The following is a 72,089-nucleotide window of genomic DNA, read 5'->3' on the forward strand; positions in this document are numbered from 1 at the left end:
CAGCTCTGGTGAGTAGTAGAGCTGTAGTATTAGTAGAAGTATAAAGCTCAGCACAAGTTCTGCTGTAACACATTCAGCTATTAGTGTTTTTTTTTTCCTGAGTCTACACTTATCACTATATTTACACAAAGAGACAAGTATTTGAACAAGCATATGGCCCAATGAGAGCCATGATTAGGAGACCTGCTCTCAGAGCCAATGGTGGGAATGGGAGATTTTGCAAAATTTTTAAAAGCAGTTTGTCAGGAGCTGAGAGCCGGGAGGGAGGGAGGTGAGCAGCTATATACTGTATAGAAATCAATGGGCTGGAGAGAGGTGGCTGGTATGTTAGCAGTTAACCCCTCTCCTGGAAAGTAACATCTGTGCACCCTCTATCAGGGTCTGGAGGCAGAGCTCCATGGAAACCAGCTGTACACTATGAATGATAAAAGCTGTCATTGCAATAGAAAAAGCAAGTCAATTGCAAACTTTTGAATTTTCATGTTTACTCAATTCAAGCAATATAAATCCTCATATTATATAACACCGTGTACTTGCAATTGCTCATTTTGCCTTTCTATCCAGTAAATTCTTCTTTTTTTCTGCTCTATGTAGAAACAGGAAAGTCTCTTGTACCTGTGTAAATCATTCCCCTCTTCAACTCCTGACCCAGCAGCACCCTCCTCCCCCCTGCCAGAGACTTTTGCAGTGACTGATTACTCATACAGGGAAAATAGACCTCCTGTTTCTACATGCAGTGGATACGGAAAGTATTCAGACACAAATTTTTCACTCTTTGTTTTATTGCAGCCATTTGGTAAATTCAAAATAGTTAATTTTTTTTCTCATTAATGTACACTCTGCACCCCATCTTGACTGAAAAAAAACAGAAATGTAAACATTTTTTAAAATTTATTAAGAAAGAAAAACTGAAATATCACATGGTCATAAGTATTCAAACCCTTTGCTGAGACACTCATATTTAAATCACATGCTGTCCATTTCCTTGTGATCCTCCTTGAGATGGTTCTACTCCTTCATTGGAGTCCAGCTGTGTTTAATTAAACTGATAGGACTTGATTTGGAAAGGCACACACCTCATAGCTCACAGTGCATGTCAGACCAAATGAGAATCATGAGGTCAAAGGAACTGGCCGAGGAGCTCAGAAACAGAATTGTGGCAAGGCACATATCTGGCCAAGGTTACTAAAGAATTTCTGAAGTACTCAAGATTCCTAAGAGCACAGTGGCCTCCATAATCCTTAAATGGAAGAAGTTTGGGACCCCCAGAATTCTTCCTAGGCCTGGCCGTCCAGCCAAACTGAACAGTCGTGGGAGAAGAGCCTTGGTGAGAGAGGTAAAGGAGAGCCCTAAGTAAGATCACTGTGGCTGAGTTCCACAGATGCAGTAGGGAGATGAGCGAAAGTTCCTGTCACGAATCACAGGGGGGATATTTTTGATTAACCCACTGCTGCCACCAATATGTCATGAACTGGACTGGGGGTGTTTGGTTGCCCCCAGTTCTTCATTAGGGATTTATTTATATCCCACTTACCAGCTCTGGTTTGGAACTTGCAGCTCTCTGGTGCCCCCTTACCCTCAGGTCAGTCAGGGACCTACACCTAGGGTAATTAGTCGCCAGAAAGGCCGCCTTGCTATGCACTGGCTATTGGGCACACTGCAGTGATTTTGATATGACCACTGCTCAGGCGGGAAATATAATTATAAATGCCGTCCGTCGCTGCCAGTTTCCCCAAAAGCTCAGGACACTTCGCTGCCACCAGCTCCTATTACTATGACTAATAGCGGGTCAGGTGCCAACCCAATCAGTAGCTAAATTTATTTCAGAGGATGTTGGAGGTACGTTTTAGAGCAAGGAAAATGAAACTAGTAAATATTATAACTTTTACTCCAAAAAGAAATAGGCAGTGTTTACAAAAGTCTAAAAAGATATTACAAAAATGATACAAATACAATATGTACATAACGATTACAAAATAAAATAGATTAAAGATGAAAACACTTAGTTATCTCATATCATGGTTGCCATGTGGTGGATGGAAGGTGACACATCACAATGCATCAGAGCAAATTGCAGAGCTTCTGTTAGTTGATTTCCTGGGCAAAAGACCTCCTCCTAACTCCGTTAATTCATGTCATATCCTCTGCGCCGTGACCTCACTGAGTGGGCTGAGCCCTGGAATGCACACCCCTTTTCAAAGCCACCAAAACTTCATTAATTTCATAACTCGGGCTGCTCGTGGCACATCGACAAGACTATCATTGATCTTGTTTTAAAATTAGCGTTCTATCAAGTCTAAATATGGAATGGAAGTATGACCCGGTTAAGCAGAAAGGCTGTTTCCTGATCACTAACACATTCTTGAGGGAGGATGAGTTTTTTAGAATTACACAGGCAGACTGAGGAGGCCATGCAGCTGTGGGTCTGCAGAAGCGCATGTGTTTAGACTAACAAATGCAGTGGAAAGTTCCGGAAGTGTAATTGGGACAACAAGACATTCTTCCTATTTCCTGACAGTTCCACAAAGTCAGTTATCACTGCAGCACTCCACCAGTCGGGCTTTTATGGCAGAGTGGGCTGACGGAAGCCTCTCCTCAGTGCAAGACATATGAAAGCCCGCAGAGAGTTTGTTAAAACCACATGAAGGACTCCCAGACTATGATAAATAAGATTCTCTGGTCTGATGAGATGAAGATAGAATTATCACCAAACAGTTCTAAGCGGTATGTGTGGAGAAAACCAGGCACTGCTCACCATCTGCCCAAAACAATCCCAACAGTGAAACGTGGTGGCAGCATCATGCTATGGAAGTGTTTTTCAGCTGCAGGGACAGGACGACTGGTTGTTATTGAAGGAAACATGAATGTGGCCAAGTACAGAGATATCCAGGGTGAAAACCTCTTCCAGAGTGCTCTGGACCTCAGACTTGGCAGAAGGTTCACCTTCCAACAAGACAATGACCCTAAGCACACAGCGAAAATAACAAAGGAGTGGCTTCAGAACAACTCTGTGACCATTCTTGACTGACCCAGCCAGAACCCTGACCTAAACCCAATTGAGCATCTCTGGAGAGACCTGAAAATGGCTGTCCACCAGCGTTCACCTTCCAACCTGACAGAACTGGAGAGGATCTGCTAGGAAGAATGGCAGAGGTTCCCCAGATCCAGGTGTGAAAAACTTGTTGCATCATTCCCAAGAAGACTCATGGCTGTACCAGCTCAAAAGGTGCTTCTACTCAATACTGAGCAAAGGGTCTGAATACTTATAACCATGTGATATTTCAATTTTTCTTTTTTAATTACTGTAGTTTGCAAAAATTACTACATTTCAGTTTGTTTCAGTCAATATGGTGTGCAGAGTAGTGATGAGCAAGTGTACTCGTTGCTCGGGTTTTCCCGAGCACGCTCGGGTGATCTCCAAGTATTTCTTAGTGGTCCGAATAACTAAAGCAATTGTTATCATCCACCTCTCGTGTCTCCCCTTTTCCTCATAGTTTGTAAGCTTGCGAGCAGGGCCCTCACTCCTCCTGGTATCTGTATTGAACTATATTTCTGTTATGCTGTAATGTCTATTGTCTGTACAATTCCCGTCTATAATTTGTAAAGCGCTGCGGAATATGTTGGCGCTATATAAATAAAAATTATTATTATTATTATTATAGTGTTCAGAGATTAAGTTTTCATCACCGCCGCAGCTGAATAATTTACAGCTACTAGACAGCTTGATTACATGTGAGGATTCCCTAGCAACCAGGCAACCCCCACTTGTACTCATCCTGGCTAATAGCTGTAAATCATTCAGCTGAGGCGATGAAAACTAAATCTCTGAACACTAAAGGTACCTTCACACTAAACGATATCGCTAGCGATCCGTGACATTGCAGCGTCCTCGCTAGCGATATCGTTCAGTTTGACACGCAGCAGTGATCAGAATCCTGCTGTGATGTCGTTGGTCGGGGCTAGAAGGCCAGAACTTTATTTGGTCGCTGGCTCTCCCGCTGACATCGCTGAATCGGCGTGTGTGACACCGATTCAGCAATGTCTTCGCTGGTAACCAGGGTAAACATCGGGTTACTAAGCGCAGGGCCGCGCTTAGTAACCCGATGTTTACCCTGGTTACCATCCTAAAAGTAAAAAAAAACAAACGCTTCATACTTACCTTCCACTGTCTGTCCCCGGCGCTGTGCTTTCCTGCACTCACTGTGAGCACAGCGGCCGGAAAGCAGAGCGGTGACGTCACCGCTCTGCTTTCCGGCCGCTGTGCTCACAGCCAGTACAGAGAAGCACAGCGCCGGGGACAGACAGCGGAAGGTAAGTATGAAGCGTTTGTTTTTTTTACTTTTAGGATGGTAACCAGGGTAAACATCGGGTTACTAAGCGCGGCCCTGCGCTTAGTAACCCGATGTTTTCCCTGGTTACCGGCATCGTTGGTCGCTGGAGAGCGGTCTGTGTGACAGCTCTCCAGCGACCAAACAGCGACGCTGCAGCGATCCGGATCGTTGTCTGGATCGCTGCAGCGTCGTTTAGTGTGAAGGTACCTTATCAAATACTCGGAGATAACCCGAGCGTGCTCAGGAAAACCCGAGCAACGAGTACACTCGCTCATCACTAGAGCAGAGTGTACAATAATGAGAAAAAAATTAACTTTTTTGAATTTGCCAAATGACTGCAATGAAACAGAGTGAAAAATTTAAAGGGTCTGTATGCTTTCTGTACCCACTATAGAGCTTAGAAGGATTCAGCTAGTCAGTTTTTAATCATGTGATATAGACCTAATGGAAAACAGACAAATTAATTGAGAAGAATGCAAAATGAGCAATTGTAAGTGCACAGTGCTACATAATATGATGACTGCAATATATTAACCCCTTCATGAACTTAGACATATCCATACATCCAGGTTGGTAAGTACTTCCTGACATTGGACGTACAGTGGCAACCAAAAATGTAGCATTTTTTTTAAAGTGTGATTATTTCTTTCTGGTTGTTCTGATGCCATTTTCCTGGTGATGAATTGAAAATGCATGAATTTGTAATTTTGCAAGATCTTAATTTTAACCAAAATGCTTTAGAATATAGGCATGATCATATACGGAAAGAAAACTGACTGCCAAAAGTTTAGCGTATACTATTTATTGATCACAATATAGAGAGTAATTCATTGTTACAATGCCATAATTTAGTATTTAGTAGCATAACCTCTTGCTTTTAATTACTGCACCGCACTGACAGGGCATTGAAGCCACTAGGGCATTCAAGACATCCTGCAAATCTGCAAACAATTCATCTTTATTGCTATGGGTATGGTTCCCAACTCGTCACCCTAACTCATCCCAAAGGTGCTCTATAGGGTGTAAATTAGGTGATTGGCTTGACCATTGCAACAGGCGAACATTTTTCTTGGCTAACCAATTTTTTGCTAAATTGGATTTGTGCTTAGGATCATTGTCTTGCTGGGATTTCCAGCCTCTGCCTACTTTGGTTTTACCATGTGGCAGCATTACATTCTCAAGTATACCCTTGTACATGGTAGTATTCACATTTCCATCAATTCTATGCAGAGGGCCAATGGAAGATGCAGAAAAGCAGTCCAAAACCATGACATTGCTGCCACCACCATGTTTCACTGTAGGTGTCTGGTACCTTACATCATTACCAGTAGCATAGTTACCGGGGGGGCAGAGTGGGAGGTGGCCCCGGGCCCCATGCTCTGAGGTAGCCCACCCGGAGCTAGGCTATGTAACTATTGGCGTGCACCAATACAGTTACATTCTGCAGCAGAGCAGGGAGACACGATCTCCCTGCTCTGCCGCCCGGTACATTATACTATACAGGCTGCCTAATAGGGGTGTATTATATTGTACTTGCTGCCTAATGGGGGTGCATTATACTATACAGACTGCCTAATGGGGGTGCATTATACAGTGCTGGCTGCCTAATGGGGGTGCTTTGTACTGTACTGGCTGCCTATGGGGGTGCATTACACTATGCAGTTTGCCTAATGGGAGTGCATTATACTCTACTAGCTGCCTAATGGGGGTGCATTATACTGTACTGGCTGCCTATGGGGGTGCACTATACTATACTGTACTGGCTGCCTAATGGGGGTGCATTATACTGTACTGACTGTCTATGGGGGTGCATTATACTGTACAGGCCTATGGGGAGTGTATTATACTATACAGGCCTATAGGGAGTGCATTATACTATATAGTCCTATAGGGAGTGCATTATACTATACAGGCCTATGGGGAGTGCATTATACTATACAGGCCTATGGGGAGTCCATTATACTATACAGGCCTATGGGGAGTCCATTATACTATACAGGCCTATGGGGAGTGCATTATACTATACAGGCCTATGGGGAGTGCGTTATACTATACAGGCCTATGGGAAGTGCATTATACTGTACAGGCCTATGGGTAGTCCATTATACTATACAGGCCTATGGGGAGTACATTATACTATGCTGGACTATGGGGAGTGCATTATATTATACAGGCCTATGGGGAGTGCATTATACTGTGCAGGTCTATGGGGACTGCATTATACTACACAGGCCTATGGGGAATATATTAGTCCTCAATATAGTATATCTGGCACATTATATTATATGGAGGCTATCTAGGGGGCCATCATTCAGTGTGGGGATTACAGTGAAGGGGACATCACACAGTGTTGGGGCCATCAAGCAGTTTGGGGGCTCCTAAGGGGTCAGTATACTGTGCGGGGGTACATTACAGTGAGGAGGCATCATGTTATAATAATAATAATAATAATTTTTATTTATATAGCGCCAACATATTCCGCAGCGCTTTACAAATTATAGAGGGGACTTGTACAGACAATAGACATTACAGCATAACAGAAATCACAGTTCAAAACAGATACCAGGAGGAATGAGGGCCCTGCTCACAAGCTTACAAACTATGGGGAAAAGGGGAGACACGAGAGGTGGATGGTAACAATTGTTTTAGTTATTCGGACCAGCTATAGTGTAAGGCTCAGGTGTTCATGTAAAGCTGCATGAACCAGTTACCTGCCTAAGTATGTAGCAGTACAGACACAGAGGGCTAATACTGCATAAAGTGTATGAGAACATGATGCGAGGAACCTTTTTTTTTTTTTTTTATATTATAACTAGGCCACACAGGGATCGTTAGGTTAATGCATTGAGGCGGTAGGCCAGTCTGAACAAATGAGTTTTTAGGGCACGCTTAAAACTGTGGGGATTGGGGATTAATCGTATTAACCTAGGTAGTGCATTCCAAAGAATCGGCGCAGCACGTGTAAAGTCTTGGAGACGGGAGTGGGAGGTTCTGATTATTGAGGATGCTAACCTGAGGTCATTAGCGGAGCGGAGGGCACGGGTAGGGTGGTAGACTGATACCAGGGAGGAGATGTAGGGTGGTGCTGAGCCATGGAGTGCTTTGTGGATGAGGGTAGTAGTTTTGTATAAGTTGTTATGTATAAGAGAGCATCATACTGTGTATAGGGGAGCTGTACAGGGGGAAGACTCGGGACATTATTAAATGTAAAGTGGGCACTTATTGTTATAGGGGAACTCAGGTTACTGTGACTATCAAAGGGGCACACAGGGCAATATTACTTTCTAGGGGGCAAAATATGGGCACTATTTTCTAGGGCACTTGCACCTGGCATCACTATATTCTAGAGGGTTGCTTTAGAATTTAGAGGGCACAGAGAGCCACACAGTAGGTGCAGTAATAGGGGCACATACGGCAGCAGTGGCTCAGTATTGGGGTATCAGGTGCAGTAATAGGGACACATACGGCAGCAGCGGCTCAGTATCGGGGTATCAGGTGCAGTAATAGGGACACATACGGCAGCAGCGGCTCAGTATTGGGGTATCAGGGGCAGTAATAGGGACACATACGGCAGCAGCGGCTCAGTATTGGTGTATCGGGGCAGTAATAGGGACACATACGGCAGCAGCGGCTCAGTATTGGGGTATCAGGGGCAGTAATAGGGACACATACGGCAGCAGTGGCTCAGTATTGGGGTATCATGTGCAGTAATAGGGACACATACGGCAGCAGCGGCTCAGTATCGGGGTATCAGGTGCAGTAATAGGGGCACATATGGCAGCAGCGGCTCAATATTGGGGTATCAGGGGCAGTAATAGGGACACATACGGCAGCAGCGGCTCAGTATTGGGGTATCAGGTGCAGTAATAGGGACACATACGGCAGCAGCGGCTCAGTATTGGGGTATCAGGTGCAGTAATAGGGACACATACGGCAGCAGCGGCTCAGTATTTGGGTATTAGGTGCAGTAATAGGGACACATACGGCAGCAGCTCAGTATTGGGGTATCAGGTGCAGTAATAGGGACACATACGGCAGCAGAGGCTCAGAATTGGGGTATCAGGTGCAGTAATAGGGTCACATACGGCAGCAGCGGCTCAGAATTGGGGTATCAGGTGCAGTAATAGGGTCACATACGGCAGCAGTGGCTCAGTATTGGGGTATCAGGTGCAGTAATAGGGTCACATACGGCAGCAGCGGCTCAGAATTGGGGTATCAGGTGCAGTAATAGGGACACATACGGCAGCAGAGGCTCAGTATTGAGGTATCAGGTGCAGTAATAGGGTCACATATGGCAGCAGCAGCTCAGTATTGGGGTATCAGGTGCAGTAATAGGGACACATACGGCAGCAGCGGCTCAGTATTGGGGTATCAGGTGCAGTAATAGGGACACATACGGCAGCAGCGGCTCAGTATTGGGGTATCAGGTGCAGTAATAGGGACATATACGGCAGCAGCGGCTCAGTATTGGGGTATCAGCAGGATGAGGAGTTTGTGCAGGTTGGGAATAGATAGTGATGGGGCTGAAAATATGAGAAGTGAAATGTGTCTTTGTTGTATTCTCTGCAGACGAGTCCTGGGTAGAAGAAGTTGTCGTTCTGGGCCAGATGGAAAGACAGGAAAAGTGAACAACTCCATCAGAAAGAACTTCAGTGGTAAAACATTATCTGTAACTGTGCTGTGATCTATGTTCTGTAGGACTTGTATTTACCACTGACCATATGGCGGGAATATCCATGTTGCTCTTTGTATAGAGATTTTCAGCAACAGCGCGGTCATCTGCTGAGGTTCTCCTCCACTATTGGGGTGCGTCACCCAGTTGTAATCAAGGTTACCTGTTTAGGGGCCCACTCAGAAGCTTTGCTTCCCCCCCCCCCCCCCGAACCAAAACCCTAGCTACGCCTCTGATCGTTACGTTTTCCATTTGGGCGTGATATAAAGTGCTTGTCATCACTACCAAACAGATTGAACTTGGATTCATCCGACCACAACACCTTAGACCAATCTATCCCTTTCCATTGGCTGTGTGTTTGGCTAACTCAAGTCGGACTTTCCGATTCTTTGCAGAGACGGAAGGATTCTGGACTGGAACCTGTGTATTCAACCCTACTGCACTTAACCATCGCACCACTGTTTGGCTACTCTCTTTGACCCCATATTATTCAGCGGAAAATTAAAAAAGTTACAGCTCTCAGAATAAAGTGATGCAAAAATAATAAATTTTTTTATATTAAATATTTGTTATTGTGTAAAAGCGCCAAAACATAAAAAATGATATAAATGTAAAGTGCAACTCTATCATGTGATGTTTTATTTGTCAATTTTCTTGAAAAATCTAATATTACAGGCTATGCGACGTTGATCCAGGGAACAAGTCCGATTGCCGTATGGAAGGAATTTTCCTCTAATATGGTAATATGGGGCAATTAGATGAACAAAATCTTTTGCCCTCTGTTATGAATCATTTATGTTTAAGCAGACGATAAAAAGGTGTTCTTAAACACCCACTAACCATTCTTATATAATGGGGGTTCAGCTCCCCTGGATTTATAAGCTCCGGCCTCAGTTGTTACCATTTCTGTCTAACTCTCGTCTTCCTACAGATGGGAAATGGATCCGTGGCATCAGAATTTCATTCCTCTGTATCAAAAACCAGCGACGCCATCCTGGGAGCTGTGTACTCGTTGTTGGGTAAAGTATTTTCTGCGTACACTTTAGTTCTTCATTTTTCTTTGAAGGAGTCTGAACTCTTACCAGCATTTTTACCGCAGTTTCATTCACAGATGAGTTATGACATTTTGTCATGTAAAAAGTAACAAAAAGTTGCCCAAGAAAGTGGCACATTACTAGTAAGCGTATGGGAGCCTCGCGGTTGTGCACGACACCTGGATTTGTGTTGAGTGTGCCAGGGAAGGGTACGCCCAACATGAGACAAACCCAATGTTTTTCCCAGAGTAGCAAAATCCAAAGTAAAGCACAGAATATGGCTGAGACTTCATAACATCTCACCCACAGTGCTGGAAAATGCAGTGTCTATACACCCCAATCACCCCAAAACCATGAATCGGCCATTTAGTGAGGTTGAAGGGTACCTACACACTTTTTGGGGTGTTCTTACATGTGATAGTGCATTAAATGACCCATGAAAGTCCGGGTCTGGAAACCCTCATCGATGGCTCAAAACTCTTGTAAGATTTGCGCTGCTCATAAAATCATAAGCTTGAGCATGCACAGAGCAGCGTACAGCCTCAGTAACAAGTCCATGAGCCCCTACACCTCTCCGTACTGAAATCAGACAAATGGGAATGAGACTTTAAGATGATTTTTTTTTTTTTACACAAATGTAAACTTATCAAATAATAAGCACCATAAACTGTGAGCGCGTATATACCCTAATAACGGCACAATACTGACAATTGGCAGGATATAAATGGTCATTTCTGGTCACAGCCGGGAGGTCACAATTATTGCTCCAAAGTATAGGTGATAACTTGCTGATTGGTTAGTGTCTAAGTGATGGGACCAATGCTGATCGGCAGATTGAGGAATTTTAGACTCGTTGCAAAAGAGCAAGACAGGTCAGATGCCAGACCGGCGCTCCATTCATTCCCTATGGGGCTGCCGGAAAAAGCCAAGGACAGCACTGAGCAGCCCCATAGGGAGTGAATGGAGCGGTGGTCTCGTACTTGCACGGTCTCTCCATTCTAACAGGAATAATAGTTCTCCCTTTTGCTCCGCTGATCGGTGCGAGTCCCACCATTCGGACCCCACAGCCCACAACTTGGCGCCCATCCCCCTATTTCTGCACAGATTTCAATAACACTAATGTCATCTGTTTGTTTTCCCACCTTGACACCCAAAACTGCCTTCACAATTCTGCCCCTTGCAAGAGCCAGCAATTTAGTTTACATCTTTGCAGATCCTGGACCAGTGGTCAGGCATTAATGAATGCTAACTGGAGAGCAGATTTGTGACTGCAGCTTTGGAGGTGATTGGAGAATAAAGCTTTTTGGGCTGCTCTGCTACTGACACATCTTTTTGATTTTCTGGTCGCAGTGATGGCGCAGGGGGCATCGCTGACTCTTCTGTATCTCATCCTTTTAGGACTCTTCTCCCTCTCTGGGAACTCCATGTTGTTGCTGGTGGCTTATCGGAAACGCTCAATACTAAAGCCTGCCGAATTCTTCATTGTGAACCTGGCGATCAGCGATTTAGGAATGACAGTGACCCTCTTCCCTCTGGCCATCCCATCGTTGTTCGCTCACAGGTAAGTGGAGGTGGGCAGAGGTTCAGGCCAGGGCTGCAGCAACCACATATTGGGGAGGAAAAAAAACAAGAATGGTAATAAGGGGCTCATCTCTTTAATAATTACCAGGCCTATAAGTGTATGGATTCATCACCTGTTGTATGATCTTTGTTAGTAAATAGAAACATTTCTTGTGGGACAGGTGGAGAGAGGACCCTGCACGCGAGGGAATATCTTCTGTAAATGCACCAAAGGATCCGTCTACCATCCCAGTCAGATCTACCTGCAGTTTAAATGACAATTCTAGATATTATTTATGATGTGAGGAGATGTTGTTGTACAATGATGACTCCTATGGACGGGTTTTAAATTTTAGTCCTGAAGAACCCACCTTTCACTAGAGGCGCACACAGTGCTGTGATGACACCTGCTGCTCACAAGTAGAACTTGTAGGATCCCAGGCAAAGGAGCACACTCCAGCACCCCACCTCCAGGAGGTCTCCCCAAATTTACTCCTCTCTCTCTCTCAGGCAATGGGGCACACTCCAGCACCCCACCTCCAGGAGGTCTACCCACATTTGCTCCTCTCTCTCTCAGGCAATGGAGCACACTCCAGCACCCCACCTCCAGGAGGTCTCCCCACATCTGCTCCTCTCTCTCTCTCAGGCAATGGGGCACACTCCAGCACCCCACCTCCAGGAGGTCTACCCACATTTGCTCCTCTCTCTCTCAGGCAATGGAGCACACTCCAGCACCCCACCTCCAGGAGGTCTCCCCACATCTGCTCCTCTCTCTCTCAGGCAATGGGGCACACTCCAACACCCCACCTCCAGGAGGTCTCCCCACATTTACTCCTCTCTCTCTCAGGCAATGGGGCACACTCCAGCACCCCACCTCCAGGAGGTCTCCCCACATCTGCTCCTCTCTCTGTCTCAGGCAATGGGGCACACTCCAGCACCCCACCTCCAGGAGGTCTACCCACATTTGCTCCTCTCTCTGTCTCAGGCAATGGAGCACACTCCAGCACCCCACCTTCAGGAGGTCTTCCCACATTTGCTCCTCTCTCTCTCTCAGGCGATGGGGCACACTCCAGCACCCCACCTCCAGGAGGTCTCCCCACATTTGCTCCTCTTTGTCTCAGGCAGTGGGACACAGTCCAGCACCCCACTTCCAGGAGGTCTCCCTACATTTGCTCCTCTCTCGCTGTCTCAGGTAGTGGGACACACTCCAGCACCCCACCTCCAGGAGGTCTCCCCACATTTGCTTCTCTCTCGCTGACTCAGGCAGTGGGGCACACTTCAGCACCCCACCTCCAGGAGGTCTCCCCACATTTACTCCTCTCTCTCCCAGGCAATGGGGCACACTCCAGCACCCCACCTCCAGGAGGTCTCCCCACATTTACTCCTCTCTCTCTCTCAGGCAATGGGGCACACTCCAGCACCCCACCTCCAGGAGGTCTCCCCACATCTGCTCCTCTCTCTGTCTCAGGCAATGGGGCACACTCCAGCACCACACCTCCAGGAGGTCTCCCCACATATGCTCCTCTCTCTGTCTCAGGCAATGGAGCACACTCCAGCACCCCACCTTCAGGAGGTCTTCCCACATTTGCTCCTCTCTCTCTCTCTCAGGCAATGGGGCACAGTCCAGCACCCCACCTCCAGGAGGTGTCTCCACATTTGCTCCTCTCTGTCTCAGGCAGTGGGACATAGTCCAGCACCCCACCTCCAGGAGGTCTCCCCACATTTGCTCCTCTCTCGCTGTCTCAGGTAGTGGGACACACTCCAGCACCCCACCTCCAGGAGGTCTCCCCACATTTGCTTCTCTCTCGCTGACTCAGGCAGTGGGACACAGTCCAGCACCCCACCTCCAGGAGGTCTCCCCACATTTGCTCCTCTCTCTGTCTCAGGCAGTGGGGCACACTTCAGCACCCCACCTTCAGGAGGTCTTCCCACATTTGCTCCTCTCTCTCTCTCAGGCAATGGGGCACACTCCAGCACCCCATCTCCAGGAGGTCTTTCCACATTTGCTCCTCTCTCCTCTCTGTCTCAGGCAGTGGGACAAACTCCAGCACCCCACCTCCAGGAGGTCTCCCCCCATTTGCTCCTCTCTCTGTCTCAGGCAATGGGGCACACTCCAGCACCCCACCTCCAGGAGGTCTCCTGTTATGATCTGGTGGTTTAGGAGCAACATGGGACGAGCTCTGAAGGAAGTGGTACCTGTACTGACCGCAGTCCCTAAGCTCAACACAACACTAGAAGTAGCCGTGGGATGCTCCTGACACTCCCTTGGCACCTCGTCACAGCCTGAGAACTAACTACCCCTAAAGATAGAAACAGGAAAACTATCTTGCCTCAGAGAAAATCCCCAAAGGATAGATAGCCCCCCACAAGTAATGACTGTGAGTGGAGAGGGAAAAGACATACACAGAATGAAACCAGGATGAGCACAGGAGGCCAGTCTAGCTAGATAGATAGGACAGGATGGAATACTGTGCAGTCAGTTGTTGTGAATTCTGTTGTCGGGCTCCCTCCTGTGGTCATGAATGGTACTTCAGCTGGTTCTGTCCATGGACTTCCTCTGGTGGGTGTTTCTGAGTTTCACAGGTGACTAGGTTAATTCGTTAGCTGCTGCTCTATTTAACTCCACTTAGATCTTTGCTCCAGGCCACTTGTCAATGTTCCAGTATTGGTCTAGTTCTCTCCTGGATCGTTCTTGTGACCTGTCTTCCCATCTGAAGCTAAGTTCCAGCTTGTATTTCTTGGGTTTGCTATTTTTCTGTCCAGCTTGCTATTTAATTTGTTGTCTTGCTTGCTGGAAGCTCTGGGACGCAGAGGGAGCGCCTCCGCACCGTGAGTCGGTGCGGAGGGTCTTTTTGCGCCCTCTGCGTGGTCTTTTTGTAGGGTTTTGTGCTGACCGCAAAGTAACCTTTCCTATCCTCGGTCTGTTCAGTAAGTCGGGCCTCACTTTGCTAAATCTATTTCATCTCTGTGTTTGTATTTTCATCTTTACTCACCGTCATTATATGTGTGGGGCTGCCTTTTCCTTTGGGGAATTTCTCTGAGGCAAGGTAGGCTTTATTTTTCTATCTTCAGGGCTAGCTAGTTTCTTAGGCTGTGCCGAGTTGCATAGGGAGCGTTAGGCGCAATCCACGGCTATTTCTAGTGTGTTTGATAGGTTTAGGGATTGCGGTCAGCAGAGTTCCCACGTCCCAGAGCTCGTCCTTATTATCAGTAACTATCAGGTCATTCCGTGTGCTCTTAACCACCAGGTCCATTATTGTCCTGACCACCAGGTCATAACAGTCAGTATAAAACACTACAAAATATCCACACAGAGTTTACAAAAATCTCCACACCTGACTAAAGGTGTGGAGGGTAAATCTGCTTCCCAGAGCTTCCAGTTTAACTGAATTAATTCACACTGACAAGCTGGACAAACATAGAAAGCACAGAACGGATAAGTCCACAACCTGTGGACAGAAAAGAGCAAGCAAGGACTTAGCTTTGCTGAACTTGTCAGGATAACAGGGAAATCCAAAGAGATGTGAATCCAACCAGGAACCATTGACAAGTGGCACAAGCTGAAGGAAAGAGCCAGGCTAAATAGCCGAGCAGAATAGACAATCAGTGGAAGCAGCTGCTGACTGCTAAATCCAAGGAGCAGCCATACCACTTAAAACCACCGGAGGGAGCCCAAGAGCAGAACTCACAAAAGTGCCACTTACAACCACCGGAGGGAGCCCAAGAGCGGAATTCACAACAGTAGCCCCCCCTTGAGGAGGGGTCACCGAACCCTCACCAGAGCCCCCAGGCCGATCAGGACGAGCCAAGTGAAAAGCACGAACCAAATCGTTGGCATGGACATCGGAGGCAACAACCCAAGAATTATCCTCCTGGCCATAACCCTTCCACTTGACAAGATATTGAAGCCTCCGCCTCGAAAAACGAGAATCCAAAATTTTCTCAACCTCATATTCCAACTCTCCCTCAACCAACACCGGGGCAGGAGGATCAACCGAGGGAACAACGGGCACCACATATCTCCGCAAAAAAGATCTATGGAAAACATTATGAATGGCAAAAGAGGCTGGAAGGGCCAAACGAAAAGACACCGGATTGATAATTTCAGAAATCTTATAAGGACCAATAAACCGAGGCTTAAACTTAGGGGAAGAAACCTTCATAGGAACATGAGGAGAAGACAACCAAACCAAATCCCCCACACGAAGTCGGGGACAAACACACCGACGGCGGTTAGCAAAACGTTGAGCCCTTTCCTGAGACAACGTCAAATTGTCCACCACATGAGTCCAAATCTGCTGCAGCCTGTCCACCACAGAATCCACACCAGGACAATCAGAAGGCTCAACCTGCCCAGAAGAAAAACGAGGATGAAAACCAAAATTACAAAAGAAAGGTGAAACCAAAGTAGCCGAACTAGCCCGATTATTAATGGCAAACTCGGCCAACGGCAAGGAAGCCACCCAATCATCCTGATCAGCAGACACAAAGCATCTCAAATAGGTCTCCAAGGTCTGATTAGTTCGCTCAGTTTGGCCATTAGTCTGAGGATGAAACGCCGAAGAAAAAGACAAATCAATGCCCATCCTAGCACAAAAGGCCCGCCAAAACCTAGAGACAAACTGAGAACCTCTGTCAGACACAATATTCTCCGGAATGCCATGCAAACGAACCACATGCTGAAAAAACAATGGAACCAAATCTGAGGAGGAAGGCAACTTAGGCAAAGGTACCAGATGGACCATTTTAGAGAACCGGTCACAAACAACCCAGATAACAGACATCTTCTGGGAAACAGGAAGATCCGAAATAAAATCCATGGAAATATGCGTCCAGGGCCTCTCAGGGACCGGCAAAGGCAAAAGCAACCCACTAGCGCGGGAACAGCAAGGCTTGGCCCGGGCGCAAGTCCCACAGGACTGCACAAAAGCACGCACATCGCGCGACAAGGAAGGCCACCAAAAGGACCTAGCAACCAAATCTCTGGTACCAAAAATCCCAGGATGACCAGCCAACACTGAACAATGAACCTCAGAAATCACCTTACTTGTCCATCCATCAGGAACAAACAGCTTCCCCACTGGACAGCGGTCAGGCCTATCAGCCTGAAATTCCCGAAGCACCCGCCGCAAATCAGGGGAGATGGCAGAAAGAATCACCCCTTCCTTAAGAATGCCAACCGGCTCAAGGACTCCAGGAGAATCAGGCGAAAAGCTCCTAGAGAGGACATCAGCCTTAACATTCTTAGATCCCGGAAGATACGAGACCACAAAATCAAAATGGGAGAAAAACAGGGACCATCGAGCCTGTCTAGGATTCAGCCGCCTGGCCGACTCGAGGTAAATCAGATTCTTATGATCAGTCAAGACCACAACGCGGTGCTTAGCTCCCTCAAGCCAATGTCGCCACTCCTCAAACGCCCACTTCATAGCCAACAACTCCCGATTGCCAACATCATAATTGCGTTCCGCAGGCGAAAACTTTCTGGAAAAAAAGCACACGGTTTCATCAAAGAACCATCAGAATCCCTCTGAGACAAAACGGCCCCTGCCCCAATCTCAGAAGCGTCAACCTCAACCTGAAAAGGAAGAGAAACATCCGGCTGACGCAACACAGGGGCAGAAGTAAATCGGCGCTTAAGCTCCCGAAAGGCCTCAACAGCCGCAGAGGACCAATTCGTCACATCAGCGCCTTTCTTCGTCAAATCAGTAAGGGGCTTAACCACACTGGAAAAGTTGGCAATGAAACGGCGATAGAAATTAGCAAAGCCCAAAAATTTTTGAAGGCTCTTCACAGATGTGGGTTGAATCCAGTCATGAATAGCTTGGACCTTAACAGGATCCATTTCCATAGACGAGGGAGAAAAAATAAAACCCAAAAAAGAGACCTTCTGAACTCTGAATAGGCACTTAGACCCCTTCACAAATAAAGCATTATCACGAAGGATCTGGAACACCATCCTGACCTGCTTCACATGAGACTCCCAATCATCGGAAAAAATCTAAATATCATCCAAATATACAACCAAGAATTTATCAAGATAATTGCGGAAAATATCATGCATGAAGGATTGGAACACAGATGGAGCATTAGAGAGCCCGAATGGCATCACAAGGTATTCAAAATGGCCTTCGGGCGTATTAAATGCAGTTTTCCATTCATCACCCTGTTTAATACGAACAAGATTATGTGCCCCTCGGAGGTCAATCTTAGTAAACCAACTAGCCCCCTTAATCTGAGCAAACAAATCAGAAAGCAAAGGCAAGGGGAATTGGAATTTGACCGTGATCTTATTAAGAAGACGATAATCTATACAGGGTCTCAAGGAGCCATCCTTCTTAGCAACAAAAAAGAAACCCGCTCCCAATGGTGACGAAGACGGCCGAATATGCCCCTTCTCCAAAGATTCCTTAACATAGCTCCGCATGGCGGCATGCTCTGGCACAGACAGATTGAAAAGTCGGCCCTTAGGGAATTTACAACCAGGAATCAAGTTAATAGCACAATCACAGTCCCTATGTGGAGGAAGGGAACTGGACTTGGGCTCATCAAATACATCCTGGAAATCCGACAAAAACTCAGGAACCTCAGAAGAGGGGGAAGAGGAAATTGACATCAAAGGAACGTCACTATGTACCCCTTGACAACCCCAACTAGTCACAGACATAGTTTTCCAATCCAGCATCGGATTATGTTCCTGTAACCATGGAAAACCCAGTACAACAACATCATGCAGGTTATGCAACACCAGAAAACGGCAATTTTCCTGATGTGCAGGAGCCATGTACATGGTCATCTGCGTCCAGTACTGAGGTTTATCCTTGGCCAATGGTGTAGCATCAATGCCCCTCAAAGGAATAGGGCTCTGCAAAGGCTGCAAGGAAAAACCACAGCGCCTGGCGAATTCTAAGTCCATTAAGTTCAGGGCAGCGCCTGAATCCACAAATGCCATGACAGAAAAGGACGACAATGAGCAAATCAGGGTCACAGATAAAAGAAATTTAGGCTGTACAGTACTAATGGTAACAGACCTAGCGACCCTCCTAGTACGTTTAGGGCAATCAGAAATAACATGAGCAGAATCACCACAGTAAAAACACAGCCTATTCTGACGTCTGAATTCCTGCCGTTCTGTTCTAGTCAAAATCCTATCACATTGCATAGGTTCAGGACTCAGCTCAGAGGACACTGCCATATGGTGCATAGCTTTGCGCTCGCGCAGACGCCGATCAATCTGAATGGCTAGAGACATAGATTCGCTCAAACCAGTAGGCGTAGGGAAGCCCACCATAACATCTTTAAGGGCTTCAGAAAGACCCTTTCTGAAAATAGCAGCCAGAGCATCCTCATTCCACTTAGTGAGCACAGACCATTTCCTAAATTTCTGGCAGTATAATTCTGCCGCTTTCTGACCTTGACACAGGGCCAACAGAGTTTTTTCTGCATGATCCACATAATTAGGTTCGTCATACAATAATCCGAACGCTTGAAAAAATGCGTCTACATTCAGCAATGCCGGATCCCCTGATTCAAGGGAGAATGCCCAGTCCTGAGGGTCACCACGCAGCAAGGATATGATGATTTTAACTTGCTGAATGGGATCACCAGAAGAACGGGGTTTCAAAGCAAAAAACAATTTGCAGTTATTTTTAAAGTTCAAAAACTTGGATTTGTCCCCAAAAAACAAATCAGGAGTGGTAATTCTAGGCTCCAAAGCCGGAGTCTGGACAACATAATCTTGGATACTCTGTACTCTTGCAGCAAGATCCACACGAGAAAACAAACCCTGAACATCCATGCCAGAGCATAAATCCTGAACCACCCAGAGATCAAGAGGAAAAAAAAGACAAAACAAAGCACAGAAAAAAAAATGGCTCAGAATTTTTTCCTTCCTTTGAGATGCATTTAATTCGTTTTTGGCCACTTGTACTATTATGATCTGGTGGTTTAGAAGCAACATGGGACGAGCTCTGAAGGAGGTGGTACCTGTACTGACCGCAGTCCCTAAGCTCAACACAACACTAGAAGTAGCCGTGGGATGCTCCTGACACTCCCTAGGCACCTCGTCACAGCCTGAGAACTAACTACCCCTAAAGATAGAAACAGGAAAACTATCTTGCCTCAGAGAAAATCCCCAAAGGATAGATAGCCCCCCACAAGTAATGACTGTGAGTGGAGAGGGAAAAGACATACACAGAATGAAACCAGGATGAGCACAGGAGGCCAGTCTAGCTAGATAGATAGGACAGGATGGAATACTGTGCCGTCAGTATAAAACACTACAAAATATCCACACAGAGTTTACAAAAATATCCACACCTGACTAAAGGTGTGGAGGGTAAATCTGCTTCCCAGAGCTTCCAGTTTAACTGAATTAATTCACACTGACAAGCTGGACAAACATAGAAAGCACAGAACGGATAAGTCCACAACCTGTGGACAGAAAAGAGCAAGCAAGGACTTAGCTTTGCTGAACTGGTCAGGATAACAGGGAAATCCAAAGAGATGTGAATCCAACCAGGAACCATTGACAAGTGGCACAAGCTGAAGGAAAGAGCCAGGCTAAATAGCCAAGCAGAATAGACAATCAGTGGAAGCAGCTGCTGACTGCTAAATCCAAGAAGCAGCCATACCACTTAAAACCACCGGAGGGAGCCCAAGAGCAGAACTCACAAAAGTGCCACTTACAACCACCGGAGGGAGCCCAAGAGCGGAATTCACAACAGTCTCCCCACATTTGCTCCTCTCTCTGTCTCAGACAGTGGGGCACACTCCAGCACCCCACCTCCAGGAGGTCTCCCCACATTTGCTCCTCACTGTCTCAGGCAATGGGGCACACTCCAGCACCCCACCTCCAGGAGGTCTCCCCACATTTACTCCTCTCTCTCTCAGGCAATGGGGCACACTCCAGCACCCCACCTCCAGGAGGTCTCCCCACATTTGCTCCTCTCTCTCTCTCTCAGGCAATGGGGCACACTCCAGCACCCCACCTCCAGGAGGTCTTCCCACATTTGCTCCTCTCTCTCTCAGGCAATGGGGCACACTCCAGCACCCCACCTTCAGGAGGTCTTCCCACATTTGCTCCTCTCTCTCTCTCTCAGGCAATGGGGCACACTCCAGCACCCCACCTCCAGGAGGTCTCCCCACATTTGCTCCTCTCTGTCTCAGGCAGTGGGACACAGTCCAGCACCCCACCTCCAGGAGGCCTCCCCACATTTGCTCCTCTCTCCCTGTCTCAGGTAGTGGGACACACTCCAGTACCCCACCTCCAGGAGGTCTCCCCACATTTGCTTCTCTCTCGCTGACTCAGGCAGTGGGACACAGTCCAGCACCCCACCTCCAGGAGGTCTCCCCACATTTGCTCCTCTCTCTGTCTCAGGCAGTGGGGCACACTTCAGCACCCCACCTTCAGGAGGTCTTCCCACATTTGCTCCTCTCTCTCTCTCTCTCTCTCTTTCTCAGGCAATGGGGCACACTCCAGCACCCCACCTCCAGGAGGTCTCCCCACATTTACTCCTCTCTCTCAGGCAATGGGGCACACTCCAGCACCCCACCTCCAGGAGGTCTCCCCACATCTGCTCCTCTCTCTGTCTCAGGCAATGGAGCACACTCCAGCACCCCACCTTCAGGAGGTCTTCCCACATTTGCTCCTCTCTCTCTCTCTCTCTCTCAGGCAATGGGGCACACTCCAGCACCCCACCTCCAGGAGGTCTCCCCACATTTGCTCCTATCTGTCTCAGGCAGTGGGACACAGTCCAGCACCCCACCTCCAGGAGGTCTCCCCACATTTGCTCCTCTCTCGCTGTCTCAGGTAGTGGGACACAGTCCAGCACCCCACCTTCAGGAGGTCTTCCCACATTTGCTCCTCTCTCTCTCTCTCTCAGGCAATGGGGCACACTCCAGCACCCCACCTCCCAGGAGGTCTCCCCACATTTACTCCTCTCTCTCAGGCAATGGGGCACACTCCAGCACCCCACCTTCAGGAGGTCTCCCCACATTTGCTCCTCTCTCTCTCAGGCAATGGAGCACACTCCAGCACCCCACCTCCAGGAGGTCTCCCCACATTTACTCCTCTCTCTCTCAGGCAATGGAGCACACTCCTGCACCCCACCTCCAGGAGGTCTCCCCACTTTTACTCCTCTCTCTCTCTCAGGCAATGGGGCACACTCCAGCACCCCACCTCCAGGAGGTCTCCCCACATCTGCTCCTCTCTCTGTCTCAGGCAATGGGGCACACTCCAGCACCCCACCTCCAGGAGGTCTCCCCACATCTGCTCCTCTCTCTGTCTCAGGCAATGGAGCACACTTCAGCACCCGACCTTCAGGAGGTCTTCCCACATTTGCTCCTCTTTCTCTCTCTCTCTCAGGCAGTGGGACACAGTCCAGCACCCCACCTCCAGGAGGTCTCCCCACATTTGCTCCTCCCTCGCTGTCTCAGGTAGTGGGACACACTCCAGCACCCCACCTCCAGGAGGTCTCCCCACATTTGCTTCTCTCTCGCTGACTCAGTCAATGGGACACAGTCCAGCACCCCACCTCCAGGAGGTCTCCCCACATTTGCTCCTCTCTCTGTTTCAGGCAGTGGGGCACATTTCAGCACCCCACCTTCAGGAGGTCTTCCCACATTTGCTCCTCTCTCTCTTTCTCTCTCTCTCTCTCTCTCCCTCAGGCAATGGGGCACACTCCAGCACCCAACCTCCAGGAGGTCTTCCCACATTTGCTCCTCTCTCTCTCTCTCTCTCTCTCTCTCTCTCAGGCAATGGTGCACACTCCAGCACCCCACCTCCAGGAGGTCTCCCCACATTTGCTCCTCTCTCTGTTTCAGGCAATGGGGCTCACTCCAGCACCCCACCTCCAGGAGGTCTCCCCACATTTGCTCCTCTCTCTCTCTCAGGCAATGGGGCACACTCCAGCACCCCACCTCCCAGGAGGTCTCCCCACATTTACTCCTCTCTCTCAGGCAATGGGGCACACTCCAGCACCCCACCTTCAGGAGGTCTCCCCACATTTGCTCCTCTCTCTCTCAGGCAATGGAGCACACTCCAGCACCCCACCTCCAGGAGGTCTCCCCACATTTACTCCTCTCTCTCTCAGGCAATGGGGCACACTCCAGCACCCCACCTCCAGGAGGTCTCCCCACATCTGCTCCTCTCTCTGTCTCAGGCAATGGGGCACACTCCAGCACCCCACCTCCAGGAGGTCTCCCCACATCTGCTCCTCTCTCTGTCTCAGGCAATGGAGCACACTTCAGCACCCCACCTTCAGGAGGTCTTCCCACATTTGCTCCTCTTTCTCTCTCTCTCTCAGGCAGTGGGACACAGTCCAGCACCCCACCTCCAGGAGGTCTCCCCACATTTGCTCCTCCCTCGCTGTCTCAGGTAGTGGGACACACTCCAGCACCCCACCTCCAGGAGGTCTCCCCACATTTGCTCCTCTCTCTCTTTCTCTCTCTCTCTCTTTCTCTCTCCCTCAGGCAATGGGGCACACTCCAGCACCCAACCTCCAGGAGGTCTTCCCACATTTGCTCCTCTCTCTCTCTCTCTCTCTCTCTCAGGCAATGGTGCACACTCCAGCACCCCATCTCCAGGAGGTCTCCCCACATTTGCTCCTCTCTCTGTTTCAGGCAATGGGGCTCACTCCAGCACCCCACCTCCAGGAGGTCTCCCCATATTTGCTCCTCTCTCGCTGTCTCAGGCAGTGGGACACACTCCAGCACCCCACCTCCAGGAGGTCTCCCCAAATTTGCTCCTCTCTCTGTCTCGTGTAGTGGGGCACACTCCAACCCACCTCCAGGAGGTCTCCCCACATTTGCTCCGCTCTCGCTGTCTCAGGCAGTGGGGCACACTCCAGCACCCCACCTCCAGGAGGTCTCCCCACATTTGCTCCTCTCTCCTCTGTCTCAGGCAGTGAGGCACACTCCAGCACCCCACCTCCAGGAGGTATCCGCACATTTGCTCCTCTCTCACTGTCTCAGGCAGTGGGGCACACTTCAGCTCCCCACCTCCAGGAGGTCTCCCCACATTTGCTCCTCTCTCCTCTCTGTCTCAGGCAGTGGGGCACACTCCAGCACCCCACCTACAGGAGGTCTCCCCACATTTGCTCCTCTCTGTCTCAGGCAGTGGGGCACACTCCAGCACCCCACCTCCAGGAGGTCTCCCCACATTTGCTCCTCTCTCCTCTGTCTCAGGCAGTGAGGCACACTCCAGCACCCCACCTCCAGGAGGTATCCGCACATTTGCTCCTCTCTCACTGTCTCAGGCAGTGGGGCACACTTCAGCTCCCCACCTCCAGGAGGTCTCCCCACATTTGCTCCTCTCTCCTCTCTGTCTCAGGCAGTGGGGCACACTCCAGCACCCCACCTACAGGAGGTCTCCCCACATTTGCTCCTCTCTGTCTCAGGCAGTGGGGCACACTCCAGCACCCCATCTCCAGAGGTCTTCCCACATTTGCTCCTCACTGTCTCAGGCAATGGTGCACACTCCAGTACCCTACCTCCAGGAGGTCTCCCCAAATTTGCTCCTCTCTCGCTGACTCAGGCAGTGGGGCACACTTCCGCACCCCACCTCCAGGAGGTCTCCCCACATTAGCTCCTCTCTCTGTCTCAGGCAATGGTGCACACTTCAGGACCCCACCTCCAGGAGGTCTCCCCACATTTGCTCCTCTCTCGCTGTCTCAGGCAATGGGGCACACTTCAGCACCCCACCTCCAGGAGGTCTCCCCACATTTGCTCCTCTCTCTGTCTCAGGCAATGGTGCACACTTCAGCACCCCACCTCCAGGAGGTCTTCCCACATCTGCTCCTCTCTGTTTCAGGCAATGGGGCACACTTCAGCACCCCACCTCCAGGAGGTCTCCCCACATTTGCTCCTCTCTCTGTCTCAGGCAATGGTGCACACTTCAGCACCCCACCTCCAGGAGGTCTTCCCACATTTGCTCCTCTCTGTTTCAGGCAATGGGGCACACTTCAGCACCCCACCTCCAGGAGGTCTCCTCACATTTGCTCCTCTCTCCTCTGTCTCAGGCAGTGGGGCACACTCCAGCACCCCATCTCCAGAGGTCTTCCCACATTTGCTCCTCTCTCGCTGTCTCAGGCAATGGGGCACACTTCAGCACCCCACCTCCAGGAGGTCTCCCCACATTTGCTCCTCTCTCTGTCTCAGGCAATGGTGCACACTTCAGCACCCCACCTCCAGGATGTCTTCCCACATTTGCTCCTCTCTCTGTTTCAGGCAATGGGGCACACTTCAGCACCCCACCTCCAGGAGGTCTCCTCACATTTGCTCCTCACTGTCTCAGGCAATGGTGCACACTCCAGTACCCTACCTCTAGGAGGTCTCCCCACATGTGCTCCTCTCTCTGTCTCATATTCTGGAGAATAACAGCCGCTTCCTCCTCTCCTTAGGTGGCTCTTTGACCGACTGGTCTGTTAATATTATGCGTTTTGTGGTGTCCTATTTGGTCTCTGTAGCCTGATGAACCTCACAGTCCTAAGCGCCGTCTGCTGCATAAAGGTCTGTTACCCTATGTATGGTGAGTGACAAGTTTCATGAGTGACGTTTAGGTTTGGCATCTTCTCCCATAGTTCCATAACAACCTTAAGGGCTTGTTCACACGTTGCGTTTTTCCACTGCGCAGCTTTTTACAGTACTATAAATGCGAATGACAATTCTGAGATCTTCTGAGCATGCGGCTTATTTTTTCCTTGCAGATTTGAACCTTTGAAGCATTTTATTCAGATCTGCAGCATCTACTGTATATTCTCAGTGTTTTTGCAGTTTTTCACCCATGCAAATTAATGGGAAAATATGCATAAAAAATGCTTGTGTTGTTCGCAGTGTTCTTCCTGCCAACAGTCTTACTATTTTCAGCAGCTTTTTCTGTGCACGTAGCCTAACAATACTTTACTCTTCCATCCAAAACCTGTAAACTATAAGCAGGAACATTTCTTTTCAATCACAGCAAGCAGAAGTCATTAAAACAAAGTGTGAAATACAAGTCATATTAAAAAATTGTTCTTCCCAGTATTGCAGCGATGCGTGTATGGCATGATTTATTACAGGCTCAGCCTATGTTCCTACTCTAATTGCAGGTAACAAGTTTTCTTCCTCTCACTCCCGTATCTTGCTGCTGTGGGTCTGGACCTATGCCTTCGTGTTTGCAACGGCGCCCATGGCGGACTGGGGGAGTTATGGTCCGGAGCCATATGGCACTGCCTGCTGTATAGACTGGAAAGCTGCCAACCAGGAGGACAGAGCCATCTCCTACATTGTGGCACTCTTTGTGTTCTGCTACATCATTCCCTGCACAGTAATCCTGATCTCCTACACCCTCATCCTGCTCACCGTGATAGGGGCAAGAAAAGCCGTGCAGCAGCACCTGTCCCCGCAGAACAAGGGAAGCGCTGTCCACAACCTCATAATCAAGGTGCGAGATTGCATAGCACTCAACATGTAGGAGGAATGTATAACCTACAGAATTGGCAGCAAACAGTGGGCCAGAGAAGTGACAAATGTTAAGAAATGGTGGTCATCATCAGCACATGACACAAAACCTACAAGTATGACCACACATGTATACATTACTTATCCTGTACTGATCCTGAATTACATCCTGTATTATCCTCCAGAGCTGCAATCAGTATTCGGCTGGTGCAGTGACTGTGTATATACATTACATTACTTATCCTGTACTGATCCTGAGTTACATCCTGTATTATACTCCAGAGCTGCACTCAATATTCTGCTGGTGGAGTAACTGTGTACATACATTACATTACTTATCCTGTACTGATCCTGAGTTACATCCTGTATTATACTCCAGAGCTGCACTCAATATTCTGCTGGTGGAGTCACTGTGTACATACATTACATTACTTATCCTGTACTGATCCTGAGTTACATCCTGTAGATCATTTATTATAAAAATGAAAAACATAACAATAATAATAGCAGAAAACATAACAAAAATATTAGCCAGAAAATAATCAGTATACTGAACACTGGTTATTATACAGTATATACAGAATAATAACTACTTTGACCTTCTGGTCCGGTCACCAAACAAAATAATAATAACAAATAAAATAAATAATGGCAAACAAAAACTATATACATGAACTTTTTTTTTATAATAATTTTTTTTTTTAGTTTTAAATAAAATAACTACAAATTAAACAAATATATACAATACTAAGCTATCCTCCATTCCCAACTCCCGGCACTGACCTGAGAGCTGGTCCTGCGTCTCATGCCTCAGTCCAACGTCCATAGGCCAGATCAGGCAGTGCCAGTTTTCCCCCAAACAACCCAGTGTCCCATAGACCCACAAGATAATCCCACCTCCCCCCTTTTTCCACCACCCAACCTAACACCTACACCCAAATCTATATCTCTATATAAAATATATACAGCAGCACACACCACAATAATTACAAATCACGAAGCCCAAGTTCGGCGCCTGCAGCCCTACATCAATGTATAATAATCTAACAAAACAAAAATCTACAGTGTCAGCAGCAGCCCACCACCAGGAAAGGAGATGACCAGACTAGGGCACACTAAAAGAAAAGCCCCTCCAGAAGAGAGCGGCCCTCCGTGCGCCCAGTCTCCCATACTCCAGAGAGCGCACCTTCACTAGGTCAACGAGTATGGTCCTAAACACATCGTCCACTGGGAGGATTTTTCATTACGGCGTTACTAAGCACCATGCGTTCCACGTGTGATACCTAACCACTGCGCTAACTAGAAATAAGGTGCAGCGGTCCCGACCACCAAGGTCTCCGAATGCTCCATAGGCCCATTCCGCATAGGAGAGACCGGCCAGCCGAGACCAGCCAATGAAGGCACCCACCCTGTTGTACACCTCTGTGTTGAAGGGACAATGAAGCAGGAAGTGGTCCATGCTTTCCAGCAAGGTACCACAATGCTCCCGAGGACAATTCCTTTACTCAGAGCTCCTACACTTCAGATTGTCCCTCACACACCATTTCCCATGGAAGCAGCGCCAAGCCATGTCCCAAAACTTCGAGGGAATCCTGATAGAATTCAAAATATGCAAACCCACCCCAAGATCCCGACTTGGGCAGTCCCTGAGCACTAGAGGCCTCTGGAAATGGGTCAACAGAACCCTATTGTCAAGGAGTTTCCTTGGCAGAGTCCTGATCTCCCACATTCCCAGACCCCACCGACGAATTACCTTCAGAACCAAGGTAGCGTAAGCCGGAAGATGTCCATGCGGTGTGCGAAGATCCTTCACTTGCCCTCCTGTCTCCCATTCCTGGAAGAAAGGCTGAAATCATCCCCTACAGGAGAATACCTGCAGCGCCCCAGAGTCCTCGTCGTTGCAGTAATGTCGTTCTTCTACCAGGGGGAGTGATGTTACGTCTGATGGCACCAACGGAGTTCACCTTACCAGGTATAACATAACACACAACACACTTCCCACTCCAGTCCACCAGGGGGAGCAAAAGGTTCTATCTACTAGGCCACTCCTCACATTAGGGTAAAACTGGTGGGTTGGTTAGGAAGTTAGTGAGTCGTAGGGAGAGGGAGTTCCTGGCTGGAGACTGACGAGGAAAGGTCTCCAGGTTGAGCTGGCTGGAGTGATCTCCAGTCAGATCCAGACTACGGTTTGAGGAGGACAGAAAGTACACGGAGCTGCGCCTGCAACCCATGCGGCAGCATCCTAAGAAAGGACACAAAAGGAATTGTGTTGTAGGGAGTGAGCCACGAAGTCACAGCAAAAGGAGAACAAAAACCAGAAGGAGTCCTGTCCTCAGAGAGGCTGCCTCCTTCTGGAGCGCGGGCCGGTGGCCGGAACACCGAGGGAGTAATAGACTCTACGCTTTACTTCAGAGACCGGCAGGGCAGTCAATTCCAAGTTGGCTGTCTGACCTAAACACCTAAGCAGACACGGTGGAGGAGGCGCGTCTCTAGGGTCCCTATAAAATAGCCTCAGGCCATCACCGTCATATGGGTTTGTCCTATCCATCTGGGGGACAGAGAGAGAGAAAGACATAACATCCACAAAAGTTGTGAGGACCTTACCGAGTTGCTCAGCAGGGGGGTACTACAACGCACGAGCACTAGAAGGAAGGCTACTGATTTCCACCTGGATAAGGGGACTCTGGAATTGCCATCAGACCGGCCGGACCCTGCCTACCCTGTCATCCAGCACTCTGGACTGTGGATGCTGAAGCCTTCAGTAAAGGTAAAGAGACTGCACCCATTGTGTCCTCTTTATTCGCCACGCCTTACATCATCCACCATCACCATCTACACTTCTGGGAAGCCTTGGGGAAATACTTCACCTGTGGGAAGGTACACCATCTAGCTGCCATAACATCACCCCAGCGGACCCCTGAGCAGCGTCGGTCACTCTGACCGAATACCACAGGTGGCGTCACGAACACTACCGTTATCTACGAACTCTGCCTTTTATTGGGCGCCCCTCATAGGCTCACGGTCCGGGTCGGGCCACCGTGACATCCTCGCTGAGGGACCTGAAGGACCCGGTACCGAGTACCCCATTGCCCTTACGTGGGGGGGATCCATACCCACGGAGGAGCCCTCTCTTTCCAGAGGCTTGCAATATTGATCTTAATGAAGGTATCCACAAGGAATACCACAGGGTTGACCATACCCAACCCTCCTAGTCTCCTCGTACGGTAAGTAACCTCCCTCTTGACCAGGTTCAGTCTATTCCCCCATAACATTTCGAAGAACAAACTGTAGACCCGAGTCCAGAGAGATTCCGGCAAGATGTACACACTGCCCAGATAAATCAGTAAAGGGAGCAGGTAAGTTTTGATCAGGTTTACCCTTTCCCTTAGGGTCAAAGACCAACCCTTCCATTGGTTCACCTTCTGAGTGGCGATCTCTAGCCTGCTGTCCCAATTTTGTTTGGGGTAATTCCCCTGGCCAAATTCGATGCCAAGGACTTTTGCAGAGACTTTGGGTACTGGAAGGGTGTCTGGGAGATCAAAACCAGGATCTCCTCCTCCCAGCCAGAGACTCTCACACTTATTCCGGTTGATCTTGGACCCAGATGCCTCCGAGTAGCGATCTACCTCTGACATCAGCCACCCTGCCTCCTCGTGAGAGCAAACAAACACAGTGACTTCATCGGCATACGCCACCACCCTCAGAGTGGCTTCCGGTGCTGCCTGGTCCATCCCGATCCCGGCCAATGGTCCATGCTCCACCCTCCTAAGAAGAGGGTCAATCGCAAACAAGTACAGCAGCGGGCTCAAGGGACAACCCTGGCGAACACCGGACCAAACCTCAAAAGAGCTGCCAATCCAACCATTCACAAGCGGAAAACTCTCTGCCCCACTGTACAAGGTCTTAAGCCAATCAACAAACCCCCTCCCCCCCCCCGGCAGGCCATATCTCAGAAGGACGGACCAGAGGTACTCATGATTAGCCCGATCAAACGCTTTTGCCTGGTCCAGTGACAGCATGTACCCCTTCCAGTGACCAGTCCTACCTGCTCCACTGCCTCTCGGAGACAGAGCACAGCACTAAATGCACTGCGGCCTGGAACAGAGCAATACTGGGCCTCCGAAAGGAGTCAGGGTGCAAATTTCACCAGCCGATTAAACAGCACCTTTGCCAGGACCTTCCTGTCTGCATTGAGAAGCGCTATGGGACGCCAATTCTCAATGCAAGATGGGTCCTTACCCTTTGACAAGATGATCAGAGCAGACCTCCTCATTGACCTCGGCAGAGTGCCCGAGGAAAGACACTCATTGAATACCTCAGTCAAGAGGGGAACCAAAACATCCATAAAGGTCTTATAGAATTCAGATGTTAAGCCATCTGGATCAGGCGATTTTTTTTTTTTTTTTTTTTTTTTTTTTTTGGGCAAACCCTTCAATCGCTAACTGAACTTCCTCTAGCCTGATCATTTCTGTCAAAACGTCAAGAGAGGGGTCTACCCCTAGTTCGGGGACGGCTTCAGCCAGGAAAGCCGACATCTCATCCCAATCAAGATCCCTCTTCCCCAAGAGGTGCGAGTAGAAGGATCTGACAACCTCAAGGATCCCTGATCTGGATCGCCTCAGGGACCCCGTAGTGTCGACCAGTTCTGTAACCACTTTACTATTCACTGACATCTTGCAGTTTCTGTCAGGGTCGGGCGAGCGGTACTTCCCGTAATCCCTCTCAAAAACCAAAGATGCGTGTCTATCGTACTGACACCTCATAAGCAAAGATTTCACTCTGGAGATCTCCTCGCGGCTACCTTCAGTTGAGACAAGATGCTTGAGTTTCCTCCTCAGACCCTGATACAGGCGGTACCTGCTCAGACTCCTGAGGCTCGAGAGCTGGCGCAAGAATCTCGCCACCCTTTCCTTGAACATCTCCCACCACTCTGACTTACTACTACAAAGATCCAGCAAGGGTACCTGGCTCTGAAGAAAATCCTCAAAGGACTGTCTTATCTCCGCTTCTTCTAAGAGAGACGAATTGAGCCTCCAGAAGCCTCTTCCCATCCGGAGGGTCTCTGTAACATTCAGAGAAAACAAAATTAAACAGTGGTCGGAGAACTCCACCTCAACAACAGACACTGGTGAAGAGACAGCTTCCTCCTTTAAATAAAACCTATCTATTCTGGACCTACAGTTACCTCTATGATAGGTGAACCCCTCGTGGCCTGGGGTGTGCTGAATATGGACATCCATTAGGCGAGCCTCACTAGCTATACTATTAAGGGGCGACACTATCATAAGTCAGCTTGTCTCTGGAACCTCCTCTATCTAGGGGCCTCGTGACAGCATTGATGTCCCCTCCAAAGACAACCTGCCGACTTGTAAAAAGGTAGGGCTTGATCCTCATAAAGAGACACTTCCGGTTCCACTTAGATTGGGGACCATAGATGTTAATGAGCCGGAGCTCTTGTCCCTTCATGAAGGCATCTAAGATCAGGCACCTCCCCATTTCTAACTCAATAACCCATCGGCATTCCACCGGTGCGGTAAAAAGGACCGCCATTCCACTACACGGCTTGGCCGCAAGAGACCAATAGGAGGGCCCGGGTCTCCACTCCCTCTTAGCTTTAAACATGTCCGCCATGTTGGGCAGCCTGGTCTCTTGCAAAGAGAAAATGTTAGCTTCAACCCGGCTGAGAAAATCAAAGGCCGCAAATCTAGCTGTATTTGACTTTATGCTGGCGACATTAATGGATGCCAGCATCAACGGAGAGGGTACCGCCATCATTGGTGATTGAGTTAGATGGCTATCTTCTTCCCACTCCCCTTATCCTCTGCCTCAGAGGAAGAATCCTTCCCCCTCTTTAATGACATGGAGGTATCCATTTCCACATGTTTTTTCTTTTTATCATTCTCGTCTCTGGACTCTGGGCCAGTCCCTCCCTCCAAGGACCTTACATTCCCAGAAGATGGAGACTCGGTGCCCCCTGTAAGCCATACACCACGTATTTTGTTTTGCAGGATATGAATTGATTAACAGTATGTTTTATAGGGCCTATGTTTAAAGTTTGTCCTGTGATATGATACTGACAATAAGAACAGTGACCGCACCGATGATTCCCCCTAGGTGCGTTTTTTTCCAACCAATTATTATTCTCCACTGATACTCAATTGTGAACCAATATATCTTTTAGTCTTGTGCTCCATTTGCTAGAGATCAACGGACCTCTGCAAACTATATCCCCCAGATTCCTATCTCTTTCTAGGAGATGCCAGTTCTTTCTAATTGCAGATCGTATCTGCTGGTCCATAGGGCCGTACTGAAAGCAAAATGTAAACTGTTTCGTACTCTGACCCTTCTTCCTCTGTACTCACTGTTCTTATTGTCAGTATCATATCACAGGACAAACTTTAAATATAGGCCCTATAAAACATACTGTTAATGATTTCATATCCTGCAAAACAAAATACGTGGTGTATGTAGTATATTGCACGTGCTGGAGATTTTATATAGGCAAAACGATACGATGCCTCTACGTGCGTTTTCGTGAGCACTTTAGATCAATAGTCACCAAGAAAGGGGTACCAAGACTGATCGATCATATCCATGATAAGCATGGGGGGTGATCCTTCAGTCATGAAATTTGCAGGAATTGAAAAGGTTACCCTGCCCAGTCGAGGAGGGGACTTGCACAATATGTTACTTAAGAAGGAGGCAAGGTGGATTATGGCTACACGAGCCATGGGCCCTTTAGGGTTAAACGATCGAGTAGATATGTCGATTTTCCTGTGAATAGTTTCGTATACATTTGAGGAGATGCTTATTCCTCTTAAGATCCTTTCAGTCCATTAAGTTCGCGGGATATGGGCAAATTAAATGCACTCTATATATGTAAGAGGAAGATTGTAGATAACAAAAGGCTTTTCGCCTACTCCCTATGTAAGCCATTGTCGAATAAAAGCAGTTTAGAGAATTTAGTGACCCATTCCCTTTTACGGTCAGTGAATGTGGTATTAGTCCTGGAGTGATCAGATAGGATAGCGCCAGCCTATAGATTATTAGCATTTTCATATATAATGTTAGTGGTTCAGAGCATTACTTGTTAAGGCGATTTGTGCACAAAGTTATTGTTGTTTTTAAGTTGTTTTTATGTATTTTGTATAGGAGTTGGACGTTGGGCTGGGCGGAGTGAGTTTGGTGGGGGGAGGGGTTTTTCCTCCGTGCACCTACTTCCTCCGTCACCCTGAACGCTCACTCACTGACCCGTAGAAGCGCCAGGTGGGCGCGAAACAGCCGTCGTCAGGCTTGCCGCACTCTGAAAATCTGCACCCCCGGCCGTGAAGCCGTGAAGATTTTAACATAAGCAAATAAAGTTACCTCTCTTGGAAGGATCGGTGAGTGCTGCCTCTTCTTTTCTACTTGGATGGACTTTAATGTATGTACACAGTGACTGCACCAGTAGAATAGTGAGTGCAGCTCTGGGGTATAATACAGGATGTAACTCAGAATCAGTACAGGATCAGTAATGTAATGTATGTACACAGTGACTCCACCAGCAGAATAGTGAGTGCAGCTCTGGAGTATAATACAGGATGTAACTCAGGATCAGTAATGTAATATATGTACACAGTGACTGCGCCAGCAGAATAGTCAGTGCAGCTCTGGAGTATAATACAGGATGTAACTCAGGATCAGTACAGGATAAGTAATGTAATGTATGTACACAGTGACTCCACCAGCAGAATAGTGAGTGCAGCTCTGGAGTATAATACAGGATGTAACTCAGGATCAGTACAGGATAAGTAATGTAATGTATGTACACAGTGACTCCACCAGCAGAATAGTGAGTGCAGCTCTGGAGTATAATACAGGATGTAACTCAGGATCAGTAATGTAATATATGTACACAGTGACTGCGCCAGCAGAATAGTCAGTGCAGCTCTGGAGTATAATACAGGATGTAACTCAGGATCAGTACAGGATAAGTAATGTAATGTATGTACACAGTGACTCCACCAGCAGAATAGTGAGTGCAGCTCTGGAGTATAATACAGGATGTAACTCAGGATCAGTACAGGATAAGTAATGTAATGTATGTACACAGTGACTCCACCAGCAGAATAGTGAGTGCAGCTCTGGAGTATAATACAGGATGTAACTCAGGATCAGTACAGGATAAGTAATGTAATGTATGTACACAGTGACTGCACCAGCAGAATAGTGAGTGCAGCTCTGGAGTATAATACAGGATGTAACTCAGAATCAGTGCAGGATCAGTAATGTAATGTACACAGTGACTCCACCAGCAGAATAGTGAGTGCAGCTCTGGAGTATAATACAGGATGTAACTCAGGATCAGTACAGGATAAGTAATGTAATGTACACAGTGACTCCACCAGCAGAATAGTGAGTGCAGCTCTGGAGTATAATACAGGATGTAACTCAGGATCAGTACAGGATAAGTAATGTAATGTATGTACACAGTGACTCCACCAGCAGGATAGTGAGTGCAGCTCTGGAGTATAATACAGGATGTAACTCAGGATCAGTACAGGATAAGTAATGTAATGTATGTACACAGTGACTGCACCAGTAGAATAGTGAGTGCAGCTCTGGGGTATAATACAGGATGTAACTCAGAATCAGTACAGGATCAGTAATGTAATGTACACAGTGACTCCACCAGCAGAATAGTGAGTGCAGCTCTGGAGTATAATACAGGATGTAACTCAGGATCAGTACAGGATAAGTAATGTATGTACACAGTGACTGCACCAGCAGAATAGTGAGTGCAGCTCTGGAGTATAATACAGGATGTAACTCAGAATCAGTACAGGATCAGTAATGTAATGTACACAGTGACTCCACCAGCAGAATAGTGAGTGCAGCTCTGGAGTATAATACAGGATATAACTCAGGATCAGTACAGGATAAGTAATGTAATGTATGTACACAGTGACTCCACCAGCAGGATAGTGAGTGCAGCTCTGGAGTATAATACAGGATGTAACTCAGGATCAGTACAGGATAAGTAATGTAATGTATGTACACAGTGACTGCACTAGCAGAATAGCGAGTGCAGCTCTGGAGTATAATACAGGATGTAACTCAGGATCAGTAACGGATAAGTAATGTAATGTATGTACACAGTGACTGCACCAGCAGAATAGTGAGTGCAGCTCTGGAGTATAATACAGGATGTAACTCAAAATCAGTACAGGATCAGTAATGTAATGTACACAGTGACTCCACCAGCAGAATAGTGAGTGCAGCTCTGGAGTATAATACAGGATGTAACTCAGGATCAGTACAGGATAAGTAATGTAATGTATGTACACAGTGACTCCACCAGCAGGATAGTGAGTGCAGCTCTGGAGTATAATACAGGATGTAACTCAGGATCAGTACAGGATAAGTAATGTAATGTATGTACACAGTGACTGCACCAGCAGAATAGTGAGTGCAGCTCTGGAGTATAATACAGGATGTAACTCAGGATCAGTAACGGATAAGTAATGTAATGTATGTACACAGTGACTGCACCAGCAGAATAGTGAGTGCAGCTCTGGAGTATAATACAGGATGTAACTCAGGATCAGTAACGGATAAGTAATGTAATGTATGTACACAGTGACTGCACCAGCAGAATAGTGAGTGCAGCTCTGGAGTATAATACAGGATGTAACTCAGGATCAGTACAGGATAAGTAATGTAATGTATGTACCCAGTGACTGCACCAGCAGAATAGTGAGTGCAGCTCTGGAGTATAATACAGGATGTAACTCAGGATCAGTACAGGATAAGTAATGTAATGTATGTACACAGTGACTCCACCAGCAGAATAGTGAGTGCAGCTCTGGAGTATAATACAGGATGTAACTCAGGATCAGTACAGGATAAGTAATGTAATGTATGTACCCAGTGACTGCACCAGCAGAATAGTGAGTGCAGCTCTGGAGTATAATACAGGATGTAACTCAGGATCAGTACAGGATAAGTAATGTAATGCATGTACACAGTGACTCCACCAGAAGAATTCTGAGTGCAGCTTTGGAGTATAATACAGAATGTAACTCAGGATCAGTACAGGATAAGTAATGTAATGTATGTACACAGTGACTGCACCAGCAGAATAGTGAGTGCAGCTCTGGAGTATAATACAGGATGTAACTCAGGATCAGTACAGGATAAGTAATGTAATGTATGTACACAGTGACTCCACCAGCAGGATAGTGAGTGCAGCTCTGGAGTATAATACAGGATGTAACTCAGGATCAGTTCAGGATAAGTAATGTAATGTATGTACACAGTGACTGCACCAGTAGAATAGTGAGTGCAGCTCTGGGGTATAATACAGGATGTAACTCAGAATCAGTACAGGATCAGTAATGTAATGTACACAGTGACTCCACCAGCAGAATAGTGAGTGCAGCTCTGGAGTATAATACAGGATGTAACTCAGGATCAGTACAGGATAAGTAATGTATGTACACAGTGACTGCACCAGCAGAATAGTGAGTGCAGCTCTGGAGTATAATACAGGATGTAACTCAGAATCAGTACAGGATCAGTAATGTAATGTACACAGTGACTCCACCAGCAGAATAGTGAGTGCAGCTCTGGAGTATAATACAGGATATAACTCAGGATCAGTACAGGATAAGTAATGTAATGTATGTACACAGTGACTCCACCAGCAGGATAGTGAGTGCAGCTCTGGAGTATAATACAGGATGTAACTCAGGATCAGTACAGGATAAGTAATGTAATGTATGTACACAGTGACTGCACTAGCAGAATAGCGAGTGCAGCTCTGGAGTATAATACAGGATGTAACTCAGGATCAGTAACGGATAAGTAATGTAATGTATGTACACAGTGACTGCACCAGCAGAATAGTGAGTGCAGCTCTGGAGTATAATACAGGATGTAACTCAAAATCAGTACAGGATCAGTAATGTAATGTACACAGTGACTCCACCAGCAGAATAGTGAGTGCAGCTCTGGAGTATAATACAGGATGTAACTCAGGATCAGTACAGGATAAGTAATGTAATGTATGTACACAGTGACTCCACCAGCAGGATAGTGAGTGCAGCTCTGGAGTATAATACAGGATGTAACTCAGGATCAGTACAGGATAAGTAATGTAATGTATGTACACAGTGACTGCACCAGCAGAATAGTGAGTGCAGCTCTGGAGTATAATACAGGATGTAACTCAGGATCAGTAACGGATAAGTAATGTAATGTATGTACACAGTGACTGCACCAGCAGAATAGTGAGTGCAGCTCTGGAGTATAATACAGGATGTAACTCAGGATCAGTAACGGATAAGTAATGTAATGTATGTACACAGTGACTGCACCAGCAGAATAGTGAGTGCAGCTCTGGAGTATAATACAGGATGTAACTCAGGATCAGTACAGGATAAGTAATGTAATGTATGTACCCAGTGACTGCACCAGCAGAATAGTGAGTGCAGCTCTGGAGTATAATACAGGATGTAACTCAGGATCAGTACAGGATAAGTAATGTAATGTATGTACACAGTGACTCCACCAGCAGAATAGTGAGTGCAGTTCTGGAGTATAATACAGGATGTAACTCAGGATCAGTACAGGATAAGTAATGTAATGTATGTACCCAGTGACTGCACCAGCAGAATAGTGAGTGCAGCTCTGGAGTATAATACAGGATGTAACTCAGGATCAGTACAGGATAAGTAATGTAATGCATGTACACAGTGACTCCACCAGAAGAATTCTGAGTGCAGCTTTGGAGTATAATACAGAATGTAACTCAGGATCAGTACAGGATAAGTAATGTAATGTATGTACACAGTGACTGCACCAGCAGAATAGTGAGTGCAGCTCTGGAGTATAATACAGGATGTAACTCAGGATCAGTAACGGATAAGTAATGTAATGTATGTACACAGTGACTGCACCAGCAGAATAGTGAGTGCAGCTCTGGAGTATAATACAGGATGTAACTCAGGATCAGTAACGGATAAGTAATGTAATGTATGTACACAGTGACTGCACCAGCAGAATAGTGAGTGCAGCTCTGGAGTATAATACAGGATGTAACTCAGGATCAGTACAGGATAAGTAATGTAATGTATGTACCCAGTGACTGCACCAGCAGAATAGTGAGTGCAGCTCTGGAGTATAATACAGGATGTAACTCAGGATCAGTACAGGATAAGTAATGTAATGTATGTACACAGTGACTCCACCAGCAGAATAGTGAGTGCAGCTCTGGAGTATAATACAGGATGTAACTCAGGATCAGTACAGGATAAGTAATGTAATGTATGTACCCAGTGACTGCACCAGCAGAATAGTGAGTGCAGCTCTGGAGTATAATACAGGATGTAACTCAGGATCAGTACAGGATAAGTAATGTAATGTATGTACACAGTGACTCCACCAGCAGAATAGTGAGTGCAGTTCTGGAGTATAATACAGGATGTAACTCAGGATCAGTACAGGATAAGTAATGTAATGTATGTACCCAGTGACTGCACCAGCAGAATAGTGAGTGCAGCTCTGGAGTATAATACAGGATGTAACTCAGGATCAGTACAGGATAAGTAATGTAATGCATGTACACAGTGACTCCACCAGAAGAATTCTGAGTGCAGCTTTGGAGTATAATACAGAATGTAACTCAGGATCAGTACAGGATAAGTAATGTAATGTATGTACACAGTGACTGCACCAGCAGAATAGTGAGTGCAGCTCTGGAGTATAATACAGGATGTAACTCAGGATCAGTACAGGATAAGTAATGTAATGTATGTACCCAGTGACTGCACCAGCAGAATAGTGAGTGCAGCTCTGGAGTATAATACAGGATGTAACTCAGGATCAGTACAGGATAAGTAATGTAATGTATGTACACAGTGACTCCACCAGCAGAATAGTGAGTGCAGCTCTGGAGTATAATACAGGATGTAACTCAGGATCAGTACAGGATAAGTAATGTAATGTATGTACCCAGTGACTGCACCAGCAGAATAGTGAGTGCAGCTCTGGAGTATAATACAGGATGTAACTCAGGATCAGTACAGGATAAGTAATGTAATGTATGTACACAGTGACTCCACCAGCAGAATAGTGAGTGCAGCTCTGGCGTATAATACAAGATTATAACGTTATTTATGTACACTCTGGAGTTACTGCTATATGCATTACATGTATCCTGTACTGATCCTGAGTTACAGGCAGTAGACTCCTGGGCTGCAGTTTGTTTCACAACTAAAATATCCTAGTATTCCCTACTTCCTTAATGTCTTACGGGAGTTGGCTCTGATGATTTGCATTCAGCGAAATATTATTTTTGCAATGCTATGTTCAGTAATCCAATGTTGGAAATAGTAATGGTCCCACTTTATTATAGGAGCTTGTTGGTCCACATCCAACATTTTTGGGCTTCATAAAGTCTTTCTTTTCTGTCTTGCAGTATTTGTTGCCCTTTTTTTGCATTATATTCTTCCAAATGGTGCTCGCGATTCTTGAATTTTGCAGAAAAGTCACAAAATGGTCTTTATTTTTGTTTATTCTTTTTTGCTACTTTACAGTGCAAAAAGTTGCACAATTTGCAAAATGGTACCAAAATAATTGGCGTACCTAAAATCATTCCAGGAGGGGACTGTAGTACATTTGCGACTTTTGAATCAGGCAAAAACATCTGGAAACCCTAAACTTTGACTGTTTTTATGTTATGTTTGCCATTGTGGGCGAACACATAAAATTAGACTTTAGGCCATGTTTACACCATCCTTTTTTTAATGCGGAACCGCTGCGATTTTCCCGCTGCGGGTCCGCAGCTGTTTTCCATGCAGGGTACATTACAATGTACCCTATGGAAAACAGGAACTGCTGTGCCCACATTACGGAAAATCGCGAAAAAAGCCGCGCTGAATAACCGCGGTAAAAAAGAAGTACCATGTCACTTCTTTTTGCGGAACTGCAGCGGTTCTGCACCCATAGACCTCCATTGTGAGGTCAAACCCGCAGTAAAACCCGCAGATGAAAAAAATATCTGCGGGTTTTCTGCGGTTTGTGGTGCAGAACCGCTGCAGTGTGGCTGCCCCCCCGTGCCCCAATCCCACCCCCCCATGCTCCGATGCCACACACCCCCCCCCCCCCCCCGTGCTCTGACGCCCTCCCGTGCCCTCAACTCCCCCCTTATACTTACCCGGCCTCCTGGTGTCCGTCCGGCCGTCTTCTCCCTGGGCGCTGCCATCTTTCAAAATGGCGGGCGCATGCGCAGTGCGCCCGCCGAATCTGCCGGCCGGCAGATTCGTTCCAAAGTGCATTTTGATCACTGAGATATAGCCTATCTCAGTGATCAAAATAAAAAAAATAGTAAATGACCCCCCCCCCCTTCTTTGTCACCCCCATAGGTAGGGACAATAAAAAAATAAAGAATTTTTTTTTTCCCACTGTTAGAATAGGGGTAGGCGTAGGGTTAGGGTTAGGGTTAGGGGTAGGGTTAGGGGTAGGGGTAGGGTTAGGGTATTTTCAGCCATTTTAACCCTAAAAAAACTTCCTAGAAAACACACAGACTCTGCAGAGAAAACTGCATAAAAAACGCATCAAAAAACGCACCAAAAAAGCACCAAAAAAAGGACCTGCGTTTTCTGCCAAGAGCTGCGGTTTTTAGTGCAGAAAAAACAGCAGGGAAATCAGGAACGTGTGAACATGGCCTTAACCTCTTCCCGACCTTTGACGCCACGTAGGCGTCATGAAAGTCGGTGCCAATCCGACCCATGACGCCTATGTGGCGTCATGGAAAGATCGCGTCCCTGCAGATCGGGTGAAAGGGTTAACTCCAATTTCACCTGATCTGCAGGGACAGGGGGAGTGGTAGTACAGCCCAGGGGGGGTGGCTTCACCCCCCCGTGGCTACGATCGCTCTGATTGGCTGTTGAAAGTGAAACTGCCAATCAGAGCGATTTGTAATATTTCACCTATTAAAACTGGTGAAATATTACAATCCAGCCATGGCCGATGCTGCAATATCATGGCTGGAAACACTGATGTGCCCCCACCCCACCCCACCAATCGCCCCCCCAAGCCACCGATCTGTCCTGTACACAGTGTTCCGCTCCCCCCGTGCTCCGATCCACCCCCCGTGCTCCGATCCACCCCCCCATGCTCCGATCCAACCCCCCGTGCTCCGATCCACTCCCCCATGCTCCGATCCACCCCCCCGTGCTCCCCCCCACCCCATCATACTTACCGAGCCTCCCGGGGTCCGTCCGTCTTCTCCATGGGCGCCGCCATCTTCCAAAATGGCGGGCGCATGCGCAGTGCGCCCGCCGAATCTGCCGGCTGGCAGATTCGTTCCAATGTGCATTTTGATCACTGTGATAAAACCTATCACAGTGATCAAAATAAAAAAAATAGTAAATGACCCCCCCCCCTTTGTCACCCCCATAGGTAGGGACAATAAAAAAAAAAAAAAATTATTTTTTTTTTCCCCGTTAGGGTTTCGATATGTGCACACGTTTTCTGGTCCTCTGCGGATTTTTCCGCTGCGGATTTGATAAATCCGGCCAAACAGCTGCGGATTCATGGCGGATTTACCGCGTTTTTTCTGCGCATTTCACTGCGGTTTTACAACTGCGATTTTCTATTGGAGCAGTTGTAAAACCGCTGCGGAATCCGCAGAAAGAAGTGACATGCTGCGAAATGTAAACCGCTGCGTTTCCGTGCAGTTTTTCTGCAGCATGTGTACAGCGATTTTTGTTTCCCATAGGTTTACATTGAACTGTAAACTCATGGGAAACTGCTGCGGATCCGCAGCGTTTTCCGCAGCGTGTGCACATACCTTTAGAATTAGGCTATGTGCACACGGTGCGGATTTGGCTGTGGATCCGCAGCGGATTGGCCGCTGCGGATTCGCTGCAGTGTTCTATCAGGTTTACAGTACAATGTAAACCTATGGAAAACCAAATCCACTGTGCCCATGGTGCGGAAAATACCGCGCGGAAACGCTGCGTTGTATTTTCCGCAGCATGTCAATTCTTTGTGCGGATTCCGCAGCGTTTTACACCTGTTCCTCAATAGGAATCCGCAGGTGAAATCTGCACAAAAAACACTGGAAATGAAAATGGTGCTGAAAAATCTCACACGAATCCGCAACGTGGGCACATAGCCTTAGGGTTAGGGTTGGAATTAGGGTTGTGGTTAGGGTTAGGGTTGGAATTAGGGTTGTGGTTAGGGTTAGGGGTGTGCTGGGGTTAGGGTTGTGATTAGAGTTATGGCTACAGTTGGGATTAGGGTTAGGGGTGGGTTGGGGTTAGTGTTGGAGGTAGAATTGAGGGGTTTCCACTGTTTAGGCACATCAGGGGTCTCCAAACGCAACATGGCGCCACCATTGATTCCAGCCAATCTTGTATTCAAAAAGTCAAATGGTGCTCCCTCACTTCCGAGCCCCGACGTGCGCCCAAACAGTGGTTTACCCCTACACATGGGGTACCAGCATACTCAGGACAAACTGCGCAACAATTATTGGGGTCCAAATTCTCCTGTTACCCTTGTGAAAATAAAAAATTGCTTGCTAAAACAGGAAAGAAAAATGATTTTTTATTTTCACGGCTCTGCGTTGTAAACGTCTGTGAAGCACTTGGGGGTTCAAAGTGCTCACCACATATCTAGATAAGTTCCTTGGGGGTCTAGTTTCTAAAATGGGGACACTTGTGGGGGGTTTCTACTGTTTAGGCACACCAGGGGCTCTGCAAACGCAACGTGAGGCCCGCAGACCATTCCATCAAAGTCTGCATTTCAAAAGTCACTACTTCCCTTCTGAGCCCCGACGTGTGCCCAAACAGTGGTTTACCCCCACACATGGGGTATCTGCGTACTCAGGAGAAACTGGACAACAACTTTTGGGGTCAAATTTCTCCTGTTACCCTTGGGAAAATTAAAAAATTCTGGGCTAAATAATTATTTTTGAGGAAAGAAAACGTATTTATTATTTTCACGGCTCTGCGTTATAAACTTCTGTGAAGCATTTGGGGGTTCAAAGTGCTCACCACATATCTAGATAAGTTCCTTTCGGGGTCTAGTTTCCAAAATGGGGTCACTTGTGGGGGTTTCTACTGTTTAGTTACATCAGGGTCTCTGCAAACGCAACGTGACGCCAGCAGAGCATTCCATCAAAGTCTGCATTTCAAAACGTCACTACTTCACTTCCGAGCCCCAGCATGTGCCCAAACAGTAGATTACCCCCACATATGGGGTATCACCGTACTCAGGAGAAACTGGACAACAAATATTGGGGTCAAATTTCTCCTGTTACCCTTGGGAAAATTAAAAAATTCTGGGCTAAATAATTATTTTTGAAGAAAGAAAACGTATTTATTATTTTCATGGCTCTGCGTTATAAACTTCTGTGAAGCACTTGGGGGTTCAAAGTGCTCACCACACATCTAGATAAGTTCCTTTCGGGGTCTAGTTTCCAAAATGGGGTCACTTGTGGGGGGGTTTCTACTGTTTAGCCACATCAGGGTCTCTGCAAACGCAACGTGACGCCAGCAGAGCATTCCATCAAAGTCTGCATTTCAAAACGTCACTACTTCACTTCCGAGCCCCAGCATGTGCCCAAACAGTAGATTACCCCCACATATGGGGTATCACCGTACTCAGGAGAAACTGGACAACAAATATTGGGGTCAAATTTCTCCTGTTACCCTTGGGAAAATTAAAAAATTCTGGGCTAAATAATTATTTTTGAGGAAAGAAAACGTATTTATTATTTTCATGGCTCTGCGTTATAAACTTCTGTGAAGCACTTGGGGGTTCAAAGTGCTCACCACACATCTAGATAAGTTCCTTTCGGGGTCTAGTTTCCAAAATGGGGTCAATTGTGGGGGGTTTCTACTGTTTAGCCACATCAGGGGCTCTGCAAACGCAACGTGACGCCCGCAGAGCATTCCATCAAAGTCTGCATTTCAAAACGTCACTACTTCACTTCCGAGCCCCGGCATGTGCCTAAACAGTGCTTTACCCCCACATATTGGGTATCAGCGTACTCAGGAGAAACTGGACAACAACGTTTGGGGTCAAATTTCTCCTGTTACCCTTGGGAAAATAAAAAATTGCAGGCTAAAAAATCATTTTTGAGAAAAAATTTTTTTTTATTTTCATGGCTCTGCTTTATAAACTTCTGTGAAGCACTTGGGGGTTCAAAGTCCTCACCACACATCTAGATTAGTTCCTTTGGGGGTCTAGTTTCCAAAATGGGGTCACTTGTGGGGGAGCTCCAATGTTTAGGCACACAGGGGCTCTCCAAACGCGACATGGTGTCCGCTAACAATTGGAGCTAATTTTCCATTCAAAAAGTCAAATGGCGCGCCTTCCCTTCCGAGCCCTGCCGTGTGCCCAAACAGTGGTTTACCCCCACATATGAGGTATCGGCGTACTCGGGAGAAATTGCCCAACAAATTTTAGGATCCATTTTATCCTGTTGCCCATGTGAAAATGAAAAATTTAAGGCGAAAAGAAATTTTTTGTGAAAAAAAACTTTTTCATTTTTACGGATCAATTTGTGAAGCACCTGGGGGTTTAAAGTGCTCACTATGCATCTAGATAAGTTCCTTGGGGCATCTAGATTCCAAAATGGGGTCACTTGTGGGGGAGCTCCAATTTTTAGGCACACGGGGCTCTCCAAACTTGACATGGTGTCCGCTAAAGAGTGGAGCCAATTTTTCATTCAAAAAGTCAAATGGCGCTCCTTCCCTTCCGAGCCCTGTCGTGCACCCAAACAGTGGTTTACCCCCACATATGAGGTATCGGCGTACTCAGGACAAATTGGATAACAACTTTCATGGTTCAGTTTCTCCTTTTACCATTGGGAAAATAAAAAAATTGTTGCTAAAAGATCATTTTTGTGACTAAAAAGTTAAATGTTCATTTTTTCCTTCCATGTTGCTTCTGCTGCTGTGAAGCACCTGAAGGGTTAATAAACTTCTTGAATGTGGTTTTGTGTCCTTGAGGGGTGCAGTTTTTAGAATGGTGTCACTTTTGGGTATTTTCAGCCATATAGACCCCTCAAACTGACTTCAAATTTGAGGTGGTCCCTAAAAAAAAAAGTTTTGTAAATTTCGTTGTAAAAATGAGAAATCGCTGGTCAAATTTTAACCCTTATAACTTCCTAGCAAAAAAAAATTTTCTTTCCAAAATTGTGCTGATGTAAAGTATACATGTGGGAAATGTTATTTATTAACTATTTTCTGTCACATAACTCTCTGGTTTAACAGAATAAAAATTCAAACTGTGAAAATTGCGAAATTTTCAAAATGTTCTCCAAATTTCCGTTTTTATCACAGATAAACGCAGAATTTATTGACCTAAATTTACCACTAACATGAAGCCCAATATGTCACGAAAAAACAATCTCAGAACCGCTAGGATCCGTTGAAGCGTTCCTGAGTTATTACCTCATAAAGGGACACTGGTCAGAATTGCAAAAAACGGCCAGGTCATTAAGGTCAAAATAGGCTGGGTCATGAAGGGGTTAACCTTTGTCAGGCTGCATAATTTTACAACGTTAACAGGCTGCAGAGGTACAATTGTACCTTCATATATATTTTATTGAAATTTGGCCAATATATTCTGGACCAAAACTGCAGAGATGTCACGAAATTTCATCCCTCTACGGCTTTTCAAAAAAAAAGTTATTGCAATTTTAAAACGGAATAGTTACAATTGTACCTACTCAGCCGGACGAAGGTTAATAATGTTGCAAATTAAAAAAAAGAATAAGATGTAAATAAAAAACGTGAAAAACACAAAAAACTAAAGGAAAAAAAAGATAGATACAATATTGAATTGGCACAATTTCCAAATTAATTGCCGATTAGCGCAATTATACTAGATCACATCTGTGCGAGAAGTCGCGTTCAAAGCTTCTGTTGCAGAAACCAAATAATGTAACATACTGCATAAAATGATGGACACCTCAACCCTTATAAGTCAGTGGGGTCTATTGGGCGCCATTGGTGTCAATGTTGATTTGCCTATTCCAAATGTGAACAAAGCTTTAGCTGCAGTGAATGAACACATGTGGACGTGCTCCCGGCCGCAGCCAGTGGCGGGACTGATCAGCGTTTGCTCCTCTATACACTAATATGGACAATTCCTCTTCTCTCTGCAGCTGAGTGTTGCCGTGTGCATAGGTTTCCTATTGGCCTGGACACCGTATGCTGTGGTTGCGATGTTGGTGGCCTTCGGTGATGCCAGGTTCGTGCCACCTATAATGTTTGCACTGGCAGCGGTGTTTGCAAAGTCCTCTACTCTCTACAACCCCATGGTATATCTGCTGCTGAAGCCGAACTTTCTGAGTGTGATAACCAAAGACTTGTCCATGTTCCAGGCACTGTGCGCGGTAGTGTGCGGCGGCTGCCGGGCACCGTGTATGCAGGAGAACACCATAGGTAAACCGGGCACATGTCAAGACTATATGGTGGCTTTTGAGTGTCGAAATCATTACCCAGGATGCTGCAATTTGGATCCTGCGGATATTAACCCATTGATGAATCGGTCTCTGGTAAAGAGTCCTGCAGGAAACATGGAATCACCGACCTCCATCCATCTTGTGGTCAGTTCCACCAAGACAAAATCCAAGACTGAGGCCATCGAGGTCACTGTGGGGTCTCTGCAGCCAGACTGCATGAACGATTTCCTCTAATCGGTTATGTGACCTGTTCTAGATTTGTACGATTCCTACTGTATTCCGCTTTCACACCATTAAAGGTACAGTCAGAGGCTGGCGCTGGGCTTGTGGGTGACACATCGGGAAGAAGCTCATGTCCTGCACTATAGAGTGGGACTGTTACTTGATCGATCTATGTATACATAAAAAATGGAGATCTTCTTCCAAGAGCTGCCTGCTGGGACAGAGATGGGATAGACTCAGTGTTCTGTGGATTAGATACATGGGATGGGATACACTTAGGCTCTGCCCACTTGTCATCCGTTTGCAATGTGTATCCAATATTTCACAATAAAGGATCGGTTACAAACAGTTAAAATGGGAACCAAAGTTTCACTTTTTGAATGAATCTGTATTTTACAAAAAAAATGGGATCTTTTGAAAAACAGACTGTTATAATCCATTTTTGTTCCATTTGTAAAGGATCTGTTGTTGCAAACACTTAGTGTTCTGGAGATAAGGTACACAGTGCTAAAAACTGGATCCATCATCACGCGACATAATAGATGACCATCGCTGTTAACTTCAGTTCGCCATCTATCTATCCATTTTGTTTTTTCTGCTCAACAAAAAAGTTGTGCAGACTACTCCTTTTGTTCCAGCTAAAAACTGCAAGACATTTTTCTGATACACCCTTTCCCATTCAGATAAATGGATCCTGCCCTGAAATGGTTTATTTCCATTTTTACGATTCAAAAAGAGAAATAGTGAATTGGACATGTTAATAAAGCCTTAAGGGGGTTGCCAGGCCTGGGGCACAAGTCTGCAGCAGTCACTCTATGTGACTGCAGACATGTGAATTCCCACATTACATGCACCATGAGTACGGAAGCAGGTGGTCATGTGATTGCAATTATGCGATTTGCATACATATGGTTACATTCTAACTAGATGTATCCGGCCTCTCTCAATACACTTGCATTGAACAAGGTCGCGCTCATCTAGTCGACAAGTGACCACATGTATGGAAATCATAAACTTGCGCTCATGCAACCGCCGCTACCGGAACCGGACAATCATAACAACGGGCACTGTGTGCGAGGTGAGGATTCACAAGTCTGTAGTCACATAGAGTGTATCCAAAGGCTGGGCAACCCCTTTAAAGGGCCACTGTCACCCCCTCCAGCCGTTATAAACTAAAAGAGCCACCTTGTGCAGCAGTAATGCTGCATTCTAACAATGTGGCTCTTTTAGTTTTTGGTGCATTTATTCCCAAAATAAAGCGTTTTATAACTTCTCCAAAATACCTGTCTTTATCCAGGGAGGCAGGTCCTCACCCCCCTGCTTGAAACGCCACACTGCCGTCACTCAAATCTTCAGGGGCGCCGGGCGACGCCCCCTCCGCGCTGTTTTTGCATGAAATCCGGTGCCTGCGCTGTGTAGTACTGTCTAGTGCAGGCGCAGTGAGCTCTGGCCGTCTGACGTCCCAGCCAGGCTTGCAGACTGCGCCTGTGCGGCCACCCTGCCTATGAATCCCAGCCCCGTACTGTGCATAATGCATAACACACTGCGGGGCTGGGATTCCCAAGGTGGGTGGCCGCACAGGCGCAGTCTGCAAGCCTGGCTGTGACGTCAGACGGCCAGAGTTTACTGCGCCTGCACCAGACAGTACTATACAGCGCAGGCGCCAGATTTCATGGGAAAACAGTGCGGAGGGGCGGCGCCAGGCACCCCTGAAGATTTGTCTGACGGCAGTGTGGCGTTTCAAGCAGGGGGGTGAGGACCTGCCTCCCTGGATAGAGACAGGTATTTTGGAGAAGTTATAAAACGCTTTATTTTGGGAATAAATGCACCAAAAACTAAAAGAGCCACATTGTTAGAATGCAGCATTACTGCTGCACAAGGTGGCTCTTTTAGTTTATAATGGCTGGGGGGGGTGACAGTGGCCCTTTAAAGTCCAAACAGTTTGATCAGTCCTGAAACGCTCTCCCTCCAGGGATCACACTGGCCGCAGCAGGAACGGGTTAAACTTATTGCAATTTTGTTTTTTCATCCCCTTCTTCCCAAAGTCATGTTTTTATTTTTCCTATCGCCACGACAGCACCCATGGGGAGAGGGGATCCGTACGTCGTCTTCACGCAGGTTCCTATCAGGGCAGGAACCTACGGATTAAAAAGGGGGGCGGTCCCCTTGCCTCCTCAGTTTGGGTTCCTGTCCTGATGAGAACCTGCGGAATGAAGACGTACCCGGGTCTAAGCAGCCTCTGCACGGTGTCTGTGGGAACGGCAGAGCCTGGGATGCCGGAAGCAGAGTCGGGGGGGGGGGGGTTCTGCATGCAGACCCCTTGTATGATGTATGGATGTCGCGATTCCAGGGTCCAGGGGAGACCGACCTGGGTCACGCGGGCGCAACGCAGGCAAAGTGGGCTTACTGCGTTCATCCTTGGAGCAGCCGGCACCTAACTTCCGGCAGCAGGATCAAAGCGCTCGTGAACCAGAAATGCACGGAGGTACTCCCGGGGTAGTCCGGGGGGGGAGGCACAGCGCACCTTTTTAGACCGGCGTGGGCCTGTAGCATGTCGGCACACTACAATGTCCTCTCTGGATATGGAGCACTAAACGGAGGCATCTGAGCAGCTCAAGGACAGCAGGTGCTGCGGCAGTGGCAGCGGTCGTTCCAGGACCAGAACGACTGGAAGCAAAGGTGATCGGGGGCTACAGCCTGCAGAGACCCCTATATCATGTGTGTAACCCCCTCCTCAGGAACCGTTACTCCAGTGAAAACGCAGCTTCGGTTGGTGAGTGTTATATATACATCCAGTAGCTGAAAATTCCCCTTCTGTGCTCTGTTTCAGGCCAAAAAATCGTCAAAATCTAAGCACAGTGTGCTTTGTGTACAGTGCCCCTACCTGACAACTGTAGTAAAAAGCTCTGTCAGTCTTGTATATGTCAGACTTTGGAAGAGGAAGCCCCTTTCAGTTCCTCAGATTTGAGGGCAGTAATCAGGGAGGAAATTAACAACTCTCTTTAAAATAAGGGCTAACAGCTCAGAATCTAGTCCGTCAGTGGGGGAGCAACATTTGGAGTACGCTGAATCCTCATCATCACTATCATTGGACGAGGAAGGGAAGCCGTGTTTCCCTGTGAAAAAGATGGACATGTTAGTGAAGTCGGTGAGAGCCACCATAGGGGTCAGGGATAATAAAGAGCCCAAATCAGTTCAAGACTTAATGTTTGCGGGCTTAAGTCAAAAGAGTCGTAAGTGGTTATGGGCGAATATACTCGTTACTCGAGATTTCTCGAGCATGCTCGGGTGACCTTCGAGTATTTTTTAGTGCTCGGAGTTTTAGTTTTTCTTGCCGCAGCTGAATGATTTACAGCTGTTAGGCTACGTTCACATTAGCGTTGCGCGCCGGTGCGTCGGCGACGCAACGCACGACGCACAAAAAACGCGCGCAAAAACGCTGCGTTTTGCGACGCGTGCGTCGTTTTTTGACGAAAATCGGACGCACGAAAAATGCAACTTGTTGCATTTTCTTGCGTCCGACGCTAGCGTCGGAAACGACGCACGTGTCGAAAAACGCAACCAAAAAAACGCACGCGTCCCCTATGTTAAACATAGGGGCGCGTCACCGTTGCGTCGCCGACGCACATTAGCGGAACGCTAATGTGAACGTAGCCTTAGCCAGCATAAATACATGTGGGGATTCCCTAGCAACCAGGCAACCCCCACATGTACTTATGCTGGCTAACAGATGTAAATCATTCAGCTGCGGCAAGAAAAACTAAAACTCCGAGCACTAAAAAATACTCAGAGGACCCCCGAGCATGCTCGAGAAATCTCGAGTAACGAGTATATTCGCTCATCACTAGTCGTAAGCCGTTTCCTGTAAATGATTTGGTTAAAAGTCTCATTAAGTGAGAATGGGATAAGCAGGACAAAGGGTTTTTACCCTCCACAGCAAAATGAAGATACCCATTCCATGATGATGTATTAGCAGAATGGGTGAAAATTCCTAAGGTGGATGCGGCTGTAGCCTCCACGTCAAGAGGATCTGTGGTGCCTCTGGAAGATGGGGGCCTGCTGAAAGGTTCAGCTGACAGGAAAGCAGATATGCTCCTTAAACGAGTTTGGGAGTTGTCAGCTGGAGCCTTTAAATCAGCGATCGCAAGTACTTGCACCGCTAGGCCTATGATGGTGTGGCTGGATCAGCTGGAGGAACAATTGAGATCTAAAGTTCCTAGAGAGAAACTTATGGACTCCCTCTCACAGATTCATGGGAGAGCAGCTTACCTAGCAGATGTATAGGTGGATTCTTTAAGGCTGGTGGCCAGATCTGCGGGCTTGTCTAACGCTGCCCGTCGAGCACTCTGGCTAAAAAATTGGAAAGGGGATGATCGTACTAGAGCAAAATTATGTAGCATTCCATTCCGGGGTGAGTACCTATTTGAGCCTGTACTGGATGTTATCCTCACAAAAGCAGGGGATAGAAAAAAAGGTTTTCTTAAATTGTTTAACCCTACCTTTAGGAACACCTTCAAGAGACGTCCATCCTTCCGAAGGAGATATACAAAGCAAGACTGGGAGCCAGCAGAGCAAAAGAAAAGAGGTGCTTACTTCAGTGGGTCCTCAGGGCCCAAGAGGAGACACAATTATCGCTAACTCCATCCTCCCAGCGGGAGGCAGATTAAGTTATTTTTATCACCAATGGGCTAATATAACATCTGGATCCTGGGGATTATATCATCTGGGCTAAAACTGGAGTTTTGGAGGACTCCTCCGAATTCCTTCAAACACCAAAATTTACACTCACTATCTGAGTGCCTTCTCCCTCTTACAGACATAGCTTCCTTCCATTATACAGATGCTGCTGCAACTTTTTATTACACCACAATAACAGCTACACTTGATTCAGCCACCCCCTCACGCATAGCAAAACTCGCACAATCAACAGACAGCTCTGGCTGACCAGTCTGACCAAAGAACTGAGACGGGCTTCCAGGGTCGCTGAGCGGTAATGTAAAAGATCTCGTTCTGCTGAGCACTTTATCGCATACAAGCAGGCCCTCACCAGCTTCAAGTCCACTCTCACTGCCATAAAACAAACCTACTTCTCATCTCTCATATCCTCCACTGACATGAAACCACAAAAACACTAGTGCATGCCCTTATCATCTCCCGCCTCGACTACTGCAGCCTCCTACTCTCTGACCTCCCCTCTGGCACCACTCCAATCCATCCTAAAATTTGCTGCCCGACTAATCCACCTGTCTCCCCATTATTCCTCAGCCTCTCCTCTCTGCCAGGCCCTTCATTGGCTTCCTATTGCCCAAAGGCTACAGTTCTAAACACTAGCAATGACATACAAAGCCATTCACAACCTGTCTCCTCCATACATCTGTGACATGGTCTCCCAGTACCTACCTGCACGCAACCTTTGATCCTCTCATGATCTCCTTCTCTATTCTTCTCTCATCTATTCCTCCCATAACCGCATACAAGATTTCTCCCGTGCTTCCCCTATACTCTGGAACGCTCTACCCCAACACATCAGGCTCTCGCCTACCACGGAAATCTTCAAAAGGAACCTGAAAACCAACCTCTTTCGACAAGCCTACAACCTGCAGCGATCCTCTGTCTGCTGAACCACCTCATGACCAACTCTACCCTCTCCTCGTGTATCCTCATCCATCCCCTGTAGACTGTGAACCCTCGCGGGCAGAGTCCTCTCTCCTGTACTTGTGTGTGCTTTGTTTTACTCACGTTTAGTGTACTTGTCTATATTTGCCCCGTTCACATATAAAGTGCCATGGAATAAGTGGCGCTATAAAAATGTATTATAACAATAATAATATTATAAACCTACAATTGAACAGACTCCTACAATATAAAGCCTTTAAGATGGAATCCATTAAATCTGCAACTAAGCTTCTATTTCCCAGGTGTGACATGACAGTCCTGGATTTAAGATGCCTACTACCATCTACCTATTTACCACACCAATCAGCAATATCTGAGTGGCGGTATAGATAGACGACCAGGTTAGACATTTTCAGTTTACTGCTATGCCATTCGGCCTGTCCATGGCGCCGCAGATATTCGCTAAAGTCATTGCAGAAGTTATGGCCCATGTGAGGGAAAAAGATACCCTTGTTATACCATATCTAGATGATTTCGTAATAGTTGGGGGGTCAGCTTCTCAGTGTAAGGCCCGACTGAAATATATAATATCCTCACTACAGGATCTCGGATGATTAGTAAATTTGAGGAAGTCAAGACTAGTCCCCGCAACTCGTCAAAGATTCCTCGGTATACTCCTGGACTCCGAAGGAAAAGAAATCGGACATTATACGCAAGGTCGAAAGAGTTAGGAACAATCCAGTTCTAATATTAAGACAAGCCATGTCCTTACTGGGCTCCCTGATGACATGTATGCCAGGGGTCCAGTGGGCTCAATTCCACACCAGAACTTTACAGAGATAAATACTTGAAGCAGAAAAGAGACTGCAAGGTTGTCTGGGGAAAAGATTAAGGATCTCAGTCAACACAAGAGAAAGTCTAGGCTGGTGGCTGAACGCACTACATTTGTCAAAAGGGGTATTATGGGAAATAAAACTGGACATTGTAGTTACGACCGATGCCAGCCTCCAAGGGTGGGGGGCTCATATGGGAAACGAGTTAGCCCAAGGGAGGTGGTCCACCAAGGAAACTCAAAATTCCTCAAATCTAAAAGAACTTATGGCAGTAAAATATGCGCTTCTTCAATTTCTGCCGGAGCTACGGGGGTCCCACGTACGCATACACTCCAACAACACGAAAGTAGTAGCTTACCTAAATCATCAGGGGGTACAAGGTCGTATTCCCTGATGACAACCACAGAAGACATATTGACCCTAGCCGAAACTCTGCTCCTTTCCTTATCTGCACTCCATATTAGAGGGGAGCACAACATACAGGCGGATTATCTCAGCCGACATTTCCTAAGCCAAGGAGAATGGGTTCTGAACAGGGAAGTCTTCAGGAAAATAGTATGTTTGTAGGGCCTACCAGTTATAGACCTGTTTGCCACGAGGGACAACAGGCAGGTCAGAAGATTTGCATCTCTGCGTGCGAAGGACCGTCCGGAGATGATAGATTCCCTTCAGACCCGGTGGGATTTTGTTCTGGCATACGCATTCCCTCCTATGTGTCTTCTCCCTCTGGTCCTCAGGAAAATCAGGAAAGAGGGAGCGAGGGTAATACTGATATCCCCGTTCTGACCCAAAAGGCCATGGTTTTCATGGCTGAAGGCGATGTCCGTGACCGATCCCTGGGTATTGCCATCGGGCCCAGAGCTTCTCTCTCAAAGACCATTCCGTCACCCGCAAGTGGAGGGTCTCCCCTTGACGGTGTGGAATTTGAGAGGGAGCTGCTGAGAAGTAGGGGGTTTTCAGAATCCCTAATTACTACAGTATGTTGTTAAAAAGCTGAAAAGAAATTACTACAAAAATGTACTGTAAAACGTGGAAGAAGTTTTTAATGTTTTACTCGACTCCCCCACCGGATGTTATTCCGATTCCAGCGATTTTAGAATTCTTACAGAAAGGTCAGGAGTTGGGTTTGTCAGTTAGCACTCTTAAAGTGCAAATATCAGCGTTAGGGGCGTTATACAACTATAATATAGCTGGTAACGGCTAACTAGGTTCATTAAGGCCTGTGAACAAACCAATCCAGTGCACATTGCCAGACTACCATCATGGGACTTAAACATGGTATTAGATGCGTTGACGGGTCCACCATTTGAGCCGTTAGACTTAGTTTCAATAAAGGTATTAACCTTTAAAACAGCCCTGTTGGTAGCACATACTTCTGCTAGATGGGTCAGTGATCTCCAAACATTATCCGTAGACCCTCCCATTCTATCAAGATAAAAATAGTTTTAAAACCAGACCCATCCTATCTACCAAAGGTTCCTTCTAAATTTCATAGAAGGCAGGAGATCTATTTACTGTCCTTTTACAATAATCCAACTACACCTGAGGAACAAAGGTTCCATAAACTAGATGTAAGGAGGGTACTTCTAGAGTTCTTAGCAAGAACTCAGAGTTGGAGGAAGAGTAGGGCACTCTTTGTTTCTTTCCCGGGACAATGAAAAGGGTCAAGTGTCACTAAGAGTTCTATCGCCCAATGGATAAGGGATGCAATCAGCCTTGCCTATTCAGTAAAAGGAGAATTGCTGCGAGAAGGAATCAAAGCCCACACAGCACGAGCTATGGCTTCCTCGTGGGCAGAGAAGGTAGACATATCCATTGATTTAATTTCTAAGGCAGCAACTTGGGCATCACCTTCTACCTTTTATAAGCACTACTGGCTTGACCTGTCATCTGCCACTAATCTAGATTTTGGGTGTTCAGTACTTGGTGCTGTGGTCCCTCCCAGGTGATAGTCTCTGTAAGTCTCCCTGTGGGTGCTGTTGTGGCGATAGGAAAACCAGGTATTACTTACCGTTAATAGGATTTTACAGAGTCCACGACAGCACCCATACGTTCCTCCCCTGTAATTATTTGCTAAATTTCCTGCACTATAAAGGGAGTTTTCGTTTAGTTTTTCACTCTATAGAGGTGACGGTATTTCATAATGTAAGTAGAATAGTAGTTATGTGCTAATCCTGGGCGGTTCCTCTTATACTCTGAAACACAAACTGAGGAGGCAAGGGGACCGCCCCCCTTTTTAACCCTGTAGGTTTCTGTCCTGATGGTGAGCGGATCCCCTGTCCTACGTGGGTGCTGTCGTGGACTCTGCAAAATCCTATTACCGGTAAGTAATGACCGGTTTTCCGTTGACCTATTCCCATGAGGATATCACTTGTTTTTTTGTGGGGCGAGTAGTAGTTTTGAATGACGCCATTCATTTTTCCATGCAGCGAATGCAAATATCGGTTGATATATTGATGGATTGCACACAGAATGACAAATGAGAACACAATGGCCCGTCAGTCAGACAAGAGGAGAAGCGAGTAGCGATGTGTCCGCTGTACGGATCGGAAACAAACCTGCAACTTTCTATTGGACTTTTTTTTCCCATTTGTCAGTTCAGGATGTCTGCTTGGTGTCATTGATTGGACACTCTTGTGTGCGATACATCCTAAAATCCTGCCAGCACCGAGGCCTCACAATGCCTTTTTAGTGTTTCCATTCCCTGCCAATAAGCAGACCTGTTAATAAAAAAAGGATGAACGTCCACTATCATTTCGTCAACCCCTTCTTTTTTTTTTTTATTTTATAAAAGCTAGACTGGATGAGAATTTTAGATATTTCCATGTTCCCCGATGCTGACATTAAGGAGCAAACAGAATTGTTGAATAATAATTACTACATTTGCATTTGGGGGCAATTCATATTTTTATCAATGAAAGTAATGAGTGCTGCCTGCAGGGAAACATACATTCTAATAGATGTAGAAAATTCCCATCAGTGTGCTTCCTATGGGAACACAATACGTTCTGAAGTACTGTGTTTATAAACTTCTGTAATTCCTAAACTTTTATACTTAGACCATGTAGTGTTTACAGACACCCACTAGATGGCAGCATAGCCTAGGTAATAATTGCCCATTAGGCACTGACTCATTGTGACTAGAGTTGAGTGACTTTTACTTTTTTCGGATCGAGTCGGGTTTCGCGAAACCCGTCTTTATCAAATGTCGAGTCGGGTGAAATCAGCCAATTATTGCGAAAAGTCGGGGGCCGACTAAAACACGAAACCCAATGCAAGTTAATGGGGAATCAAAGTCGGCAGTGAGTGGAGGACAGGAAAACACCTACAGTGCCTATTTTAATGCCAAAAACATCAATTCTTATTACTTAAGCTTGTCAATCTTAATTTACTTTATAATAAAAGTTAGGCATTGAAAACTGGGGGTCATTTGGCTAAAGTTGTGGGGGGGTAGGGCTGGCTCAAAATTTTCGTGGGCCCAGGAAACGCGGAATACGTCACAGCGGTGGAGCAGGGAGAGGTAAGTATTTCAACTTTGCAAGTGCTGTGATCCAGAGCAAGCAGGGGGGCCCACTCGTTGGCACTGGCACAGGGCCCCTTATAGTATGGCGGTGTGTTTGACGGCGGGTGGCGCCTCCCACTGGCAGAGACACTTTTGCGTACTATGAGGGGCCCTGTGCCAGTGACGTCGCCAATGAGTATGCCCCCCCACCTGATGAAGGAACCTGCACTTTCATCTGCACCTTCCTCTTTGTCCCCGTGTAAGGTGGTATAGTATGCGGGAAGGGGAACCTGACTTTCAGCAGGGTCAGATTCTGGCTGTGTAGAGTGCAAGGGGAATGTAGTGGTCTGGGTCAATCTACCAGCAGAGTCATCTAGCAGTGGCTGGGCAATGGGCAGGATGAGGAGGAAACACAGATATAGGCCCAAATAATAAAGTAGGCTAAATGCAGTTCAAAATTGGTAACAGGACTAACCAGGGGGCATTGCTTTGTTCAGTGGAGGACAACTGTAATGAGAGGCTGACACAGAGAGTAGGCCTAAATAATAAAGTAGGCTAAATGCAGTTCAAAATTGATAACAGGACTAAACAGGCGGCCTAGCTTTGTTCAGTGGAGGAAAACTGTAATGAGTGGCGCACACACAGGTAGTAGGCCCAAAATAATAAAGTGGGCTAAATGCAGTTCAAAATTGGTAACAGAAGTAAACAGGTGGCATAGCTAGGTACTGGAGTGGGCTCCTCTGCTGAGTAGCAGACAGTGTTAGTAGGCACAAAGTATTAACTGGTCTAAATGGAGGCCAGAGCCCCTGTATATTTTAACTATCATATATCATTTCAACAAATTTGTATTGGCAGTGCCATTGAAGGATTTAACAGCACAGACTACACAGTGGTGGAGCAGGGAGAGGTAACTATTGCAAGTGGTAGAGCACTGTTCGAGCTGGGGGGGAACAATCTCTCGTGGGCGGCGGTACTGGCAAAGGGCCCCTCATATTACGACGGTGTGTCTGACGTTGGTTGTGCACCACCACCGTCAGAGACACTTCATTGTACTATAAGGGACCCTGTGCCAGTGCCGTTGCCCAAGAGTGGGCACACCCACCTGTCCAGGCAAACGGCACTCACACGGGTGCTTGCGCCATGTGGTGACCATGGCCCTGTGGGGGGAGTCAGCCCATTTAGGGAGGTATAAAAATGGACTATGGTGGACATTCAGCAGCTGCAATTGGCGGAACTGGAGAAGTCAGTAAGAGGAGGCCAAAAGCAAGACATTTTTTCGGCAAGCTACGTGTCAGCAGCGGAAGGTGGGGCAAAATAATTTGACCTCCAGCCTTAGGTGCTATTGTGCTTTTGCCACTACCACCAGATGCACCACCACCATCAGTACCAGCTGGCAACCACCGCCCACGGGCTCTTCCACCAGACTTCCTCACTTTTTGGAAAATCTAACCAAAATAACAACCGTTATATGGTACTGTAAAGCAAGGTAGAAGGTGTATATAAACTTGTTGAGATTTTGAATCTCACTTTTTTGGGGGAGACTGAACCAAAACTCAGATTGCGTTGTTATATACACTGGGCCTAAGTGGCAGAATACAAGGACTGTAGTACAATTTCAATCTCCCTACAATGATCTCAGGACAAGTATGGCAGCAATAAAAAGGACTACAGCACACAAAAGTGTGGACAAATAAGCAAGATAACTGTGCAGAAAGGAGCAACAGGATTTTTGCTTTTAAAAAAGCAGTTGGTTTGCACAGCGGCGTGCAAACAGCAATGCAGCTATCAGGGAGCCTTATAAGGCAGCCTAATAAGCTACAGAGCTGATGCACAAAAATATAACCTCCACTGTCCCTGCAAAAAAATGGTGGTGTTGGACAGTGGAAATCGCTACAGCACAAGCAGTTTGGGGGTTAATCCTCCCTCCCTAACTATATCCCTTCTTCTGATGAAGCTGCAGCAACCTCTCCCTATGCTCAGATCAGCAGAAGTAAGATGGTGGCCGGCGTGCACGCCCCTTTATAGCCCCTGTGACGCCGCAGACAGCAAGCCAATCACTGTCATACCCTTCTCTAAGATGGTGGGGACCGAGACCTATGTCATCACGCTGCCCACACTCTGCGTCCTCCTTCATTGGCTGAAAAATGGCGCTGAAAGCGTCATACGAAACGCGACTTTGGCGCGAAGATTGCCTACCTCATGGCCGATCCCACAGTAGGATCGGGTCGGGTTTCACGAAACCCGACTTTGCCGAAAGTCGGAGATTTTTGAATTTGTCCGATCCGTTTCGCTCAACCCTAATTGTGACAATGTAATAAGATCATTTACACCCCTCGACCATTTAGTAACAAAAGAAATGTAAGCCCAAAGTAGCAGGTAAAGATAGCAGAGCCGATCTGGTAAATTAACATGCACTTTTAAGTATAATTAGTTGGAAAAAATATCTGCAGTCCCATGTAAAAGCGCAACAGGCTCAATGTCGCCAGTGGGCATTAGCGGTACTGCAGGTTTTTACTTTAAAGGAAATGCATAGCTTAGAAAATATTATCAACAATCATAATTGCTTCGTAGGAAATGTAGATCAAGGCAGAGAGAAAAGATCTGGGCAGAAATTCAGAACAACAATAGCACGAACTCCGTGATGGGTTTTATTGCCTGCAGTTGAAAACTGCAATCAGATTTAACGTAAACGCCAAGTTTTTGCAATGAGGTTTTTACATTTTTCACAGCACAACCCACATTATCTGCATCACAAAATTGTGGCTATATGTGGTAATACCGGGAACAGTTTTCAGGTGCGGTTCTTATCGACCCTGTGTGGATTAATCCAATAAACATTTTAATGTCACCTATAGCACGTGCCCCCACTGTCAGACCTGGAATAAATGACAGCTGGGACCGGGTCACGTTCCTCGTCCTGATGATTACACAGTCCGGAGCTTGCAATGGTAGCCGCTAATAAGCAGGGTAGATCTCAGCACCACTAATGTCATCTTTATCCTGACAGAACAGTTTCCTAATACAGGAAAAATATACCTTTCTCCCTAACGCAATGAATAACCAAGATGAAATAAGGAACTGCTCTAAACAAAGCTATTGTACAAGTACTGCCCACTAGAATACTGCCACACTGGCCAAAAAAATACCACTGCCCCTATGTACACGAATATAACTACTATAATATTGCCCCCTATGTACACGAATATAACTACTATAATACTGCCCTTTTGTACACGAATATAACTACTATAATACTGTCCCTATGTACATGAATATAACTACTATAATACTGTCCCTATGTACACGAATATAACTACTATAATACTGCCCTTATGTACACTAATATAACTACTATAATACTGCCCCTATGTACACGAATATAACTACTATAATACTGCCCCTATGTACACGAATATAACTACTATAATACTGCCCCTATGTACACAAGTATAACTACTAACTTGTATAGTCTCTAACTGGGTCGCTGTGACCAGTGGGGTACCGCAGGGGTCAGTATTGGGACCTGTTCTCTTCAACATATTCATTAATGATCTGGTAGAAGGTATACACAGTAAAATATCGATATTTGCAGATGATACAAAACTATGTAAAGCAGTTAATACAAGAGAAGATAGTATTCTGCTACAGATGGATCTGGATAAGTTGGAAACTTGGGCTGAAAGGTGGCAAATGAGGTTTAACAATGATAAATGTAAGGTTATACACATGGGAAGAAGGAATCAATGTCACCATTACACACTGAATGGGAAACCACTGGGTAAATCTGACAGGGAGAAGGACTTGGGGATCCTAGTTAATGATAAACATACCTGGAGCAGCCAGTGCCAGGCAGCAGCTGCCAAGGCAAACAGGATCATGGGGTGCATTAAAAGAGGTCTGGATACACATGATGAGAGCATTATACTGCCTCTGTACAAATCCCTAGTTAGACCGCACATGGAGTACTGTACTGTGTCCAGTTTTGGGCACCGGTGCTCAGGAAGGATATAATGGAACTAGAGAGAGTACAAAGGAGGGCAACAAAATTAATAAAGGGGATGGGAGAACTACAATACCCAGATAGATTAGCGAAATTAGGATTATTTAGTCTAGAAAAAAGACGACTGAGGGGCGATCTAATAACCATGTATAAGTATATAAGGGGACAATACAAATATCTCGCTGAGGATCTGTTTATACCAAGGAAGGTGACGGGCACAAGGGGGCATTCTTTGCGTCTGGAGGAGAGAAGGTTTTTCCACCAACATAGAAGAGGATTCTTTACTGTTAGGGCAGTGAGAATCTGGAATTGCTTGCCTGAGGAGGTGGTGATGGCGAACTCAGTCGAGGGGTTCAAGAGAGGCCTGGATGTCTTCCTGGAGCAGAACAATATTGTATCATACAATTATTAGGTTCTGTAGAAGGACGTAGATCTGGGGATTTATTATGATGGAATATAGGCTGAACTGGATGGACAAATGTCTTTTTTCGGCCTTACTAACTATGTTACTATGTTACTATAATACTGCCCCTATGTGCACGAATAAAACGACTATAATACTGCCCCTATGTACATGAATATAACTGCTATAATACTGACCCTATGTACAAGAATATAACTACCATAATACTGACCCTATATACAAGAATATTACTACTATAATACTGCCCCTATGTACAAGAATATAACTATAATACTGCCCCTATGCGCACGAATATAACTACTATAATACTGCGCCTATGTACATGAATATAACTACTATAATGCTGCCCCAATGTAAAAGAATATAACTACTATAATACTGCTCCCCATGTACACGAATATAACTACTATAATACAGCCCCTATGTACAAGAATATAACTATTATAATAATGCCCCATGTACAAGAATATAACTACTATAATACTGCCCCTATGTACATGAATATAACTACTATAATACTGCCCCTATGCACACAAATATAACTGCTATAATACTGACCCTATATACAAGAATATAACTACTATAATACTGCCCCTATGTACAAGAATATAACTACTGTAATACTGCCCCTATGTACAAGAATATAACTACTGTAATACTGCCCCTATGTACACGAATATAACTGCTATAATACTGACCCTATGTACAAGAATATAACTACTATAATACTGACCCTATATACAAGAATATAACTACTATAATACTGCCCCTATATACAAGAATATAACTACTATAATGCTGCCCCCATGTACAAGAATATAACTATTATAATAATGCCCCATGTACAAGAATATAACTACTATAATACTGCCCCTATGTACATGAATATAACTACTATAATACTGCCCCTATGCACACAAATATAACTGCTATAATACTGACCCTATATACAAGAATATAACTACTATAATACTGCCCCTATGTACAAGAATATAACTACTGTAATACTGCCCCTATGTACAAGAATATAACTACTGTAATACTGCCCCTATGTACACGAATATAACTGCTATAATACTGACCCTATGTACAAGAATATAACTACTATAATACTGACCCTATATACAAGAATATAACTACTATAATACTGCCCCTATATACAAGAATATAACTATTATAATAATGCCCCATGTACAAGAATATAACTACTATAATACTGCCCCTATGTACATGAATATAACTACTATAATACAGCCCCTATGTACAAGAATATAACTATTATAATAATGCCCCATGTACAAGAATATAACTACTATAATACTGCCCCTATGTACATGAATATAACTACTATAATACTGCCCCTATGCACACAAATATAACTGCTATAATACTGACCCTATATACAAGAATATAACTACTATAATACTGCCCCTATGTACAAGAATATAACTACTGTAATACTGCCCCTATGTACAAGAATATAACTACTGTAATACTGCCCCTATGTACACGAATATAACTGCTATAATACTGACCCTATGTACAAGAATATAACTACTATAATACTGACCCTATATACAAGAATATAACTACTATAATACTGCCCCTATATACAAGAATATAACTACTATAAGTAGTTATATTCGTGTACATAGGGGGCAGTATTATAGTAGTTATATTGTACATGGGGGCAGTATTATAGTAGTTATATTCTTGTATATAGGGGCAGTATTATAGTAGTTATATTCTTGTATATAGGGTCAGTATTATACCGGGACGGGCCGGGCAAGGACGAAGAATATAACTACTATAATACTGACCCTATATACAAGAATATAACTACTATAATACTGCCCCTATATACAAGAATATAACTACTATAATACTGCCCCCATGTACAATATAACTACTATAATACTGCCCCCTATGTACACGAATATAACTACTATAATACTGACCCTATGTACAAGAATATAACTACTAGTTAAATACTAGTTATAACTAGTATTATAGTAGTTATATTCTTGTACATAGGGGCAGTATTATAGTAGTTATATTCTTGTATATAAGGGCAGTATTATAGTAGTTATATTCTTGTACATAGGAAGCAGTATTATAGTAGCTATATTCTTGTACACAGGGGCAGTATTATAGTAGCTATATTCTTGTGGATGGGGGACAGTATTAACCCACTGTAATGCTGCCTCATCTGTACAAGTATATGGCTAATATAATGTAACATCCTATGTGGAATTAATGTATAGAGAAAGCTCCTCAATTCTTAGCATTATGGGTAGAAAGCCGCGGATGGAGAGATGACGCTTTTCCGTCCAGATTCTAGGACCTGATGACCCCGCACATCTAATAATCTTATAATAATCTTTATTTTTATATAGCGCTAACATATTCCGCAGCGCTTTACAGTTTGCACACATCATCATCACTGTCCCCAATGGGGCTCACAATCTAAATTCCCTATCAGTATGTCTTTGGAATGTGGGAGGAAACCGGAGTACCCGGAGAAAACCCACGCAAACACGGAGAGAACATACAAACTCTTTGCAGATGTTGTCCTTAGTGGGGCTTGAACCCAGGACACCAGCGCTGCAAGGCTGTAGTGCTAACCACTGCGCCACCGTGCCGCCCACACACACACATCTGCCTTCTCTCTGTGATGCAGGAACTCTCTGGAGGGTCTCGTCACCTTCAAGGAGCTCCGACAGATGAAGATGGCGGCAGCTGGACTCCACTATGGACATTCTGAAAAAAATATTATTCAAAAGGAAAATAAATCAATAAATTGCCGATCTCCCGGTATCCCAATAGGGCACACTATGAGGCCCCAGGACATAACATGTGCGCCGCCTCGTTATACTGCTAGGCCTCATACACACACGGCGGTTTTTCACACGCGGTTGTCGGTGTGCTGGATCCGCTCTCATTGACTTCAGGTCAGTTTTCCCCATCACTGCGGACAGCCCTCGGTGACACGCCGACCCCCTTGTCACTGACCCATTGATTCGTGATTGGGTCGATAACAGACGTCTCAGCTTTGGAGTTTGGCCATTCCTGGATAAGAACAGAACCTGCAGAATTGTGAGTGCAGCTCTGGATGTGAGTGGAGCACAGGCCATAGCTCTGCTCTAGATGGATAACGCCCCCATAATAAGTGACGCCATGCGCGCATGGCCTGCTGGGAGTTGTAGTAGCACGCGGACTGTGTCCTCCGCCCTCTTCCGTCGCTATGGCAGCGAGCACGCCGCCTATATAAGGGCAGCTCCCGGAGGCCGCAGCTTCAGATCCGCTCTGACAGCCAGCGCGCACAGTCCGGGGAGAAGCGAGCAGTCCCCGCCGCCTCATGCACCGTCTGCTGTCGCCCTGGGACCCGCCGGCATGTGGGGTTATTAGACCCATGGACGTGAGCAACTATTACTACGACGAGAGCCTGGGGGCCAAAGCGCAGCGCCGGGGGCCCCTGCCCGAGCACGAGAGAGCCATAGACTTTAGCCCGTACCTGGAGGCGGAGTGCGGGGAGCTGCTGTGTGAGCTGGGGGCCTCCCATTACCGGTACCCGGGAGAGCCCAAGGCGGAGCCGGTGCTGCACTCGCTGGACACGTACCGGGACGGGCCGGGCAAGGACGAGACGCCGGCCATGCGCTCCTTCCTCGCCTTCCATGCGGTGCCGTCCGGCAGCAGCGGCAACCTGAGCAGCGCGTCCTCCTGCAGCCCCCCGGGGACCCCCGACCCCGCGCCCCGCGGACAGGGCTCCGGGGCCAAACACAAGAAGTCTCTGGACAAGCACAGCTCCGAGTACAAGCAGCGCCGGGAGCGCAACAACATCGCCGTGCGCAAAAGCCGCGACAAGGCCAAAATCCGCAACATGGAGACGCAGCACAAGGTCCTGGAGCTGACGGCGGAGAACGAGCGGCTGCAGAAGCGGGTGGAGCAGCTGAGCCGGGAGCTGGGGACCCTGCGCAACCTCTTCAAGCAGCTGCCGCCCGAGGCCACGGGGAGGTGCTAGCGGCCCCTCCACACGGGGCCACGCACTTTCAGGACTTCCCGGATCGCATGGGACCTGCCAGAGACCGGACAGTGTGCAGCGGGCTGTCGGGGCCGCGGTTGTCGGGCGCTTGTTTACAGCCGCTGATGTTTGCACTCTGCACCTTCACCTACTGAACACTTACTAATGTTATTACGGACTGTGGAGCCGGGGAGGCAATAGTTAATCAGCCCCGGGGGCGGATGATGCAACCGGCGGCAACCGGAGAGTTTTATACAGAGACTTTATTATATAGATTTTTTTTTTCGGGGAATTTCTATTTTGAGCATTAAATGTTGGAATAAAATGTTTTCTTAAATCTGAGCTGCGCCTGTTCTGATCTATAGACGGCAGCCCCCAGTAATCGGTGCAGAGCCCCTAGATATGGTCTGTGATGATGAGGTGCCCCCCAATGATCAGTGCAGAGCCCCTAGATATGGTCTGTGATGATGTGCCCCCCAATGATCAGTGCAGAGCCCCTAGATATGGTCTGTGATGATGAGGTGCCCCCCAATGATCAGGGCAGGACCCCTAGATATGGTCTGTGCTGATGAGGTGCCCCCCAATGATCAGGGCAGGACCCCTAGATATGGTCTGTGATGATGAGGTGCTGACAATGGTCAGTGCAGGACCCCTAGATATGGCATGTGATGATGAGGTGCCCCCCAATGATCAGGGCAGGACCCCTAGATATGGTCTGTGCTGATGAGGTGTCCCCCAATGATAAGTGCAGGACCCCTAGATATGGTCTGTGATGATGAGGTGCCCCCCAGTAATCGTCCCCGGACCCCTAGATATGGTCCGTGATAATGAGGTGCCCCAATAATCGGCACAGAACCCCTAGATATGATCTGTGATGTGCCCCCCAGTAATCGGTGTAGAATTCCTAGATATGATCTGTGATGATGAGATTGTAATCGGTGCTGGAGGATTGAATAATCGGTGTAGAACTAGAACATGGTCTATACCTGTTGAGGAGCCCCCCCAGTAATCTGTGCAGGATGGATAAACCCCTACAATATCATGTGACTGTTGAGGTGCTACCCAAGTATCAGTGCTGGAGGATTGAACCCCTGGAATATGGTCCATGACAATCTGTGTAGGAGGATTTAACCCCTAGAGTCCTGTACATAACCCTGGCTGTGATGACTGGCATTTGTTTCTGATAGGAGTAAGATCGCTGCGGTCTTGTTTCTATCCGGAGACTTCATTGTGGCCACCTGACGGCAGCTTGTGGCCACTGTGTCCCTACGTCCTCCTGCACTTGTGCCAGATGAGCCTGATCAGCACTGACAGCAGAAATATTCCTTAAAAAAAATTAGTAAAATGATGCCAGTTTCCATGTGTAAGGTACAATGGTGCAGGACGTGGAGCCTGGCATGTACTTGTGCTATACAGTCAGCAACTTTTTAGTTTTCTCTCCTCTTAAATATGAGGAAAATTTAGGTGAAAGGGAGATTTATGCCAGAAATTGCTAAAAGTTAACCCAAATCTATTCTTGCTGATAACAGACAGAGACACAAGGCCCCTACATATATTACATGGTGTGCACCTTTAAAAAACACAAAAAAGTGAATTTCTCATCAGTTTTCACAACAATACAAACTGTTAACATTTTTCATATTAGCCCTAATGAGACGGGTGTACTTACTTTGTAAATCTATGTGAGAATAGCTGAATAACCCTGGTATTTAGATACACACTGAGTCCAGCTACAGAATGAAATCACATTGTATTCATTCTCTGACCACCCAGCCGGACTGAGCTACACGCGATCTCAGCGGGCAGGGAAGGGGAACACTGAGAATAAGTAGGTGGTCATTGTGTTAAGCATATATACAGTGGGCAAAATAAGTATTCGATACATTGCCGATTTTGCAAGTTTTCCACCTACAAAGAAAGGAGATATCTGTAATGTTTATCGCAGGTACACTTCAACTGTGTTTCAGATCAGTGTCATGCTCGAAGATCTAGCCACAACCCATCTTCAATGCGCTTACTGAGGGAAGGAGGTTGTTGGCCAAAATATCCAGATATGACCCATCTATCCTCCCTTTAATAAGGTGCAGTTGTCTAGTCTCCTTTGCATAAAGCACCCCCCCAAAGTATGATGTTTCCCCCACCATGCTTTACAGTTGGGACTGTTTTTGGGGTTGTACCCATCCTTCTTATTCCTCCAAACACGGTGAGTGGAATTAACACCAAAAAGTTTAGTTTTTGTCGTCTCATGTGACCACATGACCTCCTATGGTCATCCAGATGGTCATTGGTGGACATCAAACGGGCCTGGACATGTTCTGCATGAGCAGGGGACCTTGTGTGCCCTGCAGGATTTTGATCCATAATGGCACAGTGTGTTACAGTAATGTTTGAGACTATGGTCCCAGCTCTCTTCAGGTCATTGACCAGGTCCTCCCATGTAGTTCTGGGATGATTCCTGACCTTTCTCAGAATGATCCTTACCCCACTAGGTGAGATCTTGTATGGAGCCCCAGAATGAGGAAGATTGACAGTCATCTTGTGTTTCTTCCATTTTCTAATAATTGTGCTAACAGTGGTTGCCTTCTCACCAAGCTGCTTGCCTATTGTCCTGTAGCCCATCCCAACCTTGTGCAGGTCTACAATTTTGTCCCTGGTGTCCTTAGACAGCTCTTTGGTCTTGGCCATGGTGGAGAGGTTGGATTGTGATAAGTGTGTAGACGGTGTCTCAAACAGGTGCAATTAATTCAGGTAATGAGTGAGTGCAGAGTAGGAGGGCTTCTTAAAGAAAAACTAACAGGTCTGTGAGAGCCAGAATTCTTGCTGGTTGGTAGGTGATCAAATTCTTATTTCATGCAATAAAATGCAATTTAATTATGTAAAAATCATACAATGTGATTTTCTGGATTTTTTTTTTTTAGATTCTGTCTCTCACATTTGAAGTGTATCTACGATAAAAATTACAGACCTCTCCATTCTTTGTAGGTGGAAAAACTTGAAAAATCAGCAGTGTATCAAATACTTATTTTCCCCACTGTATATGTTGATACAGACATTCTAACATGGATCATCAAAGCAAGTACATTTGCCTCATCGGGTCTAAGTATACTGTTTGTCTTGTGAAATTTGGTGACAAAGACACTTTAAATCCATTTGTTAGATTTGATAAATCGGAGGTCCCCAACTCCAGTCCTCAAGGCCCACCAACAGGTCATGTTTTCAGGATTTCCTTTGCATTGCGCAGGTGATGCAATTACCTGGGCAAGACTAAGGAAATCCTGAAAACATGACATGTTGGTGGGCCTTGAGGACTGGAGTTGGGGACCCTTGTGATAAATCATCCATTTAGAGAACCTTTTTATGACTGCCATGGTGGGACTCCTGGACCTCATCTGAAGACCCTTAGACTACAATGGATAGCGCTCCCCTCTTCTGGGAGCTTTTATATTAGACGCTGGCTGAAGGAGCCATTACGGCTTTATTTACATGAGAACAGAGTGGATAATCCTGAGTGGCTGGTGACATTGCACTGCCTCACCCCACCCTGGGGGAACCATGGCTGACTTTAGAAATAACAAGAATCTATTTTGCCCCTGAGAGTGAATCGCCCCAGGGTCTGGTTGTAACCTAAACCACCCCCAGCAGCCATTCTGGGGTGGGCACAGACCTCGCACAGCAGTCACCCAAGTGACTTACTGCACAGCCGCTGTGTCCAAAGTCATTCTGGGGGAGATAAGCGGCCACCGTGCACTAGCCCCCGCTGATCTGCCCCGAAACAGAACAATCTAACCATGTAAAGGTCTACCTGTAACTGCCATGTGTAAGGACATATTCACATGTGGCAGATTTATTGCAGACTCTTCCATACATCTAAATGAGGTTTGCAAAAATCCAGTAACTGTCCCCATACTAATCTGCTGCGTGCGACAGCATTGTGGAGAGAGGTGGAACGAAAGGCGCATCGAGAGTTCCATGATAAAGGTCGGACTGCCTGCTGTCACCACTAGGGGGCGCACCAGAGCCTACCGCATACTGTGTTATTATGGAGCTCAATATATGATCAGTATGCAGTAGTCTCAGGTCCCCAGAACTTTCCCATCTAACCTAGCCTGTGTGCAGGGATGCGGAACAATGCATCAGCCATGCACGACACAAAGAAATACAATATTGTGGAGCAAGAAGAAAAGCCAAAATGTTCTTTTCATTGGTGAATATTGACACAGCCATGTGTTAGGTGCACTGGATGGCTCTTACCTCCAAAGACTTGTAGACTTCGTCACTGTGTGTCGGTTCCCATACCAGAGATGCCTGTGCAGAAACAGGTCAATATTGGATCTGCACTTGAGCGCTGACATGGTGTTTGCCGAGCTCCATCACTTCAGAGAGCACAGATTAGTAACGGGCGACTGCGGCTCCGTAACCGACGCTCCGCTCCGGGCTCAGTAGTTACATGGGATGTTTACTCTGGGGTGGTGGATCTTCACCGCGTAAGGCTAGTTTCACATTTGCATTTAAATCCGCAGCGTTTAAAACGCATCCGCAAGTGGTGAAAAAAACGCATGTAAACGCGTACAAACGCTGCGTTTTTTAGATGCATGCATTGTCGCATGCGGTTAAAAAACGCTGCGTTTGTACGCGTTTACATGCGTTTTTTTCCTGCGTTTGCGCTTTTGGTACGCATGATGAGAAATTCCAGAAGAGAAAAATTAAGATCCAGACACCGCCAATGGGACTACAGAGGGCGTGTATTATGACGAAACGCGGAACGGTATAAATGGCCCCCCAAAAGAAATTGATGAATAACTGGTTTTTGTTCATTCTGCTTCACAAAAATCGGAATAAAAAGCAATCAAAAATGTCACGTGCCCGAAAATAGTACCAATAAAAATGTCAACTCGTCCCGCAAAAAACAAGACCTCACATGACTCTGTGGACCAAAATATGGAAAAATTGTAGCTCTCAAAATGTGGTAACGCAAAAAATATTTTTTGGAATAAAAACGTCTTTCAGTGTGTGACACTTGCCAATCATAAAAATCCACTAGAAAACCCCCTATAAATAGAAATCAAACCCCCCTTCATCAACTCCTTAGTTAGGGAAAAATTAAAAAAAAGTATTTATTTCCATTTTCCCGCTAGGGCTAGGGTTAGGATTTGGATCCCTTTATCATCTTGATGGTGGGGGGTGGCTTATCAGTGTCTAGACTTGTTTTTCTCTATTGAAACGCATGCGTTCAAAAACGCATACAAACGCATGTGCTTAAAAACGCATGCGTTTACATAGACAGCAATACTTTTTTTGACGCAAACCGTGCGCAATCGAACACATGCGTTTCCTTCCGGCAAATAGACGCCTCTAGAAATTACTACATGTTGCATTTCCGCGCCAAGCCGCAAGCAACAAAAAGACGCATGCGTCGTCAAACGCGGCAAAACGCGAACAAAAAAAACGCATGCGTTTTTAATGTTAAATATAGGAAAACATGACGCATGCGTTTATATGCGGTACAAACGCTGAGGCAAAAAACGCAAATGTGAAACCAGCCTAAGGTGACTCCACTTTCACTGTCAGTTGCTGTAGTTAAGGAGACAATTGATTCCCAGCAATAGACGCTTTGTTCGGCCAGGTTCACACTATAAACTGGGCGAGTACTACGTTGTGCTTTTTATCGGAATCCTCAAAAAAAAAAAAAAAACTATTCCAGCGTGAACCTCGACAGAGCCATTCATCTGAATGAAGCCGACACTCACCGTGGACCTGGTCTAGTCTCCATCCCGGGAGTACTTGTCGTTTTCAGACCTACACAAAAACGTAAGAACGGAAGCCAAACAGTGTCCATAGGGAATGGCTCCCTCAGGATTCATGGCAGAATAATATTTTTGGGGGATTCCGACAGACACTGTGGAGAACGCTGTATTAGCGTGAACCAAGACTTAATAGCACTACATGCTAAAGGGCAATGGACGCTAAAGGGCATTAGTGATGATCGAGTGTGCTCAGATAAGGTGTTATCCAAGCACACATGTACTAATCGAGTACTTTCGGCATGCTCGAAAAAAAATACTCAAATCGCCGTGGCTGTTTGACAGCTGCAACACATGCAGGGATTTCTTGTTTGTTAGGCAATACCTGAATGTCGAACAGCCACGGCGACTCGGGCATTTTTTTCCAGCATGCCGAAAGTACTCGATAAGGACACGAGCGTGCTTGGATCACACACTCGATCATCACGTAAGGCCATCTTTCAGTAGAATCACCCTTCCTAAGCCGCCTATATGGGCATGTAGGTCATAGGAAGCTGAAGAAAATGATACCTGCAATCTGACGTTTTATTCCAGAGAAATCCACATTTTTCTTAATATGTAAATGAGCTGTTCAGATCTATGGGTCGGACATAGATCTCTTTGAGAATCTGCCTCCAGAGCTTGTTTTACATGAAAGGAAGCATTAGCAGTGTGAGACATGTAATGACTGACAATAGAAGAAGAAGGAGCAGCATCCATACCGGGTGAATAGTATCCAAAACGATCTTTATTCTGCCATCTTAGAAATACGTTTCGGCCAGAGTGGCCTTTGTCAAGTCATACTTGGACTTTGGAGCGTGCACCCTGCACCTGAGTGCTGTTGGTTGACTTTTTGTATACATGTAATGACTGACAGTCTGCTCTCCTGATCTACATGTCTCACACTGGTAACGCCTTTTTTCGTTCAATATAATCTCTGGAGGCAGATTCTCAGGGAGATCTATGCCCGGCCCATAGATCTAAACAGCTCATTTACATATTAAGAAAAACAAGAATTTATCTGGAATTAAACTTCAGATCACAAATATCAAGGTATCATTTTATTCAGCTTCCTGTGACCTACATGCCCATATAGACGGCTTAGGAGGGATGATCCTACTGTCAAATTCCCTTTAAACGTATCGCAAATCTTTGCTCTGCGGAAAGCTTCCTAAGGACAAGTTAACACTA

General features: G+C 46.4%; 1 protein-coding gene and 1 pseudogene across 1 annotated transcript; both read left to right on the plus strand.

Moving 5' to 3' along the window:
- The first annotated feature begins 9,934 nt into the window (after positions 1–9,934).
- On the plus strand, positions 9,935–46,883 carry LOC138667462 (opsin-5-like; annotated as a pseudogene).
- A 17,491-nt stretch (positions 46,884–64,374) lies between these two features.
- CEBPB (CCAAT enhancer binding protein beta) lies at positions 64,375–65,460 on the plus strand. The gene has a single exon (XM_069750873.1). It carries the CDS (start codon positions 64,456–64,458, stop codon positions 65,116–65,118), a length of 663 nt encoding a protein of 220 aa, XP_069606974.1. The 5' UTR covers positions 64,375–64,455; the 3' UTR covers positions 65,119–65,460.
- Positions 65,461–72,089: the final 6,629 nt, after the last annotated feature.

Source organism: Ranitomeya imitator, chromosome 2 (assembly GCF_032444005.1).
Source record: "Ranitomeya imitator isolate aRanImi1 chromosome 2, aRanImi1.pri, whole genome shotgun sequence".
Taxonomy (NCBI): Eukaryota; Metazoa; Chordata; class Amphibia; order Anura; family Dendrobatidae; genus Ranitomeya; species Ranitomeya imitator.

Excerpts from the sequence above, each read along its gene's own strand:
- CEBPB (XM_069750873.1), top strand. The coding sequence starts at position 64,456 with ATGCACCGTCTGCTGTCGCCCTGGGACCCGCCGGCATGTGGGGTTATT.